The sequence below is a fragment of the Eptatretus burgeri genome, chromosome 14 (assembly GCF_056783735.1).
Source record: "Eptatretus burgeri isolate ZD-2024b chromosome 14, Ebu_testis_v1, whole genome shotgun sequence".
NCBI classification, from domain to species: domain Eukaryota; kingdom Metazoa; phylum Chordata; class Myxini; order Myxiniformes; family Myxinidae; genus Eptatretus; species Eptatretus burgeri.
The window spans coordinates 66,941,207-67,008,179 of NC_140974.1; the positions used below are offsets into that span (position 1 = coordinate 66,941,207).

Genomic DNA, 66,973 nt, shown 5'->3' on the forward strand with positions numbered 1-66,973 from the left:
TCATCCTCCAGGTGCTTCGCAGGCATTGGTGTTCCATCAAAAGAGCATGACATCCTTTCTGATGGGATGTGTAAGCCGGACGTCCTGTTTACTGGTATTTACTCAAGGAGGTGAAAGATCCCACCCTACCTTTCGAAAAGAATAGGCCATTGTGCCCCAACATTACCAGATTGCTGCCTCTCATCTGTCCGGTTAATGTCTGCAGGAGCTGACCTTAATTGCACAGGAAGAAAGACTCACGTCACGTTTGACTGTTTCTTTCACATCCAAAGTCGAGGCTCGTGGAGGAGGAGCTGGAACGTAGAACGGACAATGACGTAAACGAAAAAAAGAGGAACTGGAGAAAGAGTGGGGGAAACACCAACGGCGGGGTTGAGGGACAAAATAGAGGCAGAGGACGCAGGAGTTGAGTCAGATTGATACGGAAGCAAACTCTCAATCACAGAAGTGGAAGGAAAATCTGGAAACTTGGAAAGAGGTCGGTTTGGGGAGGGTTAATGGGGGTAAAAAAAAAAAAAGATCATGGCAGTGGATGGGGGGTGATCTGAGATGGTGGTGAACATCCATCTTGAACACCTGGATGGGAACGATGCGATTGATGAAAATGTGGAAGTTAGTTCAGTGATCCTAGATTTAGGTAGTTGAACCACAGAAGGGGGATGATGGTGATCCGTGTGTGCCCTGTAGAAACCTGAGTGGGACAAAGCACGGAAAGAGCAGATGACGCAAGACCAGAAAGGAGGCGGTAGAACACAGAGAGACCACCGACCTGTCTGCCATGGCAAAGTGATGAAAGTGATAGACTTGTCGACTCGGCTTCATCGCAGGAGATTCTAATGACCTTGAAGACCACCTGTCACACCACCTAAGCTAAAGCAGACTCCAAACAGGTGGGATGCATGCGTGTTTGTGATGAGGTGCATCCCTATGCGCCACGCAACTGCCCAACGTACGGACAGCGTTGTTGCAATTTATCCGTGTCCAACCATTTCAGTTCAGTCTGTACCTGCATCAAATAGGGGTCTGTCTACATCGTTAATGCGGATAGCGATTCCACTGAAGATCCGAGTCCAGTTGATGTTTGAACCGTCACGTTATCAACAGACGTTTCGACCACCATGGAACAAATCAAGCCTGTCCTGACTTCCAACCCGAAGCGGATCTTCACAGATGTGGACATCCGTTGCAACTTGGTAACCTTCCAGGTTGATAGCGGTGCGACGTGCAATATCTTACCAAGGAAACACCTGCGTGGACTAAGTTATGAGGTCGTGGCAACTGATCATATGTTGCTACTGCCATTCCACAGCATAACCAGGACAAAGCTTTTGGGTCGCTGTCGTGTGAAGCTGACTAACCCAAAGAATGGCAGACGGTACCGTGTTGAGTTAGTTTGTCATCATGGGGAATGACTGTATGCCACAACTGGGAAGCAGAGCAGCATTGCAGATGCAGTTGATCGCTATTCAATCGCTATCCACCAGCTCGTGGATGGAACATTTCCAGGTGGTCAACCTGGGCAGCACATACACGTATCGCTATTCAGTCGCTATCCACAAGCTCGTGGATGGAACATCTCCAGGTGGTCAACCTGGGCGGCACGTACACGTATCGCTATTCAGTCGCTATCCACCAGCTCGTGGATGGAACATCTCCAGGTGGTCAACCTGGGCAGCACATACAGGTATCGCTATTCAATCCCTATCCACCAGCTCGTGGATGGAACATCTCTAGGTCGTCAACCTGGGCAGCAGGTACAGGTATCGCTATTCAATCGCTATCCACCAGCTTGTGGATGGAACATCTCTAGGTGGTCAACCTGGGCAGCACGTACACGTATCGCTATTCAGTCGCTATCCACCAGCTCGTGGATGGAACATCTCCAGGTGGTCAACCTGGGCAGCACGTACAGGTATCGCTATTCAATCCCTATCCACCAGCTCATGGATGGAACATCTCTCGGTGGTCAACCTGGGCAGCACGTACAGGTATCGCTATTCAATCGCTATCCACCAGCTCGTTGATGGAACGTCTCAAGGTGGTCAACCTGGGCAGCACGTACAGGTATCGCTATTCAATCGCTATCCACCAGCTCGTAGATGGAACATCTCCAGGTGGTCAACCTGGGCAGCACGTACAGGTATCCCTATTGCTGAACGGTGTCATGCAGCCTTATGGAGATGTCTTTGAAGGCACAGGACTGTTTCAAGGTGACCACCACATAGAGATCGACCCGCTCGTAGAACCAGTTGTCTACCCACCTGGTGGAGAAGTGGAAGAATTCCCAGACTGAGTTAATAACATTGTTGAGTTGTTTTTGGTTAATACTTACTCGTTCTCAGTAACTAATCATGTACTTATACCCTGCTCTGTGCTGGAACAATGAAGACAATTATTTTTGACGTGGGAACGAAAACGCCGCGTTGAGCAGAACTGTCGACATAACATACATGGGTCAGGGAATCAAGGGGGTGGGGGTGGGGGTGGGGAAAATGGGGGTTGGGATGGAGGAGGGAGGTGAAAAGGAAAAGTGGGGTTAGGAGGATGGAGGTGAAAAGGAAAAGGGGGTTAGGAGGATGGAGGTGAGAGGGGAAAGGGGGGTTAGGAGGATGGAGGTGAGAGGGGAAAGGGGGGGGGGTTAGGAGGATGGAGGTGAGAGGGAAAGGGGGTTAGGAGGATGGAGGTGAGAGGGAAAAGGGGGTTCAGAGGCTGGAGGTGAGAGGGAAAAGGGGGTTGGGAGGAGGGAAGTGAAAGGGAAGGTGGGGTGGGAGTGGGATGGTGAAAGAGAAAAGGGGGGTGGGAGGTGAGAGGGAAAAGGGGGCTAGGAGGATGGAGGTAAGAGGGGAAAGGGGGTTAGGAGGAGGGAGGTGAAAGGGAAGGGGGTGGGAGTGGGGTGGTGAAAGAGAAAAGGGGGGTGGGAGGGAAAAGGGGGTGGGGTGGGGTGGGAGGAGGGAGGTGAAGGGGAAGGGGGGGGGAGTGGGGTGGTGAAAGAGAAAAGGGGGATGGGAGTGGGAGGAGGGAGTGAGAGAGAAAACGGGGTGGGAGTGAGAGGGAAGGGGTGGTGGGAGGAGGGAGTGAGGGAAGGGGAGTGGGAGGAGGGAGTGAGAGGGAAGGGGGTGGGAGGAGGGAGTGAGAGGGAAAAGGGGGGTGGGAGCAGGGAGGTGAAAGGGAAAGGGGGGTGGGGTGGGAGTGGGTGTTGAAAGAGAAAATGAGGGTGGGGTTAGGAGAGAGGTGAACGTGGTTGTTCAGATTGGAGGAACAGCACGTCGGAGCATATTTAGGGAGTGAGGACGTGGTGAAAATTTTCCATTATTTGTGTATTTAATAAATAAATAAATGTATGTATCATAAGATCCCCCTTCAAGTCGAATATTGAGCGATATTGTGTATCGATTCCACACAGATCTAATATACTGTACAGTACTGTACCAATTTACGTGTGATATCCTGCCCATTAATAAGTGTGTGCAATATTTAGAAAAAAAGTCGTTCCACAGGTGAGAAATGAGACATTGATTGGGGGTTGGGGGGGGGGCGGGTGGAGATGAGATATTGATTGTTATGGCGAAGTCCCGAAAACTTGTTGCATGTTCGAGTTGGAGAGACAGAGATTTAAAAAAAAAAACGTGGAGGCGGTGTATGGGCATACTTTCATTCGGTGCAGCTGGTCGCACAATCATTTTCCGACCAACCGTTTTTTTTTTCATAAACAATTAATTAAAAAGCCAATTATGCGATTCACCTAAACTACGTGTCTGAGATAAAAGTAGGTAAATTCCGAAGACACAATGAATGTTATCAAAAGCAGATTTGTGGTCACGTTCGAATGCACTACAGTGGGTTGCGGACGGACACGTGTGGTGGTGGTAGTAGTGGTAGTGGATCGCTCGAGACGAACAGAATATCCTTCGTGAAGTAAAAGGTTCTTTGAGACGGTGAGTTATGTTGATGCTGAACTGTATAAAGCGATATTTCAAGGTGTCACCTTATTTAAACGTATTGTACATAAATAATAAAAAGTCACGTGGTCAAATTTGGTGCAGTACTCTGTTGTCATCGTCATCCTGTAATCATCATCATCATCATCATCATCATCATCATCATGCTGTAGTCATCCCGGTGTTCTCTACAATATCTGGTTATAGTTGCCATATACCATTTTGTACATGCTTCAAGGACCGTCAGTCAGGAACCTTTGATTCCACCAATGAATGTCACAAGTTTGTGGCCTTTACCCGATCGACTTGACTTACCCCCCGAGGAGGGAGATTGTAACAAATCCGTCACACTCACTCAACAACTTGCTTCTGATTTATCATAGTCCAGTTCACTATGTCCAGAAATATGAGTACGTTTATATATATATATATATATATATATATATATATATATATTTTTTGAGAGATTAGGAAAACGACACATTCTTGGAAACTTCATGGAATAACGAATCAGAAAAAGCAGGATTCCAAGATTCCTCTGGGGGAAAAAAAAAAAAAAAAAAAGAGTACTTCCAGTAAGACTGTTCCACTCATCCGACGAGCGGTCACTGTGTTTGATCTCCTGACGTGTCGTACTGTATTTTTGTCCAAGTTGAAACGGACTTGCCATTTGTTTGCATGGAGTCCTTTTTTTGACTTTGGCTTTTTCACTGTACCAATGATTTCAGTGTCGTCAGTAAAAAGTATACACAGAGTTTATGAATCCATGTGGTATATCACTGGTAAACAGCACCAACAGCAAAGGCCCTACTGCACTCCCTTGGGGGACTCCAACTCCAACTCCAACTGATTTCCATTCGGATTTCACCGCATTGATGGCCACCCGTTGTATTCTGCCAGAAAAGGAATTCCTCGATCCATCTGTGCAGCTTCCCTTCAATTCCATGGGTTTCCACTTTTTCGAGGAGCCTTCTGTGTGGGACATAATTTTTGACCGTCTCCCTCCCAAGCACACGATGTCCGCAGGATCTCCGTGGTCAAGCGATCGAGTCCGTTCCTCAAAGAAGCAAAAGTAGTTGAGACACGCATGATCACCTGGGAGTAAGTCCATGCTGACTGTCCACAAACGGATCACGCGTTGTCATGTGCTTTACCACAGCATCTCTCACATGACTTTTCCTGTTACTCGGTGTTTCTTTTCTGCTTCTACTCATTATTTATTTTTTAACTTACCTGCGCCCACCTCCCCGTTTGATTCCGTCCCAGGGAGATGGGACTCACCAAGCAATACCTGCGGTACGAAGCCGGTGAGGTGTTTGCCATGGTCGGCACACCACCAGGTGGTCCTGGTGGAATCCTCCTCTTGCCACCGAGTACAGGTGTTCCTGCCATGCGCTTTGCAGCAATGCCAGCCTGCCAACTGGTTCTGGTCTGGAACTTGCGAACAGGACAGAAGGTTGGACACTACCTACTAGTTACCCCGCACGAGTAGCGCAAAGCGGGGTAAAGTAGTTGTGTGTGTGTGTGTGTGTGTGTGTGTGTGTGTGTGTGTGTGTGTGTGTGTGTGTGTGTGTGTGTGTGTGTGTGTGTGTGTGTGTGTGTGTGTGTGTGTGTGTGTGTGTGTGTGTGTGTGTGTGTGTGTGTGTGTGTGTCAGCCAGTCATTGTGAGTTGATCTATGATCGAGGAACTACTTGAAAATTTTAAAATTAAATTTCTTATTTTGAACATGTTGATAACACGAATGGACTTGTTTGCACTTCCAAAAACTTACAGTATCGCAGTACTTTGCCACAAATTTGGAATTATTGTATGGCGTCTCGTTCCGCACACACCCACACACAGCCAGGTAAAGCAATTGCTTCCGTTAGTGTCTGCCTGTCTGGGGAACTTCTTAAAAACTTTCAAAATTTAAGATGATTCCCAACGGGAAACTTGCTGTTTTTCAGAATGTCATAAAGGACACAAACAACAAGCACAAAGTACTCATGTAACATGTCAAATAAGGTGTTGTAAAAGATGCTGCATCAATGGCAGTAAACTTCCGAAACGCTTTCGTTTGTTTCCTGCAGCTTTTTAAACCTTTTTTTAATGCAGTTGAATTGTATATCTTGAGAACTGTAAAACATAAATTGTCTGTCTTGTTTGTATTTCCATAAACCTTCAGTTTAGTAGTACTTTGGCAAAATTGTACGCCGCCTTGGCCAATCAAGATTGCTGCTCGCGCTCTCAGGGTGGGGTGGGACGTCAAGATTCAGACAAAACGGAATGCACAGCGATGCGATGCCTGAGCTAACTTCCTCCAAAAAGTTGTTTGTTAAGTGCATCTTTATCTGAAATATCATTCCAAAATCGTCGGTTTCCTCAAGAAGAGTTGGTACTCGGTGTGTGATAATGCAAATGCATGGATAAACCTCGATGGTAATGAAACCCCATATCGTCGGCTCTGGACTGTTGTGTTTGACCCACAGGCTTCATATGGTTGCCATCGTTCCTGTTATTTAAAGTTCACAAATAAAGCTAATATTGATAGTGCTTGGAAACACAAAGCTAGAGTTGAAGAAACCCTTGCCATGTCCTTTTTCTCCAGATTGCGTGGGGTAAAGTGTTCTATGAACTCTCCAGTTTTTATTAGTCCACGACCGGGTTCACTTCAGGGGACTATAGGTTTGCTTTCCGTCTGTCTGTCCGTCCGTCCCACCTGTGTTTTTCTTTCTTTCTTTCTTTCTTTCTCATACCCTTTAACATATTCAACTGAAACTTGGTACATGGCTTTATTATGATAAGATACAGAACAAGTTCGAGTTTCAGGGCATTTCATCAATTTTTCACAGAGTTATGGCCTTTTAGACTTGGACAATATCACATATTATACGAAGGTAAGTGTTCAGCTGCCCTGACTCCACCCCACTGCTTTCCACCCACTGGCTGTTCGGCTTATCCTGACTCCACACCAATAAAATAATGCGCCACCATTGCATGAAGCAACACAGATCGGCAGGTCTCAAGCATTTGGCCTGAGTGTTAGTCCATGACCCCGTGCAATTGGAATGATCCCAGGTATGTAAACACAATGTATTACAAACACACACAGGCCATACGCATGTTTTGGTTTCATGATTGTGCATCGGGTTGTTTTTAATATTCCTATTATTTTTGGCACCGAACGCGCCATGATGCACCGCTCAAATACACGACCATTCATTGGGACTGTTAAGGGACATTTAATGCAAAGCAAGTCTCGCTCTTGTCATTGTGCTCATTCTTGGGAACTGTTGTTCAAAGCATCGCAGTAGTTCAGGTTTAAGAATGGTCACCATCACAATATCGATGAATGCTCATTGTAGGACTGGATTTTCTTGAAAGAGGATGTTGAATCGGCTGTAAACTTTCTTTGCTCTCAGTTTGTGAACTTTATTCAAAGCCCATAAATTATTTTACTCAAAATATGATTTACCAGCACATGTTTTTTATCTTGCCAAAACGAAGTTTTTGCAAGATCTGTGACTTGGTAAGTTTTTTTTTTTTTTTTTTTTTTGTTTGTTTGTTTGTTTGTTTGTTTGTTTGTTTGTTTGTTTGTTTGTTTGTCTGTAATCATTGGATTTTTCACCTTTTATATCACTCTGTAGGGCACAATTCTCATCTGAAACTCTTGTGGGTACACATATCGTAGTATTATTACAATACCCTTCAGCACACATATAGGTCAAGGTCACTTTGCAGTAAATCATGGAGGTCGACGAAACCCTTATTTTTTGAGTAATTTTAATCGAATCTTCTCCAAACTTTATGGGAATGTAGTATATGGTCTGGCGCTCAGCTGATTAGTTTTTGGTGGCGATTGGCCTTGACCTTCATGGTTAGCGCCTGAGGTCAAACATATTTGACCTCAAGGTCAAATTTTCAAGTTTTAGGGACCATATCGTGTAGTACCTCAAATTGAACACCTCGACGAGTGCTTTCTAGATATGTCAAGCTTGAGACATTATGACGTCATTTGGTGACGTTATGAGGAAAACGCATATTTTTCATGGTTACTCTAGAACGATTCTCATCGGAATCTCTCGTAGGCAGATATTCCTCAAGGAGTTGCTCCTGGTGGATAGCAGCTCTGTTCACCTCAGTGTGACCTTAAAGAAGTCACACGTGGTCACCTTTTGGCAAGATACGGGTCACCCTGCGGGTGACATTGGTTTATTTTATTTTTCTTTTGCCTGTGCCATGACTGATGCCAAGTAACGTTCGCAAATTTGCCTCTTTTGATTTGAAGAAGAAAGCTGACTGCTTATAACATGCTCCATCACATATGAATAATGCATATTGTATTCCCAGGTGTGGGAGCTTACCGGTGGAGAACGTGCAGCCACTTGCCTGTGCTCGGCTCGGTGCTATAATCCTCACCTGCCTCTGGCCGTTGGCTACAATGATGGTTCCATTCGGGTGTTCAACATTTCTGGATCTGGTAGTTTGGGGACTGCACGGCAGGAAGCCAAGTCGCCTCAGCTTGAACCCCATCTCACATTTCAAGGACATAGGGCTGGGGTGAATGTCCTTTCCTTTGACCTTACCGGAGGGAGGCTCGCATCAGGAGGAAAGGTAAAGGTTCATCCTTGTAGGACGTTGTGTTGGAAGGCCTCAAGTACAAGTATTACTAACACGTAAACTATAGACCTACGAGTTCAAAACTATTGATTTTTGTCCGAGTGAGATGCTTTGAAACTGTCATCTTGCGTATGAGGCTCAGATGAAACAAAACTATCACTTTTGACTAACACTATGAGATTTACGTTTTGTAAACTATTTTTTATTTAATGTTGTGTTCCACCTCCCTTAGGATTGTCAAGTGGTGCTCTGGGATTTGGCGAGTGAGCGTGGCCTTTTCCGCCTAAGTGGACATCTGGATGCTATCACGTCCCTGGTTTTCTTGCCAAACGTTGATGTCCTACTGTCTGGGTTAGCGTCACTTTTCATTGTGTTTTATGAGCATTTCTGATTAATGTTTGATTATCCAGAGTTTGGTAAGCCTGGAGTTGGCTTAGTGGTTAGGGTGGTTGGCTTGGGATATTATGGGACTAAGTTAGAGCCCCGTTGGCCGCTGAATTAACACCAGGTGGGGTTGACTCAGTCTGTCAACCTTCCGAGGTCGGCAAAATGAGTACCATTGTACTGGTATAGGGGCACAGCATTAGCAGCATAGTCACGCCCCAACATAACGATAGCTGCCTTGCGCGAGAAGAACAGCAAAATCCAGAGTTAGGTCAAGTTGTGCTTAAAGGGAACAAATCCTGCATTTGTCTTAACTCCCTCAATCACCTCCAGCAATGGTTACCGATACCATTCTGCAGGCTTTTTACCCAGATTACATGGTTTTTCAATACAGTATTTATCCCCACGCCTTTTGAAAAAAACACAGTGGGGCAGAAATTCACCAAACTTGCGAGTTACGATCATCACATGGCAAGAAGGTACAAGAGCCGTATCGTATTTGGCCCTGACCCTTGGGGGCAGGGTCAAAAGGTCAAACACCAAAAAATGCAATGATGGGCACACTTTTAAACATTCTTGATGAAACCTTGTGTGTGCAATCAACATTAAGGAATGCATGAAACATGTGACGATTTTGTTTTGGGTTTGACCTCGGGTTCATTTCCAATGGGGACTTGGGGTTACAGGAGTGAAAAAGGAAAAAAAAAAAAAAAATTTAAAATTTCATATCTTGTCATTCCTGGTGAAACTTTTTGCCATCTATCAACTTTTCTTTTGGTGGGAAGCGTGGGGATTTGCGTTGGCGTGCCGTCGACTTCGCTCAAGTTTTCATTTCCATGAGACTGGAGTGTGATGGTTCAACTGAAATTTACATATGGCATCTTCACAAATGTGCCACACAGCCACCGTTTGGCTTGTATTGGTTTGTTTATCTCAAAATTATGGATCTTTCATCAAAATAATTTCTGTGGAAAGTCAAAATGTCTGACCTGAGCTTTTTCTGATGATATGCCAGTTCATGGTGCCTCAGTTTTGAATGAGGCTGTTGTGCAGAGATCATGTACATCTAGAAATCCAGTTTCTATCAAGAGGAAGCACAACTACCAAGCCTGCAAAGTGTTAGCTTCTCTCAGCTTTGTCTTGTTTTCTGAACAATTGGTACTGGATCAAAGAAACTTACCATATTGTTTTGAAGCATATATAGTAAACCCTTAAATATCGCGGGGGTTACGTTCCTGGGAAATGCTGCGATAGTTAAAACCAAGGGCCGGTGGGAAAAGGGGAGTTTGGTTCCTGTGCTTCGAGAAAATGTAGAGGAAGGTGGGCGGCAGCCAGAAATGAACACATCACAATTGAAATAAACGTGTAAAATAAATATAAAGCATGTTAACCCTGAAATAAACGTGTAAATATAATAAACTAAAACGCGTGACTTTTACGTTTTAAATTTATCACAAAACAGTGAGGTGGGTGAGGGCAAGAATATTACGTACTTGTCGTACTCTTACTTTCCTCCGCCTTGAATGGAAACCACAAGAGTTAGCTTGTGATGATGATGATGATGATGGTGTTGGAGTGTGGAGCGGGGAGGGGGGATTCAGCGATCAGAAGAGCGGCATTGGGTTTACGATGAAGTCATCTGCTGCATTGTTGCATCAGAGAAAGGTAAGACGATCCGAAGCCACTTTGCACCATGGAGATCTTTCTTGCTCAGACAGGAAGGTCCGAGGTGGCATCCTCTTCCAGAATAATCTCATCTCGTCGGCGTCAAAGACCTGCTCCTGCATAAATCCCTTTGCCCCGATTTAGCTTCATGAGCTGTGGTGGTTCGTTCTCCGCAGCATCATGGTGTGCCGATGCTGTGTCCCCACTTGATTTTACATGATGGAGGCCGAATCTTATTTTGAAGTTCGCAAACCAGCCCTTGCTGGCGGTGAACTTTGGGGTAGCTGTGGTTGAAATGGAGTTTTCGGCTCCGGGTCCCTCGTGGAAATGTTTGTAAATATGCAATGATTTCTCCCATATCACTGGTCCACTCAAAGTCTCTTATTTTCTTTTTTTGTCCTATGTTTGGTCCTCTTTTTGGATCATGGGACTAGAATGGCACTTTTTGATTCGCGGAGCGCTGGCGGAAATACCTTGCAAGGATTTTACGGATAATACCGCACAGTCAATTCATTTATACCTTAATAGCGACCCACAGATGCCGCAATTTCACCTCCAGCCAACCTAACATCTCAATTTATTAAAAAAAAAATTTATGCAATGTCATAACCTGTCTTTGCCATTTGGCACAATTAATTTCGTCCATCATTTTACGTGTGGGTGCCATTATTAATGGTGTGTGAGAGACACCAAAAGGCTCGTAATGCGACATAATCATGCACGCGGACAGCAACAACGACTCATCTCAGCTCCAAAACCGCAATTGGTCCAAATGAAGGCCCGCAATAACGAAATCGGAACACAACAGGTTGCCCGCGATTGGTTAAATCCCGCAATATTCAAACCCGTGATATTTAAGGGTTTACTGTATAATAATTCATTTTGTTGTGAGTGGTCTTGTCTTTACATGTGCAAAAGTGCAACATGGAGAGATGAGGAATTGTTCCAGGATAGTGATGGCACAAAACATCTCCATTTTGCTGTTCGTTTTCAGGTCCGCACGTTTTTATTACGTCCATTCAGAGAAAATGTATTTGGTCGTCGTCCACAAAAATCCCTACAAAAAAACAAAACCCAACAATTAAAGCATGTAATATAGGGGGACAGACAGACAGAGAGGGAAGGGGAAAATGTCAACAGCGGGGCCGAGGGAGAAATAGATGGAGACGGACAAACAAGGAATGAGGGGCAGGGGATGGATAAGGTGGATGCAGAAAGAAGCTCTCAAGAAGGAAAAACTGGAAATTTTTGGGGTAAAGGGGTTTAACGAGGCTCGAAGAGATTATTATGCTTTTGTATGGGGGATGATTTGAGATGGTGGTGAACAGCCGTCTTGAAGACCTGGAGGCAATAATGAGATTGAAGAGAATGTGGGAGTTGTTTCCAGTTGTGAGAAAGTCTCACTTTTCTTTTTTGAAAGTCTCACTGGCGTTCCTGCTTCGTGTTAATGGTTTCATCCATCTTTGTGCCTTTTTCTCTCAGGTCTAAAGATTCCACAGTTAGGCTCTGGGACCTTGACACTCAGCACTGTTTCAGCACCATGTTGGATCATCGATCTGAGGCAAGATGCCGTGATCTCTCAACTTTGACCTTGTTGCTCACTTACTCCGCAGGCTTGGAAACTGTGCCTTGCATTATAGCCTGATAGTTTGTGAGTTCTGCGTTAGTTTGTAACTTGTAACCCAGAAGCGAACATCGAGATTGAAATTGCTGTAAGAAATTGATTTAAGTGCTGGAGTCTGCACCAAAGAGAGAAGTGGAACTTAAAACGATGACGCCAAAAAACTGACGTGATACGATCTGTTCCTGTGCATACAGGTTTGGGGATGTATCGTCGTCGGTGGTGGTTCGGCTACCGAGACCCCTTTGCGCTTGATCACCGGTTCTGGGGATTCGGAGCTGAGGGTTTGGGCTTTGAAGGAGCCCGAGAAAGAGTCGGTCACACCTGATGAAAAAGTGGAGGAAAATGTGGAAGAGGTTATTCAGATTGAAAAAATGTTCTTTCACTAAAAAGTCTGTTGTGATAAAGAAAGTGTTTAAAAAGAAAGAAAGATTGTTTTTTGATTTTTAGGTTTTTTTTTTTTCTTATTCACATTCAGAGGATAATAAGCCATCAGCTGATTGGTCAGCTTACTCGTGTGGGGCGTGGTCGTGTTGTTACCCTGGCGGCAGACGCAACGCAACGCTTCTTTGCTGTAAATGTGAGTAATCCTCATTTCCGTTGGCCCAGTTGTATTTTGGGTGTGCACATTGTCATGGAAACTCAAAAAAGGGGAATGTCAATAATACCTGAAGACAACCATTTATTACATTTCCTTGAGTTAACGACTGATCGGTCACACAGGACAAAGGTTAAATGAAGTTTTAAGTATTTTCTTCTCCCCTCGACTCGTATATTTGCAGTAAGAATGCTAACAACTTCAGAGTCTATATATTTTTGAATTTTTACATTAACATCACTGATCACATGTGCACCAACTGTGTTCGACAACGATATTGGACTTCATTAATGATTGAGGTTGTGTTGGAATTCCAAATGGCTCACAAAGGCTTCTTCTGATCAGCTCTTCTTTCTCCTACTTTTATAAGTTGTATGTTTCCATGAATTCCTCCTCCTCGACTCGGTGTACGTTTAATGCGGTAAATGCGTGGTCCCATGCTGCCATTTTGCAGATTGTTGGATCTGATCTCTCCATGCCTGGTGTTGGCTTAATTGCTGGAGTGGTGGGTTTGGGATCCCAGGGTCCTGAGTTCAAATCCCGCTTGGCTGTTGAATTAATACCAGGTGGGATTGACTCTGCCTGTCATCCTTCTGAGGTCGGCAAAATGAGTGCCAGCATGCTGGTATCCTGCGTCGGAGTGGTGACCCGTCCAGGATTGTTCCCAACAGCCAGCGAGACTGCTTAGGCAGCACCAACGCTTTGCACAGAGTCTGGTCCCAATGGATGGATGGATGATCTCTCCATTTCAAAGCTTTAGCAGCTCATCTTGTATGAGCCATCGGAAGTTTTACAAAGTTACGGTCTTGCAAATTGTATTTTCTGGTCTTCAATGTTCTTTCGCCGACTTAATCTGCTGGGCCGAAATGTTAAACGGTGGGCGACAATCGAGTTTTTTTTCTGGCATTTTATTTTTATATGGAGAGGCTTGAACTATTAGCGTCGGCACCATCGTGGAGAACAGCTGGAATATGGAGCACATCATAGTTTATATGGGGGGTTGGGGGAAGGGAGGGAGAAGTGTCTGCTTGTTGTTCTTCTTCTCATCCTCGACCTCCTCCTCCACCACCACAATTATTCCCATGTTCTTGTTGGGGTGGTTGGGGTAAGTTTGACCCAAGTCTTTCACGAACCGGTTGGCCAGGCCTCTCGTTCGGCTAAGGTTATGGCAGAAATTTGTTATTGGTTCAGGGTGCTGGTGATAGCTCACTTACTCTTTGCGAAGGACACTGTGGGATCTTTAAGGTCGGGATGCTGAGTTTCACGTCTGTCTGAGTGACTGCACACATTGATGAATCGCCCTGCCTGTGAAACACCGGGACGACAGTTTATATCTGGGCCGAGATGTAAACCCAGGCGAGACTGCTTTGAGGCAAGTGTGCTGATCTCTAGGCCATCTTTTGTCCATCGTGTGAATTGTACAAAATGAGCTGCTGTTAGCATTTTTTGTCTGTTTCTTTCCGTTTCCATCCGTCTGATTGTGAGCAGGATGTATCAAAAAGTTGTGGACGGATTCGGACAAACATGGTAGACAGGTTGGGTGTGTGACGAGGCCGAATTGCTCAGGTTTTGGTGAAGATGTGGATCTGGATCCAGAAACTATAATTTTTGAGTGATTGATTTTTCATCATTGAGAGATGGGGCCGAAAAACGATATATAATACAATATCTCAACAAGTTGTGGACAGATTCGGACACAACTTGGTGGACGAGTTGGGTCGGTAACAAGAACAAGCGGATTAAATCAGTTGTGATACAAAACATGAACTGTTCCTCTTGGCAGAGATATGCGCTCTGCCGAGTGCCGTTCCAGTTCGTCTGTACTCGGTACGACTAGGCTAGGGTCAGAATCAAACTACCGACTTACCAGGCTCAGAGTAAACATTCTTACCATAATGTCATCGAATCTCATATTAAGGGTTATGGAATTTACTTAAAAAGGGCCGTTTTAAGGACTGATTGGTGCCCTTGTTTTCTTGCAACAGCAGATCTGCAAAAATTTTATCTGTGGATTTGGTATTTAGTTTGCCTCAACATAAGCTTTGTGAATACAAAATTATATTTATGTTTGTACTTTCACCTCCTGATTGATGCCATGCAGCCATAACAGCTTTGAGAGGTGTTGTGTGCGTGCGTGCGCGCGTATGTGCACGTACATCTAGAATTGTGGAACTTGTTTTCCACTCTCCCCACCCCCATCCCATTCCTCACTGACAGGCCTGGATTTGATCAGTGAAGTCTGATTGAAAAAAAAAAAAATCTCATTTTTACAGGGAACAGATGCTCAAGTGGAGGTGTTCCGCGTGGAAACAGCGATGCAAGCAAAGAAAAATCTTGAGAGAAGGAAGAAGAAAGCCAAGAAATTGGCAAAGTATGTGATGCCTTTTGGGGTTTATGGAAATAATTTTTGCCTCCATTTAATGTCCCACCAATACAAGGTAAGAGCATTGTCTATTGTCTGCAGGCAGTCTGACACGGAGTGCGAGGATGTTAAATGTTCTGTGGAAGATGAAATTGTCCGACTCAAGACGGTCAAAGCATCTGGAAAGATCCGGTACTTGTTGATGTTGTCCTTCATATGGCTCTTGTCCATCCCCATGTAATTTTGTTTTTGCGCACACATTATATCAGGTTTTGTGTTTATAACATGAACATTTAATTTTGTGTGCAATTTCAGTCAGGTGCCATTAAAAAAAAAAAACAATGCCCCCCCCCCCATATCGTCGTCTTTTCTGCAAAATGTGGCCTCGTCAAAAAGATTACTTCTTGAAACGGTTCATTGTATAATTCTGATATGTTTGTATCTGTTTTTTAAAACACTGGATTCAGTATTGATACAACTTAGAATAATAGAACGCTGCTGTTTTACGATCCACTAGCAGAGTACCCGCTCAATAGGCGATCTTGTTCCAAGCATGCAACACGTTCTGACACACACCTATATTTGGATGGTGTACAGGCAACGGACAGCTCTGAATACGCAAGAATAAATAACCCGGGTTACGTGCATGAAGCAAAAACATACCTACCGCTTATAATTCAAAACACCTCACTGCACTGAAAAACGTGCGGACAGGAATACAGGACTAAATGGTGGAATAGTTGTAATACCCTCCCCCACCTGGAGGTGGTGCGACACGATACACATTTACAGATCATTTGGTCTACCCTCCCCCCCCCCCCCAGACCACCAGCAATGATAAAACACCCCCATACATTAATTTGGGTCATGCTGACCCGATGTAGCGAGTTTGGATGTAATCAGACACACACACACACACACACACACACACACACACACACACACACACACACACACACACACACACACACACACACACACACACTGGTCCGTAAGGATTGTTTTCCCCATGCTTTTTAAAAGATAAAATAAATAAATAAGGGTTATCCTCACACCATTGTAATCGGCTCTGTCCGTCTGTCATGCTATCTCCTAAACGGTTGTTCAAAAATTTCCCAAACTTGGTAGTTATAATCACCACATGGCAAGAAGGTGCGAGAGCAGTGTATCATTTTAGCCCCACCTGGGGCAGGGTCAAAAGGTCAAATACCAAAAAATGCCATTCTGGGTACTTTTTAACATGAAATTTTGTATGTGCAATCAACATTGGGCGACGCATCGAATATATATATATATATATATATATATATATATATATATATATATATATATATATATATATATATATATATATATATATATATATATATAACCATTTTTTTTTTGGATTTGACCTCCGGCTCATGCCTCAGGGATGGAGAATTAGGGTCACATGGGTTAAAATTGAAAATCTTTTTTTTTTTTTTTTTAGCTCAAAATTTGTTATCGGGTTAATCTTGGTCGAACCTTTTGCCATCTTTCAACTTTGCTCTTGGTGGATGGCGTGCATCGACTTCGCTCTAGTTTAACGTCTTTCTCCAGCACATCAACCTCTCCCTTTGTTGCTCAAATAGATCCATTCCTTTGGTAAACGATACCTGCCATTTGTTGCTCACCTACGGTTTGGAGAATTGTGCTTCGGCGAAGATTCATGTGTAATTTATGAAAAGTTTCCATTGTGTCCATTCTCTATTCTGTCCTCGCAGCTCTTTTGATTTGCACTTCGATGCTACGTCTGGAGATCTCCGTGTCTTTCTCATCCTCGTCACTGGCCAGCTTGAAATTGTGACTCTGCCTGCTGCAACAGCACCAAACAATTGGGAATCTGCTGCATCTGTGGATATTGCTATCCGCAACCTGGGTGCATCCCATGCGTCTGATGTTCGCAGTGTATGTTTCAGCTCTGACAGTACAGCACTGCTGTCTGCATCAGCCAAGAGTGCAAGACTCTGGAATAGGTTTGTACATGCATTATCCTGTCAAAATTTGCATGACATCTCTTTTTCAGTTTTGAGAAACGCCAAGCAGTATCAAGATGAGTTGAGCTGTTCTAGACGTCCCCACTTCAGGTGGGGAAGTGTTATGAAGTTGAAGACCGTAGGCAATACTATGTCGAACCATCAATTTGGAGATTTGGTAGACCACCAACAGCCATCTCAAGGAGGAAGATAATTTTCTGAAGCATTTTTGGCCAATAATTGACTTTTTATCACATCAGATTTGTATTGTGTCGACAAATCTATTCGGGGGTCACTGGCATGACAGACATGCACAAGTGGGTTTATTGACCCCAGCTTTCCATGGCATTCCGGGGAAGAACGTCTGCACAGAAGTTTCTGATCGGTGATAAATGCATGGTGGCACGTGATGTGGCAAAACAGATGGATACACTGGGGCCTCAGAATGTGAAAACAGGTTTTGTGTAACAATGAGTTGAAGTACACATTGTTCAGGTTTGATAGTGTAGCCTGTGGGTTGTGTTGGAAAGCCAGTTTGGGCTCGTTTACACTGCAATGAGCGGCTGAGGTCTATTTGCTTCGGGACGCTTGAAAGAAGTGCGTTTAAATTAAATTTGCATTATTGTGGCCCAGAAGAATCAAACGTCACAAGATTATGAGATACAAGTTGATAAAGTCCTCTTGATGTGATGACTATGACGACAGAAACCTCACCCATGACCACCGAGTCCAGAAGTTTGATGACCTTTTCAGGATGCTCATGGAGCAAAGTCTTGTTGTGGGGGCTGACTGCCACTATAAACCTGTGGGTTTCTCTCGGCTCCTTGATGCACTGAAAATGAGCCTGTCACCAGCTTGACCACAGACCACAAAATCTGAAAACTAGTGGATCCATCCATCCATTCATTGGGACCATACTCTGTGCAGAGCGTCGGTGCTGCCAAAGCACTCTCCTTGGCTATTGGGCACAATCCTGGACAGGTCGCCACTCCGACGCAGGATACTCAAATGGCTCGATCCTCCCGGCAAGCTGGTACTCATTTTGCCGACCTCAGAAGGATGACAGGCTGAGTCAACCCCACCTGGTCTTAATTCAAGGGATGAGCGGGATTTGAACTCGGGACCCAATGATCCCAAGCCTGCCACCATAACCATTAAGCCAATACCAGGCATACTCGTGGATGCATTGTGATAAATGATGGAGAATCCAACTAACCCATCAATAACTGGAAGCAGATGTTAGATTTGGATTCAGAGGCCCCACACGATATGACCTGACTGTACACCAAGTCTGCTACAATGCGTTTTAAATATCGTACATGTCCCATGATTTATTAATTGGTCATTATGCTCGATGAAAATTGTGTGCCTTTTATTCTCTGTCTGGAAATCAGTTGTTTCTTGTTTACTGGCATTCCTTGACCAGTGGAAATGCGACATTTTCAGGTCTAGCCAAAGCTGTGTGCGGACATTATCGTGTGGTTACGTACTGTGCAGCTGTTTTGTTCCCGGAGACAAACATGTCATCCTCGGGACGAAGGTGAGCGATCGATGCTGGCTGTGAGGCCGGATATTTTTTGCCTAATGATTACTTACAGAGTTTTGAGGAGGTAGTGCAGCATTGTTGTTGTCGCTGTTGTTGCTGTTTTTATTTATTTATTTTTTGTTCATCCTCGCATCATTTTGATGCACAAAGTGTCCGAGGCAGTTTCATTGGCCAGGGGTTACAATCATGGATGGGTCACCGCTCTGACACAGGATATTCGACCAGCTTTACCCCCAGCAAGCTGGTACTCATTTTGCCGATCTCGACAGGATGAGTCGACCCACCTGGTGTTATTTTGGCATGGTTGGGATTTGAACTCGACCTTAAAGCGCAATTAAAGCCACCAATAAATACTGGCTTAATCGGATACTTGAATGTATTCTCAGGAATGAGTAGAACAGAAATTTCAACAAAAAGTTCAATTTCTGAGAGATACTGCGTAAATGCGTACACCGGAGGAAGTGCTTGTGGAAGTGACGTCAGACTCACAGTGCCAGTTGACAGTTACTGAGCCACCACATTGGAACGCGCCTCACCATAACAATGGATTTTTCTGCTGGAGTAGAACCGTATCTCAAACCGCAATCCAATGAAGTATAGCTAAATGTTCTAACCGCGTCTACTTTGGAAGAACAATCTGATAGTGACAGTGACATGTGGGCAGGGAAGGCTTAGACTGATGTAAAGGCGGACATTGTGAATAGATGCCGTCAGGATTGGGATTTATTGCTCGATAAATGGAACGGAAACGACTGTTGTTGTGTTCCTCCAGTTCCTGGGGTCGAGAATTTGCTGAACCCAGGCATTTTAGTTTCTCTTTTAATGAATTGACGTGGAAGGGGTCGGGCGAGTTGGCACCTGATACTTTGCAGAACAGGTATTTGTTCCGTTGTTAATGCTGATGCTCGAGTCATCGGGAAAGCTCGGGCTTGTAAATACTCATCTGTTACTTTTAATTGTCTGGTGTGTGGTGGTCAGTGCATGAACAAAAGCTGTAAAAAATTTTTTTTTAATAAAAGTAGTTGTAAACGTTTGTTTTGCAGTGGATGTGAAGCTTAGCTGCCATGAATGTGCAGGTCATCGCCAAAGAAAAGCAATAATTGAACATCACCTTTTTCTTTTTTTTTTGTCTGGACAATCCAGATTAATGGATATTATCCATATTTGAGATCTGGAAAAATCTTTTACTGCACACAGCCGTCTGCCTGACACTCTGGCATCGCCGCATCATGCTTTTTGTACTGACGCCGTGACGTCTTGCTCTCCCGATAGCCCAATGGCGGTGAACAGTATTCCGGGACATGTATTCCTGATCTTTATTGTTCAGTAGTTCTTAAAATCCATTGATATTGTTGTAGATTCTCGCCCGCCGGCGTGCGAACGACCGCGTTTAAACAATAGCGGCCGCTTCGCCCACCGAACGGACAATCTAGTCGCGGCTTTCCGGACCAACGCCGAAAACCAGCCACGGGTGTGTTTTAAGCACACCACAACCTTGTCAGTATTTTACTCGCGCGTTACAGGGTCTGATCGCCGAATCTTAGATTTACCTTATTAATCGCGCGGGTAGATTACCGAGAGATTGTACCTCAACGGGGCCCGCTTGAAACGAGGCGCTTAAGCAGCTCGCTTCGTTTTGGGATAACCGAGCGGATTATTATCGCGAGGCCCCGTTGGACCCGATTCTATTATCGGTTATTTAACAACCAACTATCTTCCGAGTGCAATGTGGCAGTTCAATCAAGGGAAAGGACGCAACGAACGGGTGACATTTAAACAAGCACATTTATTTGCACACACAACACATATGCAGTCATGTATGCAATCAATGGGAGTAGGGGCAAGACAAAGAGCTACCATCGTCTATCTATTATGTACACACTTAACAGTTTTTACTACTTAGTTGACACGGGCCCACGGACACACGTACACACACACACACACACACACACACACACACACACACACACACACACACACACACACACACACACACCAAATAAATAGTGGCTGAGGCCTTTAATAACGGGCTCCAGCTCGGAGGACAGGTGAGCTGAAACCCAGGACCTATCTCGAACCTCTCCACCTCGTGTGGTCTTCAAGTTGTTTGGACCCGGGTTCCAGCGAGAGCGAGCTGGACCCAATCGCCGTGAGCCGCGATTCTTCCCGAGCTCCAGCAAATCCTCCCGCGCTTCTCAACACGTGCTGGTGAGACGAAGCGCCGATCCTTCCCGTCGATGCGTTGCTTCCCCGAGGGACCACCTCCAAGATGAGGCCGATGAGTCGCACCAAGCCGGGAACCAAACTGAGAACAAAGAGCTCCACGAACCAAGAAGAGCTAGCCGAGCAACCAGCTCAACTCTCTTCGATGAACAAAAACAGCCGACTCTCTTCAACGAACCAAGCCAGAGAAACCACCACCAGCAGCTCGAGCCGAGCAACCGGCTCAACTCTCTTCCAAACAAAGCAGCTCTTCAAGAAGCCTACCGAGCCAAGCAGAGCAAGAAGCTTACTCAAAGCCTCAACCCTAACCCGAGCCAAGCAGAAGCCGAAGCTGTACTGAACAACCAGCCCGAACACGAACCAACTCGAGGATCTCTTCCTTATCTTCTTCCGCCCTTCCCCCGCTCCCGGCGTGACTCATGACTCATGCCCTCGTGCTCCATCGCCCGCTCAACCACGGGTGGGCGGGAGTTGTTTACGGAATCACGGGACGGGAGGGCTCTTCCTCCTCTTCGCAGAAGAGGGGGAGGGGCGTCTCCATTGTGTTATGATCGCTCCCTAACTATTAAATTGAATCTTGCAGCACACTTAATCGATTTCTGCCCATTAAACAATGGAAGGTGAACTATCTAGGGAACAAGCACTTATCGACATAACTGACAAAAGGAACCTGAATGTTGTGTGCGATCGAATTCCCAAATTCGTAACAATATTTAAAGCAAAATTTCAGGGAAAAAATGAAAGAAGAGCTATTTTTCTACTCATGGATTTTCTTCAAAATTCTGGGTTTAATTGCACTTTAAGACCCAAAGGCAAGGGCACATTATTGCATGGTAAAAATAGTTTTGTTCAGCTGGAGAAAATTTTTTTTAACATCTTTTGAGATAATAATAATGAAAATGAGTAAAACGCATGACGACACATCGATTATTGCTATCCACAATCATGCTTCTGGAAACCATTGCAGCGTTTGCTAATATAAGGCAAAAAAAAGAAGAATATAATCGTGGTTTTGGATGGGGAATTATCTGAGATGGTGGTGAACGGCTGCCTTTGAGATTTGGAGGGAAGAGGGTGTGGAAGTTGGTTCCACAGGTGGGGAAATGAGTGGAGGTGAGCAGTGATCCTGGATTTAGGTAGTTTTACCAGAAGGGGGTTGATGCTGGACTGTGTTTGCCCTGCAGAAACCTGGGAGAAGGGGGTGGGGGAAATCCTATGGAAAGAGCAGAGGGTGCAAGACCAGAAAGGAAGTGGTATAAGACAGAGAGCACCAACCTGTCTGCGATGGGGAAGTGATAGGCCCAACGACTCTGCTTCATCACAGGAGATTCTAATAATCTTGAAGCGGCGTGGAAACTAAGGCCTTCAAGGATACGGTTCGGTCCGGGAGAACAGTGGCAAGTGAGGCAGCAAAACATTGTCATCAAAGGCCAATTTTGTAGTACAGCATTCGTGTCGATGCAGACCCAGCTCGAATGGTTATCGAGACCATCCGAGATGGCAACAAAACGCATGAATATTGAGCGTCGAGATGAATGTGTTTCTCTGAATTACGAAACGCACAAATTGCTCACTTTTCTTGCATTGAATCTGGCCGTGAGGTCGTTACGTTTCCTTGAGCCTCTTTGGTCGAAAAGTTGACCCAACCTCTGTATGGAATCGGCTGGAATTTTAAATTTCCAAGTATGAGCCGCCATCTTGGAACTGCTCTACTGACGTCATACGCTCAATGTTGCCACATCGAAAACAGGCAAAACGTGACTCTTACCCGTAGATATAACAAATGTCGTCTAAAACTGCACACATTACATTCTCGAATTGATATCACCATTTCAAGGGTACTTATTGACTGCCCCTCGTAGGTAACGCATTGATGCGTCATTCCGGGAAGGCCTTGTTTGAGTTTGTTGGACAAAGCATGTATTCGAGACTGTAGAGAAGTAGGTTAGTTGAGTGTCTTGATTTAGAAATGACACTTCTGTAATGGGGGGATGGAGAGGGGAGGGGGGAGGGTTCTTCCTTCCTTAATTGCTCACATCAACCCAGCTTTGGCCTCTGTCTCTGTCTCAATCTGTCTGTCGGTCTGTTTGCCCTCAGGAAGGAAAATTAGAACTCTTTGAACTTGCCTCGGGCAGTCTGCTGCAGAGTGAAGAAGCACACGGTGGTGCTGTTTGGTCTCTTTGCCTCAACCCAGACAAGGTGGTTCGTTTTTATGGTTCGACAATGTATGCGTTTTCAAACTTGATTGTACCTGCTGCTTTCCCAGTGTCACCCTGTTCACAAATTATTTATTTCCATGAACAAACCAAATCTCATCTCACCTGCTAATTCCCTGTGCATTCTTCTTCTTCTCCTCCTTCTCCTTCTCCTCCTCCTCCTCCTTCTCCTCCTTCTCCTCTTCCTCTTCCTCTTCCTCTTCCTCTTCCTCTTCCTCTTCTTCCCTTCCTTTTCCTCTTCTTTCCCTTCCCTTTCCTCTTCTTCCCCCTCTTCTTCCCCTTCCTCTTCCTCTTCTTCCCCCTCTTCTTCCCTTTCCTCTTACTCTTCCTCTCCTTCCTCTTCCTCTTCCTCCCCTTTCTCTTCTTCTCCTTCCTTTTCTCTGTGTTTTTGAGACGGTGCATCTCATTCCAAACCTATCCTGTATCAACAGCGTGGCTTAGTGTCTGGTGGCGCAGATAAAGCTGTCAAATTCTGGGATTTTGAGCTTCTCGCCCAGCCTGGAAAGACAAGCAGGTATTAGGCTTTATTTTATTTTCCTTTCATTAGGTTGTTGTCATTCTGTGTTTTTGTTTAATTGATTTTGCCCAACAGAGTCCAAAATCTGTACAAAAGCTCGTGTTGTTTTCCTAAAGCACCAACATTGATGCCAAACAAATTGCTGATGGATTTTGAGATTTGAGAGAAGCATATGCCTTTTGTATCTGCTGTCGGTGCTTAACACAGTTAGGTTGGTGAGGCCAGGCCAGGAATTGTCCAGAAAACATTCCTTATACGATTATGTATACAATTAGAACTTTGCCTTCCTCGCATTTTTTTGTTTTTCAAACGTTGAATGAGGCAAAACCCATAGATTTGTGGAAACGGTTCCTGTTTGATTGCTGTTTTGCTTGTTTGCATTGTTGACCGTCAAGACAACTGTGCTTGGCTGAATCACGCTGTCTCCTCTTGGATGAGGATGTGCTGAATGTCAGATTGAGTCCAAATGGACGCTTGTTGTCTGCCTCTTTGCTCGACAACACCACAAAGATCTTCTACACAGACACCCTGAAGGTGCGTGTTCACTCGCGTTGTAATCATGTGCAGTATTTAACGACCCGCTCCCTCTAACCTCCAACGTGTCCATCTTTTGCTTGTTTCATACTCCAATATGAACTACCTATCCTTCCACAATGTTGCTTAATGCAGACATTTATGACTGTATTTATCGATTTCTTCGTCCGCTTGATGTAATAAATTATTTATTTCCTCTGCCACCGATGGTGGATGGAGGTTCTGCTTTCAGCCCTGTCTGATTAGAGTTCGATTTAAGGTCCGGATCCAGATCTGACCTTTCAGTGGGATACAAAACGTAAACCGTTCAGCCTGGCGGAAATATGCGCTCTACCGAGTGCCGTTCTCGTTTATCCTTTATCCTTTATTTGCAGAAATCCTCTTTGGACCTCTTCTTAAGCTGGGATACACTGACCATTTATCTGGAGTTGTTAGCTTGATAAACCATGCTGTTGTAATGTTTGTTGTAATGTTTGTTAAAGTGATAATGAAATGATACAGTTTGAATTGAAATTGCTTTTGAACTTTAATCGTGTGAATCCCCCATCCACCTCTTTTTCTTCCTCCCTCTCACAAATCCTATTTTTTTTTCAGTTCTTCCTTTCCCTCTACGGACACAAGCTGCCTGTCCTTTGCACAGACATTTCTTCCGTAAGTTGTATAGTAGTGCAATATGCGACTTTCAAAATGATGTAGTAATGCTATAAACGAAACTTTTTGCGCATCCACTGTGTGTGCGTTTTCACTGACTCGGTTCTGGTTCCGGTCGCCGGGCACTTTTAACCTGCTGTTGCTGGTGCAAAGTCTGTAGCCGAAGCGGAGGTGGATCTGTTCCACCTCCTGAAACCTGCGAGTGGACACACATACACATACACATACACATACACACACGGACATGGTACTTAGATACAAAAAGAGAAGAAGGCATTGCTAATTGAGGTGTTAAGACCAGTGATTTTGGACTAAACGATGCAGAAATCAGACAAATGACCAAATACCAAGACCTCAAGAATGAAGTGAAAAGATCCTGGAAGCTGAAGAATGCCAACAATTGTACCAGTGATAGTTTGAGCAATGGGAATGATGATTAAGAATCTCACAGATATATTAAAAACCATCCCTGGTAACATTACCACAAACGAACTACAGTTGGAGGCTGTCCGGGGCTCAGCGACGATCCTGAAAAGAGCGCTCGGAACAAAACTTTGAGAAGAACAAAACTTCACAACTTAGTCCGTGAATCACGATCCTTCACCGAAATGGAGGAGGGTACTTCAAGTCCTGGGAGGACTCTATTCAATCTTCTGAAACCTGTATTGTGTAGATAACAATGAAAACGCACGCACACACACACACACACACACACACACACACGTTATCATGGCATCACATTCACAGCCCATACAACTCCCACTCCCATACACCCCCCACCCTCCTCCCAAACATGATTAATAGTATATTCCAACATTTTAAACTTACCCCGTGCATCGACAAGCATCAGATGTGACATTCCCATTGGTAAGAAGAAGCACAAACGCTTGATTAGAACACGTTCGTCTATGAACCTTTGGGCCTTTCAAAGGCCCATATGGTCAGGAGTTTCTGCAGTACGGACGGGTTTATCAGGACCTACGAGGGGCAGTCAATAAATTTTTAACGAGTTGATCAGGAAGTTCTCCAAATATTTAATTGTGCAGAGGCACACCCCTTTTCTCGCAGTTACATTTCCAAGTATTTCAGCTTCTTTAAAAACACTGTGAGCCATTGCATGCCACAGTCCTTATCTGGCACTCTTGATGCACGTCCAGGCCGCCGCTCATTAACTTCATTAGTTGGGGCTTCTGTGCCTCCACGCAGAGTCACCTGGTGTGGATCAGGTCATGTATTGGAAGAATATGATTACCTTAATTGTATTGCATGAAATGTTTTGTTTTTCACTTACAAATACATCACAATTTATATTTCACCTGGCAATGTTTAACTTCAGCAGTGATTTGAGCATAAATGAAATAGTTTTTTTTTCTTTCTCCATTTTATGAACGCGAGGACAATGTGAAATGCAAAATAATACTGTGTCGTTTCATCATGCGATCATCTTGATGATCAAAATGAATGGACTGGAGGGAATTTAAGAGCACCAAGGAGGAGAGGAGATCGGGACCATACTTTGTGCAGAGCGTTGGTGCTGCCTAAGCAGTCTCCTTGGCTATAGACACAATCCTGGACGGGTCACCACTCCGACACAGTATACCAGCATGCTCGCACTCATTTTGCCGACCTCGGAAGGATGGCAGGCCGAGTTACCTCCCACATGGTATAAATTCAACAGCTGAACGGGATTTGAACTCAGGATCCTAGGATCCAAAGCCCGCCACCCAAACCATTAAGCCAACACCAGGCATGGAGTATCAAGGCTGTCAACGAATCTAAATTTGGGAGGTTTTGTGGAATTTCAGACGATTTGCCACCAGGAAGGTGTAAAACCCTCGCATTGAGATCCTTGATTTGCTAAAACATGCCATACAATTGGCCTAATATTTTGTTGTTCCTGAAGCTGCAGATTGATGGCAAACAACCTTTATTCCTTCCCATTAAAAACCAATTGTAAATTCTGTAAAATTGTTTGTCAGTACAATGCAGTTATCATGTGCTGACAGCTTGTTTTGAAATATCATTTGAACGGTGTTGCTATTCCTTTCCTTGTATCAGGATAGCACTCTTATCGTGACTGGATCGGCCGATCGAAACATCAAGATCTGGGGCCTGGACTTTGGAGACTGTCATCGGTCCGTGTTTGCTCACGATGACAGGTAAGTGCACAACGGTGCTTATCGATGTGATCCTGATGTCGCCCACCGTTCTCAGGAGTGTGTTACAAAGCTTACCGTTCATAGAATTGTATGCAATCATGTGGGCAACAAAATTCAGCTGACCCTTTCACACAAAAAAAATCCACCCATCCATTGGGATCAGACTCCTGTGCAGAGCGTTGGTGCTGCCAGAGCAGTCTCCTTGGCTATTGGTCGCCACTCCGACCCAGACAATAATAATGTACGACAAAAAAGAAAACGACGTTCGCAACAAGCCGATATTAAAGCAAACCTCGAGGCTGTGGGAAGGTTATTCTATGAACAATAGACTGGAGAGAAAAATCCAGGTGGCTGGTGATTAGACTTTTGGAACAGGATCCTCACCCCAAATCTGACCGATGGAATGGTTTGTCTTCTGCTCATGAGGCGATTGTTTCTCTTTGAGTCGACCTGGCTTTGGATACTTCAAATTCTGGCTGTTCTTCGGATTTTTTTTTTTGTTCATTCGAACCTAGTGGAGCACAGAGAGTAGCAGGCAGTGTGAACACGCCGCACATATTTGCCTTGTAGAATTTACCTGAGGCTGACATTGACTTATCGTTTACGGACAAATGCTACACGAATCGTTGCACATTCAAAAAGCTAAACTGTGTGAACTGCTATTATTCTGGTGGGTGCAGATTCGTCGAATGCCATTGAAGGGGATGTTAAGCTGGCTATTTTACCGATTTGTATTCTCTTCTGTCTATACACAGGGTGTCCCAAAAGTGACTGTGCACCGGAACATACGAAGAAAAATTAGGAAGAATTTTTTAGGGATTTTTAAATTTACCTTTGCAATAAAAGTATTGAAAATGGTGTCCACGTGCGCCCAGAACAACATCCACACGTCCTTGCGTATTCATGAAGACACACGTCGACTCAGCCTGGGAAATATTGGTGATTACTTCCTGGAGTTCTTGAAGACTGTGGGATTTATCTTTTTAAACAGCGCCTTTCATTGCTCCGCAAAGATACAAAGTCCGGAGGTGAAAGGTCGGGGGATCTCGATGGGCAAATGCCCTTTGGAACTAATCTGTCTGCAAACACGTCGCGGAGCAGTATTCGCAGTGGTGCTGTCCTGCTGGAAATACTGCTAATTTCATCTTCATTCGGCTTCCCAATGGAAGCGAAGAGAATTAAATGGCAAGAGCGTTCCGAGTTGATGGTCTCGTGGAAAAATATGGGGCTTCTTAATGTGCACACCGAAATATCGTTAACTTTCTCATCTGACATCACTGAAGGCCTGCCAGGCCGTGAGCATTCTGCAACTGACCCAATATTACGAAATTTGGAAGTGATCTCCATATTGTGTTATGATGTGGAACATCACTGTCAGGAAACCTTTCTGCAAACTCCTGTCTTACCCTCTCAGTGTATTCAACCTGCTCTACGGAACATATGTTCAACTAAAAAAAAAACAACTCGTCCCTCAAGTGGCAAAACCACCTTAGAACCGAATCCACTTACTTCTCAAAAATAACTGGCTTACAACACAAAGGGCCGACGTGCCGTTGACGTAATACCCACCTCAATTGTCACGTATGCTGTTTCTACGTGTCAACTATCAGACTGCTTTTCATAGTTTACATGGAATTTGCAGAGGTGCACAGTGACTTTTGGGACACCCTGTAATTTTACAAGACTCTAGACCAAGAGAGTCAAGGTCAAGGTATGCCTAGCCCATGGGGGTATTCACAAAAAGTTGTGACCATTTATGTTTGAAAACCCATCCTGGACAGGTTCTCATTCAGTTACAGGGTGCTATCCTCTTCTTGAGAAAGATACCATGTAACGTCAACCAGGGAGCACTTGGTTGACAAGACAGTGGACACTGCACTTCCCGATTAAATGCCTTGCATGCGAAACAGCAGGTTTAAGGTTTATGTTTGCCGTGACTCGAACCCAGAGTTAGCAACTCAAAAGTGAGTGCAGTATCTTTGAGCAATCCTAACAGCTGCCTGTAAGAGAGTACAAGTGGGTAATGTAGAGTACACTTTTTCCATCAAGTGGATGGTTGTATATCAGTTCCTTGACAAACTTAGATTTGCATTTCATGTTCCGTGGCCTGAAATAAACTTTGACAGAACTGTCTTGTCATGCTTTTATTTGTATATGCTGGATTGGATATGACAATGTGAGCAAGTAAGGAATGTGCACTTGTGGATCTTTATTTATTTATTTATTTATTTATTTATTTATTATTTTTTATAATCCTACCAGTGTCCTCGATATCCAGTTTGTACCTCAGACTCATCTGTTCTTCTCATCTGGTAAAGATGGCACAGTTAAACAATGGGATGCAGACAAATTCCAACTGATACAGACACTCAAGGTTTGTGCATTTACAGTTTGTCTCTCTCGCCCCAAACATTCCCAACTTCCCATCCGAGTTTCTTCTGTCCTTCACCCTACTTCTGGTTGCTTTGTAACTCTGACCATTTGATTAATTGTTTGTTGTCCTGTTCCTTCAGCTCCAACCCCATTTAATGCTCGTCACCCTACTTCCATGCCCTTGAAACACTTCCTCCTATACAAGGTTAATCTCTGTCTCTGTCTCTGTCTTTTCTCTTTTTTTTTTTCCCCTTCTCCCTTTCCTTCCTTATTTGACCTCACCACAGGGCCATCTCGCTTCTGTTTGGGCCATTGCAGTCAGTCCCTGTGGTGGCCATGTTGTTTCTGCCTCGCACGATGGTTCACTGCGCCTATGGCATCGCACCCAGGAGCCCCTCATCCTCGAGGAGGAACGAGAAGCTGTAAGGGTCTTCACTCTCTTGATGGGTGCTATTGTGGCGAGGTGTATTATGAAAGTGGTTAGGGTCTTTGACAGATTTACTGGTTATCGGTAACTAAAATATTGCTGTGTGGACGGAAACCTCCTGACACGGTACAACCACACATGATCAGTTACCGTCATGCTGAAGTTACCGAGACTTCAAGGATGGTAGAACTTAAACTGTTTCTGACATGCCAGTGCTGAGTGGTTATCGCCGGTCTGTGGTCTAATGGGGCTATTTCTGCGTCGGTTACAAAATATGATTGCAATAAATTTAATCCTCCAGGAACCAAAGATGACCCTGAATGTTTGTGTGGCAACAGGAGGCAACCCATTCCGTACAAGATAAATAAGTAATTACACATGACAAAGTATGAACACAAGCCCAAATGACAAATCCACAAGCCAAAAACGTATTCCCTTGGTACCACAACCACTCAAGCACTCAGACAAGAAACGGGAAGTTCAGAGGGGAAGGCACATGGTGAAGAGTTTGTCGCTGGGGCACAAAACCGGAGCAGAACGCACACGGTGCTGCCTCGTCTCCACCAGGGCATGATGGGGAAACAGTCAGCAGACCAGAAAGTCAGTGTGAGCCAGCTTATAGAAGCAGAGATGGTCCAGAGTGCTCGCGTGTCAGCGGCAGAAAGAGCGAGCTAGTCCAAGAGACCATGTTTCCTGTTGGATCCCATGTTATTATACCCAACTCTTGCCCTGCTGCAGGTTTCTCCCTCCCAAGGTTAACCAACCATGGGTCACAAGGGTTTCCCACCACTAGCTGTCCCACCAATCATGGCCCAGAGGGCTTCATTCCCAGCCTTAAGGCCTCCACAAGTCTCTGCCCTGCGACGTCTGCCAATCTCAGTTGAAGATCCTCAATAATCTGAGTCTGTTGGCCTCAGCAATGAACAAATCCCCACCCTGCGCATGCTGAAGAACAGTGGTGGGGAGACCATGATGTGGTGATAAGAAAGATGCTCTAACCTGGTTACCTCAATCAGATAATCCCTGTCTCCTCAGAGGCAACACTTTACATTGATACCTTATCTTGTACAAACACAGTTCAGTACAGCATTGGAAGTTATAAAGCTCAACATGGTGTCTAAGGCTTTAATTTAACGATTTCCCCGTCTACATAAACGTAACACTATCAACAAACTAGAAGGGCACTCGGTCGAGCGCGTACCTCTGCCACGTAATGCCTGATCCATGAGAACATATCAGGCCCAATACATTTTAATTTTTGAAATATCATGCTATACATTATTAAATAATTTTTGGCCCCATCTCTCAATGGTGAAGAATCAATTCAAAAATTAAATAATTCTCGTATCCAGATCCGGATTCAAATCTTCACCAAAATCGAATCAATTCTTCCTTGTCACACACCCAACCTGTCCACCAAGTTTCATCCGGATCCGTCTCCAACTTTTTGAGAGATCCTGCACACAAACCAACAAACAAACAGAAAGGGGTGAAAACATGACCCCCTTCACCTTCGGTGGCGGAGGTAATGAATGATCTGCATCGTACCCTACCCACAATGTTCGAAAAGTTTCGTCGAATTTTTGCCATGAATCTTTTTGGGTGTCTCTATGAGCCGACTGCATTCAAGGCATTCGTTTTTCTACTCGTGTTTTGTGCCGGTATCACTCCTTAATTACGGGTAATGATAAATACAACTGCCTAAAGTTCAAGCTGAGTCACTAACATTGATTTACAACAATCAGCATGTAATGTTGATTGTTATTTGTGGAAGAAAAGTGTCATTGTCTCTGTAGTAATGGTATTGACGATATATCATGTTATTTTAAGGTGATGGCTGTTGTTTGTTACTTGCAAAATCGAAGATTTTTTTTTTTTTCCAAGTATATTGGTCAGTCGATTTTGTTTGTCTGTCTGTTTGTCTGTTGCCTGCAGGGCACGATTTTAAACCGATCTTCACGAAACTTCACCACATGGTGAAGCTTGTCAAAGCTATTGCTTTTGAAGTCAAAAGGTCAACATAGGCCAAAGGTCAACAAATCTGTCAAATTTCTAAAATCCTCAATTTTGATCCAATTGACTGGAAATTTGAACAGGACTTTCATATCGGCTTACCGAATTCAACCACTATTTTTTTTTTGAGGTCAACATCGGCCGAATTTCTAAAATTCTCATTTTTTCATCCAATTGACTTGAAATTTGAAGAATTGCATATTTGTTCATTGAATTCAACTGCCAGTTATTTTTGCGGTCAAGTTTGTTTTCTGGATTTTACAAGTATCATACTCTGCACGACGTCTTTTTCTTGTTTTTTATTATTATTTTTTTTTTTTAGGAGCGAGAAGCGGAATATGATCAGAGCATGGTTCAAGGGCAAGCACCTGTGGTGAGAAGCTTGTTTGTGGGTGTGGAGTAAATTACAAGAGTACTATGAATGTATGGTGATGAGATTCTGCACAAAAACAAAATGCAATTCCAGTTCAATCCTTATACAGGTTCATTCCAAGACTCAAGTACTTTTCGGATTAAATTGATTTAGTCACGATTTCAGGTCGGTGTGTAACGTAATCGAATTGCTGCTTCGAATGCATTATTGCCTTTCGACAGATTCCTGGAGAAACTCAGACTGAGACCGGTCTGGCAGGCAGAAAGACTGTCGAAACAGTTCATGCTGTGAGTGTGATGTTTGCTTGTATCGATTTGATAATTTTTATTTCCCATTGACGGAATTATATTACGAAAGTTTACCTAATGCAGCGGAGACCAATGCTTGTATGCTGGGTTTAAATACAATGCTTAAATCCTTATTCTGAGATTTTGTTCAGGCGGAAAGACTCATGGAGGCACTGGAAATTTTGCGTGAAGAGCAGATGGAACAAGAGCAACGAGAAGAAGAAAGGCATTTGACTGCAAGAGAGGTGATTTATTTATTTATTTTGACAAATGTTGGTCTGTTTGGTGTTCCGTTCCCATTGAAGCACGTACTTCATGATCTGGAAACTCAGGTTCAAATTGCACTTGCTGTGTTTATTTTTCCCTTGTACACCACCTGGTGATTGTAAACTTGATGCATCACGTCTTTCACCCATGATGGCAGCTGTGGACAATTTTCTTGCACCAATTGACCAGGTGTTTGTCCTTGTGCATTGATGAAACATGCACTGATGTGTCTTCGTGTTTTTGGCCTGCACGACATTCGTGTACAAGCTCCTTTCTAAGCCTTAAACTATGAAGAGCAATCGGAGATTGCAGACAGTCGCCAGGACTTGTTTTCAGTGGTGTTTATGTCCCGGGGTGTTTGTGTTTGAGACGATGCATTGACGATGTAGGATTATGTTCATACAGCGGACAAACAGATATTTTCGGTTTTGTTGTATAGATTTACGTTCCAATCGTATGTATTTTATAGACTTACTCGTGTCCTAATCATACGTACTCACATTCCAATAGCACGGAGTTTACATAAAAAGCATACCCTTAATAGTACATACTTTATTGACTTGCTCGCATTCTTGATGGTATTACTCCCCTGATTGTACATGTTTTATAGCAGAGGCGTCACTAGCTTCCAAAAAGCTTCGGGGGCCGCCCCCCCCTCAAACTTCAGATCCCCCACGCCAAATAAAACATTTAGCACAGTGGCACGTGTAGAAAAATAGGCTCATCGTTACAAAGTGGCCTCTCATACCCAAGGAGTTAAAATAGACTTGAGGCACAGCAGAAAACATTCGTAGCACGTGCCCAGCGGCGCCCTTTATGGAGATACTCAGTTGAAAAATGTAACGTGTAATACTGGCTACCATCAGGAGACGTTTGTGGCCTACATTAGCACGTTGAGTACGGACAGACAAACGAACAGACCCAAATGTAATCACCTCTCCTCTGGCGAGGATAATTACCTTGAGAAAGGAAAAGTTTGCATTTGACTCCCTGAGAGGTAAAGTGGACTCCACCACGCATTACTGGTATCGATAAAGAAGTATTCAAAGTTCAGGTTCCCATTGGAAATCTTATTCAACTCCCGAAGATCAGTCCCGGATTTGAAAAGAACTGCTATTGACATGACGACCAGAAGTGCACTGACCTTTCGATAACTTTTGGGCATTTAACTCTGTTTGGCCCTGGACGTGGGATAGCCCAGTTTGCTTCTCAAGAGGTCATTGTGCGAAAGCGTCTGTGCAACTCAAAATCATATCCTGCAGAGTCCATCTCATCCTCTAATTGTATGTTTTAAAAACTGTGGCAGCTAATGAAAGATTTCTGAAAACCAGTTTTGCAATTTACTGGCATATTTACCATTTACTGTAATTAGATTGAAAGATATTGTGTTTTTGACTTTATTTTATTATGATCATTCAGTTTAGTTGATAAATGATCGAACTGTCTTTTCTAGCCTCCTGCCATACCCATCAACCCTATTCTGCAAGCTCATGGAAACATATCGGTGAGGTCACGTGTGTGTTTTCTGTAATCCCGATGAATGTACAAACTATGCTTAGCATGCTTTAAAGTTTGAATGTCATAAATAAACTAAAACCACACTCTGTAGAGAGCATACCTCCGCCAGGCTGAAGTTTCCGTTTTGTATCCCACTGATGGGCCGGATCTGGATCCGGGCCTGAATCGAATCGGCTTGTTCTTGTCACATAACTAACTCATTCGCAAGCTTTGTCATAACTCGTCCACAACTTTTTGAGATATTGTGCGATACTGTATGTCATTTTTAGCCCCATCTCTCAATCGTGAAGAATTGTTAAAATTATTTGTAGCATTCTGATTCGGATCTTCATGATAATCGAATCAATTCGTCCTTATCACACACCCAACCTGTCCACCAAGTTTCCTCCAAATCCGTCCACAACTTTTTGAGATATCTTGCTCACAGACACAGACAAACAGGGGTGAAAGCATGAACTCTGTCCACCTGCGGTGGTGGAGGTACCAAATTACATGGTTTTTGTGAAGCTCAACAAGGAGCTTGAAGTCATTTATTTATTAGCAACAAAGTGATTGGAGGTTGTAGATATTCATCTCCTTGGCTTTTTGTTAACTTGATAGTGTATTGATAAATGAGCAGATAGGCCTCCACTTGGAATGAAGAACTTTACAAGCCTGGCGTTGAGTTAGATAGGATTTTATAAGGGCAGTACTGTATTGCTTTATCCCTTTATTTATTATTATTATTTTTTGCAGGCAGAAAAGTATGTCCTTGAAGTCCTGAAGAAGGTGAAATCAAGGTGAATTTTACCATTTGCAACATATCGGTCTCACATTTGTGTTGAGCGATGTAAAAATAGAGTAATGTCGAGCATGACATTTGATAGTCCAGCAAAGGGGGAGAGAAGAGGTTTATTCTGTAATAAACTGTACATGTGGTTCCACAGCGAGCTTGATGAAGCACTCCTGGTGCTTCCATTTTCCGACGTCTCAACCTTGCTGTTCTCTCTTGGATCTCTCCTGGACACCAGAAAAGACACGGAGCTGCTGATCCGAGCATCTCTATTCCTGCTTCGGTGTGTGCGATCTCTCTGATCTTCATATGTTTAAAGCTTGTTCACTCTATCACTAATACCTGTGTCTCTTTCCCTCCTCAAATCAGACACTGATAGATAGATAGATATGTTCAGAGTTGTCACTCATATCTATTGCTTTACTTTAATAGTCTGCCGGAGTTGAGTTTGATCTTGAAAACGATAGAAAAGTTTTATAAATAAAGCATCATTTTATTTTTCAGTGAATATGGTCCTGCATGCACCATGTGTAACAATTGGGTCATCCATTGCCATATAGGGGAGAAACAAAGGATATTTTAACCTGAAAAATCACCAGTAGTTTTGCACAAGTGGATGCAAAATATCCCGTACAAACCATAATGATGTTCCCATCACCATACTTTTTTACAAAAAAAATCTACAAGAGTGAGGCTCATGTAAGAGTAAGGTTAAATTGATGGCGGTGGTGGTAGTAGTGAAACAATTGGGCACAACGGGCAAAGCGATAAACTAAAGAGAGAGAGACCCTGAAATCGGCAAGTAAGAGAGTTGGGTAAGGATTCATGGGGGTAATAAAGACTATGGGTGGGGGAGGGGGTGTGACACGAGGTGGCAGTGTGATGCATGCCTGCCTGCCTGAAGCCTTGGAGAGAAGAGTGACACAGAATAGTCTCTGGAAGGTGGTTCCATAGACGAGCACAGCGAGGAATAATTTATGAGTTGAAGTGTGCATGTCGCCTGGATTTTGGAAGCTTAACCAGGAGGAGGTTTTGGAAAGAATGCTGAAGTTGCTGGGGATGGTCGGAAGATTGAGAGAACAGATGGAGCAATGTTGGAGAATAGATGGGAGAAAACAGAGACAACTGGCAATGAGACCACTGACCACCATTTATGTGCTTGTTTGTTTGACTTCCAAATACTCCTGAACCCTTGAACTGAACCCTTGAATTGTTGGGGGTCGGTGGCGAGAACGACCGCTATGTGGGGGAGGTTACGCCGTCTCCCACCAGACTCCCCGGAATTGTAGGCCGTTGCTCGGATAACTCCGCGAGCCGGCGGGTCGTCTCACCGACTGTGGACGCCAATATCTCAACCGCGTAGCGTAGGGTCTATTTGTCTACAACAAATTTACCTAATTAATTAACTACGCAATTTCGACTACCGGGGAAACCACGCCCTCGGCACGTCTTGCTCGAACCGGGTCACTCTACCGACTGCGGTGGAGTTCCAACCACCAACTACCAACTCCGGTTTGGGTGCAGCCGAGCGGAAACTGCCAAAGCCGTGCCGGCTGGAATGAACAGATTATCGGGGATAAAACCTGGCTAAACTCAGATCCGAACTATGCTGGACCAATGCAAGAAGGGACGGAAACGAACTGGGAACATTTCAAACAAGTTTTATTTGCAGTAAATGAAGACACAAAGCAAGACTTAACGCGAATATGCAAGAAGTATTTACAATGATCCAAAAACACTTATTCAGTTCTACTGAAAGACGGGCCCACATGCAGACACACGCACAAATGAAAAGAAAACCCAGAGTCTTTATTGGACCCTCACAGCCGTGGAGAGAGACAAGCTGGGGGTTAGAGTTCGGTGGGTACCTGACCGTCGGAGGAAGGGCATGCTCCGTGATGTGGCACCTAACAAATGTCGTTGGTCCGGTCCTCTCACACGTGGGGGACTCGAGGCTCGTGGCGGAGTTCGGGTGGCGAATAATCGGGGTCCACGGAGGGGGGTCAGGGTCGCTCTGTCCTTCCTTGTAGAGGGCCAGCAGAGACATGTTCGCCGCCTTGATGGCCCTCTGCTCAACTCTCGTGACAGCAAAAACCCCTTTGTAATAGCAACGTAGACCTCCTGTGACCACCCCTCGTAATCGCCCTCGTAACCACCCCTCGAAACAGCAAAAACCCTTTAGAACCTCTCATAACTCTGTCGCAACACTACCCGTCATTTTATAGATCCCCCTCGATAGGGGAGGGGCCTTGGTGAAGCCAAAGTCACTGTTCCCCCCGATTGGATGGGGCTTTCATGGGTCCGCCTTTTCTGGTCGGGATTACCCCTTCACTCCACTGCAGACTCGCGAAAAAGGACCCACTGCCAGATTGAATTGGGACGCTGGAGGAAGCGGCAAGGAACGGCCGCAAGACCCTGCCTTGGCAAGTCAGAGTGTTTGTAGACAGCGGGAGGGTAGTTGGTCGTGATGGGGAATGGAATGGTTGTTGGTTGTTAGATGACTTGTTGGAGGGTTCGTTGGATGTAAAGACTTAATAACCCAACTAAAAGAAGTCGCAACACAAGTTTTTGATTCTCCCACTCGACAAAAGGAAAGGGATCTGACTGCACATGTACTGTACTTAATGGGATACTGACTTTTGGTACCTGTATGTTTAACGCTCATGGTTTCCAGATCCGTAACAATATATATATTTTTTAAATATTTATAATATATATAATTTTTCATATATATATATATAATATCGAAACATGTGGAGTGTGACTAGGGCTCCCCCAATCTCCATTGGACATCGTCCTACAGCAAAGTGTCACCTCCAATCCAGAGGCCTCAGCCTGGCGACTCTGCCAAATAAAGATTACATGGTCCATCTCAGTGAAACATCAAATGGAGCCAAATTGAGCTTTACATTATATATAATACGAGCAGGGATACCCGTGCTCCGCACAGGAATCCCGTGGATGAAGGCGAGTCTGAAGGAGTATATGTCACAGTTAATTGTAAAATTGTAGTGGCTGCCACCATTTATTTTTTTTTCCATCACCACTATAATATTATATTTTCCCCGCCATGTTTTATATGCAGAAGACTCGAGTTCAAAAATGTTAACATTTATTGCCGCATCAGATAAAAAACCATAATGCCTCAACAATGTGAGGCTGGTTTCATGTCATCATTTGCGGCTTAATTTATACGTCGGGCATAACCCAGCGTGGCCCAGCGTATTTGATTTATTTACGTCTGTTTTCCTGATAAAAAATTATGTTATATTATGTATACGAAGTTACAACGTACCTACACCCATAACCATTCTATAAAATATCTACATAGCCCATAACCATTTAATTATACAATATTATACACATACGCCATATGCCATCACCATTCTTTTTATATCTGTAATATGTATATATACAAACCACCACCACCATTTTTTAAATTTCCCACCACCATTTTTATTTTTCACCAGCAACATGTATTTCCTTCATCGCACATCCTATTCCCGTTTATGAAATAACTGAAGTAGCTCAATAATTTTAGTGGAGTGCTCGAGGATAAACAATATTTGATGTCTTCCCCTCTGGGGCCAATATGTATAAAGCCTCCGATGATCCCACTCTGGACCATCCCACATATAGCTGACCATGGGAAAAGCAAGGAGTGGATAATTGCAGCCCTGCTACTTTCAATGACTGTCCTTGTGCCTTATTGATAGACATCGCAAAGCACGGGCATACAGGAAATTGTAGTCTCTTAAATTCAATCGTTGAATTTGATGGAATGAGTGGAATTCGCGGAATGAATACATCTTCTCCTTTCGCACATCCTGTCATGATAGTGGCCTCAATTACATGTGGTAGTAGTCTTTTCACAATCAGTTTAGTTCCGTTCCAAAGTTTTGGTGCATCGAGATTACGTAATAACATAATAGGGCATCCAACGTTTAACGACAGATTGTACGGAGGCAATCCTGGTAATTCCAATGAGTTTAGAAATTCTGTGGGATAATGTACGGCTTGCTCAGTATCCAGTGTGGTGTCAATAGACTTGTGACTGTTGTTCGCCTGGAACTACTTGTAATAACTGATGGTTTATTACAAGGACTGTTTCATTAAGTGGAGCCAGGATTGTTCTTTCACAGAGCCACTGTATGTTTTTGTAATTAGTCGCTAAATGGGGATACACATGAGCCTCTAATTCTTCCATAGATGAAACTATTGTACCACAGTCATCGGGAATAGATACTACATCATTTGTGTTCGGGATTTCACCATTTCCAAGTTTGAGAAGTAATTGTGCGAAATTGCCAGCATCTAAATCACCATGTAATTTGATCCTCATATTTGTTGTTCGATGGATAGTTTGTACGAATGTCCAGAGGTATGAAGATATTATTCTGGCTTTCATTTCATCAGCTGGAGTGCCACGGGGTACTACAGGTAAAGTTTGTCTGAAATCGCCAGAAATAACCAGCGTAACTCCACCTATAGGCAGGTCTACTCCTCTTAAATCTCGCATAGTTCTATCTAATGCTTCGAATGCATCCTTAGGCGACATCGTACCTTCATCCCAAACTATGAGGTCGCAATTCTTCAGCACTTTTTCTGCTTCAGTTTGTTTGCCAATGCCACAAACCGGATATTCCATTGTAGCTAAGTCGAGAGGCAATTTGAAAGCAGAATGCGCTGTGCGGCCACCTGAAAGTAGTGTTGCGGCTCTACCGGATGAAGCAACGGCTAATGCGATCTTTTTCTGGCTCCTCATCTTAGCAAGCAAAAAGTTGAGGACAAATGTTTTGCCAGTACCACCCGGGGCATCCAAGAAAAATATCACACCACTTCCCTCTTGAACCGCTACAGAAATCAGTTGATATGCATTACTCTGATCCTGTATCGGAAGCGGCTCATTGTCAGAAACAAACTTTGCGAGAGTATCCGTTTTGTAGTTTGTTTCACGGAACCATTCTCTACTGATGGTTGCGCTTTCAGACCTATTAGAAGAGGGAAGTCCCCACTTAGTTAAATCTTTCCCGCTCATGTATAATACCAAATCTTCAATGTATATCAGAGCCTCATTGAACATATCTGGTGTGTACTGGATGTCCTATTGGGGATGTTCTCTTTGGACTCTGTTTTTTACATCCTCAGACAGGGCCTCTTTGTGAATGTCCCATAGGCTCTTGGGATCTGACATCTCACACGCAGTTATCATAATAGCAAATAGATACCTCATGGTCGATGGGGATTGAGAAACAGTTGCCTCTTCAAGCGTGGCGTTCCAATGGGCATCGTCTTCTCGGAGTCCGAGGAGATTGCAAGCCTCACGGAATGTGCTGCAAATTTGCCCGTCCACTGTTCTCAGGTCTATGAAACTCACTGGACCTCGTTTCACATGCAGGAGGAGGCGGACGCAGAAACACTCAAAATTATTGGGATGTACTGTGTACACTCGACCCAATGCGTCAGATTTGTAAATACCGGGATATCCTGGAACTTCTGAACCTTGCTTCCTCCTGTTCCAACGTTTCTGACTCGAGTTCCAAGTGAAATACGTTGGCACCTGAGCGTACAGTTGAGTTCGAGCAAAGTCATCAATTTTGCATAGTTTGAAAAATGCCAGTAAGTTAAAAATTGGAGGTTCTTCCGCTCGTTGTTGGACATTTTGATCTGTAAAATAAACTCTCTGTCCGTTCTCAAGGTGAATTGTCAAGTGAATAACTGGAGGAATCCTACCAGTAATGGGGAAGTTCAATATCCTCCATATGGCTTCATTGCTGCATATATATATATATCGACCATTTTCATATTTTTGAACCTCGTTGATGTCGTTTCTCTCAATGGTTACTACGGCTTGATCACTGCCCTTGTGAATATATTTGCATATGTATTTGATAGCTTTTAGACTATTGCAGTACTCAACGTTGATATGGGCATTGAAAATGGTGGAGAGTAATGGGATATATGGAACTATCCATTTATTATCAACAACGACGGGTTCAGGAATACCGTGAACTTTAACCGTTGTTTCAAATCCACCATCATCAGGTGCCCGCCTACGAAACAATGGATATCCATCTTAATCTGACTGCGTTTCGTGGATGAGTTCTCTAGGGAACCTCTTTCCACATTTTCCATTTCTCATGCAGGGTGCCTTGCTATTTATTACCCCACGTGGACCATGGATCATATGACGTTTCACAATAGCGTACAAAAACGGATCCTCTTCTGGGTGGGGCAATTCAGCACGAATGACTGAGTCAATCTGGGTGGGTCTAAGTTTTTCTCTCAGCCAAAAAAGGCTATGTACGTGTGGAAGACCACGTTTTTGCCAAATTCCGTTGGCCCCATGTCAATCGGCTGAACTTGAAAAATTAACGTTACGAAATCAGGTGATGACGTCATAATTCGGAAACCGGAAGTCGGAAGTACAATTCTTTTACATCGGGACACTCCGGGTACATGTTCTGTCAGCATGTGAAGTTTGGTGAGGATCAGTCCAGTACTTTTCGCGTGCATAGGTCACAGAGAAACACACACACAGACACACAGACAGACACACTTTCAAATATATATATATATATATATATATATATATATATATATATATATATATATATATATATATATATATATATATATATATATTTTTTTTTTGAGGTTGGGGTTTGAGGAAATGTTTTGGACACACATTTTATATAAAATTGTGCATGGAGCCCATTCTTGTGCAAATCGATGTAAAACCACAATGAATATCTGCAATCACACATCGTCATCAACTACAAATATTCGATACAGGAACTCATCTTGTTTGCAAGTTGGTTACATTAATTTGAGACAACTTCATTACTTTTTATACACCTGATATATATATATATATATATATATATATATATATATATATATATATATATATATATATATATATATATATATATATATATATATATATATATATATATATATATATATATATATATCAGGGCGTATTATGTGATACTGGTCGGTCGTCCGTCCGTCTCTCTGTCCGTCCTTCCTTTCCTGTCCGCACTCTAACTCCCAAAGTTTTCAACTTTCACATTTCATATTTGGTACATAGGTACAGACTGTGGAGACGGTGTGTCGCGACATACGTTAGTCATCTAAAGGGGTTGCCATGGCAACCAGGATGCTGTTTTCCATGTAGTAGCACAATTCTGTATATTGCTGTATATTTCCCCCCCTGCTCTCTCTGCGATTTGTCCCCACCACATTTCCACAGGGCGCTCAAGGTCCGCCAACAACCCCCTTCTGGTAAAACTACCAAAATCACGAATCGCTGCTCATCTTCACTTTTTCATTCCTCTTTTTTTCCGCCTTTGGAATAAACTTCCTCACTCTATTCTTTCCCATTCTTCCCTCCAGGCTTTCAAAACAACTGTTCACCACCACCTCTTATCTTCCCCCATCCAAATCCTCGATCTTTTCTACCCCCGATAATCCACCCAAGCCCACTTCCTTCAATTCCCCTGCTTTCCTTCCTGAAAGTCCCTGTAATGTCCATCTTCTCTTCGCCATGTTCCCCATCCCATCCCCATCCCTCTCCCTTCCACAGTTCACCTAATGTCTGTTCCCCACTGTTTTGTCCCTTCCACTCCCGCCCCTCTTGTCTCATGCCCCCTTGCTGTGAGTTGTGTGTTAGCTCTCATACGAGCCTCGACCAAGGTCTACAAAAAAAAAAAAAAACCTTCTTGTTCGGGCGTATATTGTGCTCACTTGAGCTCTTGTTAGTCTTGTACTAGTCTGGGTACTCGGTGCTGCACAGGGTGGGGAACTACGTAGGGGTTCCGGCGCATGTTGTGCATTGAAAAGGTATGGAGTTATCGCCCTCATTGTGGGGAGCTTATCTTGGTGGGGTTTCATGACATGTCGGACATTGAAAATATTTGGAGTTATTGGCCTCATTGTGGTTACCTTTCACCTGTGAGATGACTGCAGCACTGCCTGACCCCACATCGCAATATACACTTTATAGTGGCCTTTGTTAACCTCAAAGCGGCCTCCTAAACCTTGCCCAGATTCTTAAGTACCGAAACCCAAAATTTGGGGCTCGATGCTACAGTTCAGCCATGAAAGAGAAACAAACACACACAAACATTTGGAATTATTTCTAATATTAGGCATTGAATAGATTTAGACATTTTCTTCAGATGTCTGCTGACTTGTGGACATGTAATTCATTCCATCGAATGCTTTTTGTGGTGTGACCCCGGTCTCCAAAACCTTTTATTGTCTTCCTCATAGGATTCACTTCGGTCAAATTTCATCCGCACAGCATCTGTCATCTGCGGTGCAGAAGCTGAAGGAGAACACGTCAAACAGAGTGGAGGAGAAGCGAGTGAGTTTATTGGTACTCTTTTCTAATACAGTGCGAATGGATCAAGTATGTGTCACACTCAAAACAGGTTTGTGTAATACTTTAACCGGGGTCCGCTAAACGTTCCGAATGCACTTCTGTTAATTTAATCATTAAATTTTCCCCTTTCAACGGTAACTGAGAGGTAAAGTTTCTTTTCTTGAGATTTCTTAACACTGGTTATTGGTACGATTCATGTGCTAACTTTGAGGTACCTTTCGATAGTTGTTCACGCACACCTACCTCAAAGCTGTGTATTTTCACGATTGGAATGTCATCGCCGATGTTGCCTTTCCTTCCGAGCACAAGTGCATGTTGCTTGCAGGACGTTTTGGGGTTCAACCTGGCAGCCCTGAGGCTACTTCGGCACCAGCTCGACGAGAGGGACGAGGTTAGAATCTTCTCTGCCGCCTCTGACGCTGTTAAGGAGAAACTGAGAAAAAGAAAACGAAAGGAACGAGCTTTGCTCACCATCACGTAGGCTGTCATTGTACAGTCTTTCGGACGGATGATCTTCGAGATCATCTTCATCAAGTTGTCATAATTTTATCAATAATCTCCAAAGGCCGTTCGTCAAAACAAGACCTAAAGTGTTGCCTAAATTGTCGAGACGTAGAACCTGAAGGACATGCAGGATTTGCCAAATTGTTAACAAAGAGTAAGATTATGTACATTTTGTAGCTGGAACGTACATCCACGTGCATCGTGATGACCACACCTGTGTAGGTGTGCATATTTATGTACTACGTCTTATTGAATAAAACAATAGAAAAGAAAAGAAAATGACAATGACGGTGAGGAATTGTGAGAGCAATTGCTGCTTTCTCATCGGTTACAGGCCTGATTGTTTTGAAGTACTAGTACTTGTTCGAATAACAAATTTGAACCAATAACATTCCGGGTTTTTACAAACCTTGCGTTGGGGAAATGCTTTTTACGTCTTTCCTTGCTTGGGAATATTGGATGACATCAAATTCCTATATTTTATCATTTAGTCTTTGTTTTTTTGTAACTTAAACATACATGGCTTGTCTTTCCATTATTATTTCTTTAATGTGATATTCTATGATTACATGGTGCAATAAATGCCGTGGCTTTTACAGTTCTACACCTGGGCAATGCATTACTTGAATGTCAGAACTTATTGCATTTCAAGGTCAATCAAATTGTACTGATGATGATGATGTTCATAAATACACTAGACAATCGACAGTCTGCTTGGAAGCTGGACACAAAACAAATTCAGGATCTATAAAAGTGCTGGATGGAGCAGGGACACTCCTGTTTAGGCCATTGAAGGCTTTTCAGGATGATGCTGAGCAAGTTCAAATGGAGTTGGAAGAAATCTACTTCTCAACAAGAATCCAACAAAATACAGTTTATGTCGGTCATCTTCATCCGTACGTAGCACAAGCTAATGGGTAACGCCATTGGCTGAGGGCACGGCTGTGCCGCTGTTGCAGTGTCCTCTGTACGTTGGAGCAGAAATTTGTAATTTCTTCAAGGTGCTGGCGATGGCTCGCCTACTCTTCATGAAGGACATCGTGGGATCTTTAGCGTCCACCAATTAATGCTGGCAGACTGAACACCCAGTTTGACATCCATCCGAGGGATGGCACACACACTGATTACTTTCCTTGCCTGTGAAACACCAGGACGACAGTTTATGGCTGGATCGAGAATCCAACCCAGGCTAAAAAGGAAGTTGGTTACAGTGCCTATAGAAAGCCTACATCCCCTTTCAAAATTTTCACCTTTTATTGCCTTATAACCTGTAATAATATGACATTAAATTGGACTTTTTCCACCTTTATTTACACATGAACCACAAATTCAACAAATTTCAGAAAATGAATTAAAAATACAAAACTAGAATACATTTGTTACCCTTATAATAGCAATTGTAAATTTGCTCAGGTGTAACCAATCACCTTCAAAAATCCCACATCAAGTTAATTGACCTCCATCTGTATTAAATTGTAGTGATTCTGATTATTTCAGAATAAAATCAGCTGTTCCTGGAGATTTCCTCTGCTGGGTAGTGCATTTCACAGCAAAGACTCAACCATGACCACCAAAGAGCTTTCAAAAGACTTCTTGGATAAAATTGTGGAAAGGCAAGATCAGGGGATGGGTATAAAAATATTTCATTGGCCTTGAATATCCCTTGGGAACACAGTCAATACGGTCATTAAGTTGAAGGTTTATGGTACCACCAAGACCCTGCCTCGATCAGGCCATCACTCCAAACTAGATGACCAAGCAAGGAGGAGACTGATCAGAGAGCCTACTAAGAAGCCAATGGCAACTTTGAAAGAGCTACATGCCTTTATGACCAAGACTGGTCACTGTGTGCATGTGCCAACAATATCCCAAGGACTCCACAAGTCTAGGCTGTACGGTGGGGTGGTAACAAGGAAGCCATGACTCAAAAAGCCCACCTTGAGTCCATTTTGAGGTATGCAAACAACCACTCCAGAGATTCTGAAGCCATGCGGCAAGAAGTTTTGTGGTCTGATGAAACCAAGACGGAACTTTTTGGCCTAAATGCAAAATAATACTTTTGGTGCAAACCCAACACAACATATCACCCAAAGAACACCATCCTGTCAGTGAAGCATAGTGGTGCAGCATCATGTTATAGGGATGCTTTTCATCAGGAGGGACTGGGGCACTTGTCAGGATAGAAGAGAAATTGGATGGAGCAAAATACAGAAAAATCCTACAATATACAGAAAAAAAAAATGGAGCAAAATACGAAGAGGAAAACCTGCTGCCCTCTGTAAGAAAGCTGAAATTGGGACGGAAGTTCACCCTTCAGCACGACAATGACCTGAAGCACACAGCCAAAGCTACACTGGAGTGGCCCAGAACAAAAATATAAATGTCCTTGAGTGACCCAGTCAGAGCCTTGACCAAAATCCAATCAATAATCTGTGGCATGACTTGAAGATTGCTGTCCATCAACGTTCCCCACGCAACTTGATCGAGCTTGAACAGTTTTGTACAGAAGAATGGGCAAATATTTCCCAATCAAGGTGTGCAAAGTTGGTAGAGACCTATCGCAACAGACTCACAGCTGGAATTGCTGTCAAAGGTGCTTCCACCAAGTATGAACTCAGGGGGGTGGACACTTATCCAACCAAGATATTCTCGTTTTGTATTTTAATTAATTTTCTGAAATTTGTGGAATTTATTTTTCACTTGGAAGTTGTGGGTTAAGATGTGTAAATAAAGGTGGGAAAAGTCTGATTTAATGCATTTTCATTCCAGGCTATGAGGCAACAAAAGGAATAAATTATTGGAATTTATTCTGAAAAATTATTTCTACATTCTGGGCACCTTTTGAAAACGAAATGGCTAAGTCCAAATGAAATAACTTCTTCATCAGATACTGTATGAATTTTTGTCAAAATCAGTCAAACACCAAATGTGACAGATTTGTTGAACCGGACCATTTTAACAGTCGTGATGTGTGACTCGGCTGGGATTCGAACTGGCCAGCTCCCTCTCATAGTGGATGGGATGCTCCGAGTCTCATGAAACTTGTATTTTATCCTTGGTTTGACCAATCACTGCAAAGACTCTTGCGGTGCTCCAAGAGGATGTTCCGAGTACTCCCAGACTCGAACCATGACACCACCGAGTCTGTTTAAAGGGTAATTCTATTCTCGGAGTATCCACAGCTAAAGCAGGAATGTTGTTCCATGCTTGGATCACCCTCTGGCTAAAAACGTTCGTATTCCTGGCATGGTCTGGTTACTGGGAGGGGGGGGGGGGGTGATCAGTTACCAACCAGCTAGCTAGCACTTATCAAGCCAGCTGTTCCTTAACCGGTGATTGTCCTTAGGGTATTTTTATCCACCACCTGAGCCTTAAAAGATCACCTTTCTTACTTTTTCCTTTATATGCAATCTCATTGGTTACCGGAAATCACGTGACATAACACAGCTGAAGGCTAACACCCCTACCTGGTCGAGCTGTGTCTTCCACCCATTGGCTCATTGTCCAGTTGCCTTGACAACACGCACAATTGAAAGCTAACTAAATAAATAATACGATTCATCAGATGTCTGTCTGTCTGTTTGTTCGATACTTATGAAATCTAAAGATTTCTAAAGAATCTAAAGATTTCGTAAGTATATTGATGACTTCCGTCCTCTGTTTGTGTGTTTGTGTGTGTGTTTGTTTGTGTGTGTGTTTGTTTGTAGGCACAATAACTCGAGAACGGAAGAAGCTACCAATATCAAATTATACCACGTGATTCAGGATGGTGATGGCTCGCGCTGATTAGATTTTGGTCAAAATCGGTCAAAGGTCAAGGTCACAGTGAGGTCAAACATCCAAAACATAACTTGAGAACGGAAGAAGTTACACCAATGTCAAATTACACCACGTGATTCAGGGGGGTGATGGCTCGGGCTGATTAGATTTTGGTCAAAATCGGTCAAAGGTCAAGGTCACAGTGAGGTCAAACATTCGATTTTTGATGGTTTGGTGCAGAATCATCGTATAAACTTCTGGTTTGCGTCGCCACCTTCTCTAGAGACAGCTTTTATTAGACAAGGTCAGAGGTCAAGTTGACAATTTCGGAAGTACCAGTCTATGACTGCTTGTTTGGATGTTTGTTTGGATGTTTGTTTGGATGATTGTTTGGATGTTTGCTTGGATGTTTGTTTGGATGATTGTTACTTTCAAAATCTTTAGATTTTGAAAGTATATTGATGACTTCCGTCCTCTGTTTGTTTGTTTGTTTGTGTGTTTGTTTGTGTGTTTGTGTGTTTGTTTGTGTGTTTGTTTGTAGGCACGATAACTCGAGAACGGAGGAAGCTACCAATGTCAAATTACACCACGTGATTCAGGAGGGTGATGGCTCGCGCTGATTAGATTTTGGTCAAAATCGGTCAAAGGTCAAGATCACAGTGAGGTCAAACATAATTCTGTAAATTCATGTGGAGAAATGGAGTATTTTTGCTTCGCTCGACGTTACGAGTTTGTTTTAACTTAGATTTTAATTTTGTCTTCGGTTTTTGCGATCGCTTTGGACGCTTAAAACTCGGTTGTCGAAATTCTGGTAAAAATCGGATGTTTTGGAGACGTTTTAAGATTGTATAAAAAATATTTCACTCGCCGCGTCACAGCTCGTCATGTGGTGCAGCGCGCTCGAGCAGACGCGTCGTTGAGTCACGTAAAGGTTTTCCGTGTGCGCGCTGACGGTGTTTTCGATAAAGATGGTGTTTAAAAGTCATTTTTTATCCCAATAGAGGTTATCGTCGCATGCCTGACTCGCTAAGCCGTCGGATTATGTAAAGATTGTTGGTGGATGGCCGAATATTACGGTTTTGTGACTTTGATAAAATAATATAAAATAATTGCGTGGAGAAATGGAGATTTTTGCTTCGGTCGACGTTACGATTTTTGATGGTTTGGTACAGAATCATCGTAGAAACTTCTGGTTTGCGTCGCTACCTTATCCAGAGACAGCTTTTATTAGACAAGGTCAGAGGTCAAGTTGACGATTTCGTAAGTACCAGTCTATGACTGCTTGTTTGGATGTTTGTTTGGATGATTGTTTGGATGTTTGTTTGGATGTTTGTTTGGATGATTGTTTGGATGTTTGTTTGGATGTTTGTTCGTTTGTCATCAGCATAATTGGTAGTAAACGTGGGCGGGTTTTGACCAAACTCGGGTGGTAGGTACATCATATGACCTCGTGCTTTGGAAATTGTGATGGTTGCTAGGGACGCTTTGGTTCCCTAGCAACAACCGAAAAACCTTCAAAATCGGTACCGTTCACGCGAAATCAATTCCGAAAGCCATTATCCCACGTAAGGTTATGAAATTTGGCACGAATGATCTACAGGTGATGCTCTATCAAATATATTCTGTTTTCTGTGATATATGGAATACTTTAACGTCCTGCTCGGCGACCCATCTGCCCCATTCTCAGCCCTGCCCGCACTCCGACTCCTCGCACACTTCTCAGTACCCCACCCGGGCAACGTCGGGTAACCCTGCTCGTTTCAAATGAATGCAAAGGTATCTCCATTCCACAAGAACAAGCAAAAAAAAAAAAAAAAAAACCAAAATATACATCGATTTGGAGGATTGACGGTTTCCATATTATGAGATGGGCGGTGTATAAGTTCGAATTCTCCAGGTTTACTTTTACGCACATATAATAAAAAATTTTTTTTTTTGATATTTTCATCAAATGAGACCAATAAGCATCGTGAAATAAAACGAAATGTATTTTTCAAACGTAAGACAGTTACAAGCGCTGATTTAATAATAATAAACTAATTTTCCCACTTTTCGTTACGATCACGGTGACGTAAAAAACGCGCGCGCGGTGACGTAGAAACGGGTGCGCGGTGACGTGAAACGGCGCGCGGTGACGTAGAACGGATGCGCGGTGACGTAGTAACGAGTGCGCGGTGACGTAGAAGGGTGCGCGGCGGTTCCTGCGCCGAAGGAGCGAGCCGCCGTGGAGCCAGGCGGGAAGATGTCGCGCGGCTCGATCGAGATCCCTTTGCGAGACACAGACGAGGTACGTACACGTGACACGTGGGTTAGTCGGTCGAAGTGGTGTGTGTAATGAGAGGAATATTCAGGGAATTAAAGAAACGAGCACAAAGACGGTAAAAAAAATCTGAGGGTGATCACAGTTTGCCACTCGTGCTGAGGTAACGACTCGAGAGTCAACACGAAGTGGATCGGGAGCTTCACGCTGATTGGCCGAGCGATTGTGAAGCGGACTGGGCACATCCACGTTGTGACCCTCAGGAAACGGCGACAAGAGAAGTTACACAAACCTTATTGTGGGAGGTCAGGGGCTTCAAACCCTGGGGCCGAATCTTACCGAAGATATTAAATAATGGGTTCGTGCTGCTTCCTTATTGGTTATTGGTTCGGGGGTGCGGCTGTGCCGCTGATGCAGTGCCCCCATTAGCAGTACACTGGTGCTCGTTTCGTCGACCTCGGAAGGATGACTGGCTGAGTCGACCCCGTCTGGTGTTAATTCAGCGGACGACGGGGCTCGAACTCAGGACCCAAGGATCCCAAGCAACCACCCTAACCGCTACGCCAACACCACGTTTAACCATGACGTGACGTCGACCAATCTGCTTTTGGTCAACTCTCCATACCCGACTGTAACAACCAACCTCCTTGTAAGTGTCGTGACGCCGGAGAACAATTCCACCATTCGCTGAATATGTCCATGAATAATATGAATTCGGACTCACGTCCATGTACATGCATGTGCGCACACAAAATGATCATCTTCGTGATCGGGTGGAGGAGCCTTTTGAAGATTAACAACAGGAACAAGAACAACAGGAAAAACAACAACAAAAGGAACAGGAGGAACAACAACAACTTACTGGGACCCCTGTCGGTGACTTGTAATACCGACGGCTTCCACCAGGTTGCGCAATACGATGCACATTTACCGGGGAAGAATTGGGGTCTTCACCCCCACGCAGAACCCCAGAACGATGAGTGTTCTTATCACCCAAAACCTTTCTCGCACACCCCCCCTCCCAACCCCCTCCCGCCCGCCCCGATTTCAACCACCAAACATTCAACTCATTCCATCTAATCTAGTGGTTCAGGGGTGCATCGAAATCAAACGGACGAACACTTCTTGATTGTAGATGGTATGATGAACAAAATGTGTGTTCACAATCAGAAAGGAAAATACCTCGAATTTTCTCATTGTTGTCGCAGTTTTGTTCTCGGCAAAGGTGATAACTATTTTCTGAGCCCGTTGGATATTTTTCGATAACTATTCAATCGACGGATTCGACGGCAATCGTACTAAAATTTAGAAGCGGGGTATGACTAATTAGGCAGGATGGCGGAGTAATGCCCTCTCCGAAACTTTAGTACCTAACTCGTAATACCCGCTCCCAAGAAGTACGCAAACTCGCCTCCAAGCTGCCCAGCCTGGGTTGGAATCCCAACCCAGCTACAAACCGTCATCCCGGTTTCACAGGCAGGGTGATTCATCAATGCGTTTGCGCCGTCCCTCGGATGGACGTTAAAACGGGCGTCTTGTCAGCGAGCATCAGTTGGTGGACATTCAAGATCTCTCGGAGTCCTTCCCGAAGAATAGGTGAGCTCTCGCCGGCACCATGAGCAAGTTACAAATTCCTGCTTTGACTACTATTGCATAGGCAATGGCAAACCACCCTGTATAACCCTTACCGAGAAACTACTTCGGCAACACCGACACTTTGTGAAAGAGTACGGCACGTCAGAATCCGAATTACGAGTTAATCAAACGTGACGGCTGCAATGCTGAAGATGGTGACTGACGGATGAGGCGGTGAGCGAAGAGATGAGGAGAGAAAGACGAGATAGACTAAGAGATAGAGAAGAAATATTAACTCGCTCACAGGTTTGTTTCCAAGTATTTTCAATTTCTTTAAAAAGCTTGGTGAGCTGTTTCATGACTATAATACTTATCTGGCACGCTTGATACACGTCCGGGCCGCCCCGATGGACCTCGGTACGAGGGTTTTCTGCGCATGTGTGCCGAGCAATATGGGGGCAGATTCCATCATTTCAGAAGTCGCGTATTGAAGAGCAAACAAACTGCGATAGGGCTCGGATAAGAAGAGGCTCGGACTGTGGAAGGGGGAGATTTACATTCTTCCAATGAGGAATACCATTTTCAGGTGATGACAGCCATTCACAAACACTTTGCTCCAGACCGTTTGGGAATACTTGGCAAATGATTCTTTGCAAAATTTCTCGGATGGGTAGGAGCGGTCGACTTTCATACATGACGGGCACGTTCTCCTCGGTATAACCAATTCCTGCGGTTGCTTCTATTGCAGGTCTCGAGATTGCACACATTAATTTCAGCCGTTGCAGCCAATCCAGTTTGGATCGAGATTGGTGACTGCGAGGGTTATCAGCAATCTCGGCAAGAAGAGGAAGAAGCTTCAGCTGTATTGTGGGAAACGGGGTTGGCCTATTAAATTGAGCTGTGTTAGTTGGTGGTGCAGGTTTCGAGGGAATGTGAATGACTTAAAAGAGTGACCTTCGGACGACGAATGTTAAATTGATATCGGGGATAACTACAACCATTTCCTTGGATTTGTAAAATTGGTCTGGTGTCATTTGCATGTATTGAGCTGCAATAACGGCATGGCACTCCAAGCTTGACTAACCAAGTCCTTCCTTTTCTCCACCGACCTCATCTCAGATCATCAGTTCGGATTAAGACCAGGTCACTCCACATTGGACATGCTGCTTCGACTCTCCCAACAATGGATGGAGGCCCTCGACATCAGACCGTCTCACTGGACAAATGTCACGCTTTTGATAATATAGTCTGACATCCTGCCTTACTCTCCAAACTCTCTGCCGATGTTATCCAAGGCCAACTCCACTCTTGGTGACTGACCTCCTCTACTCTCGGAGCCAATGTGTGGCTCTTAACAGAATATTTTTTTTTAATCTCCTTTCACTGTCAAGGTTGGAGTGTTCTGGGCCCAGTCCTATTCTGATTCCTAATCTTCAACAATCTTTCTGAATCTCTGGAAAAATCCTCTTTATCTCTTTGCTGATGACTCCACCCACTGCTCAAGCATGCTTCATCCTTAACACAGACAGGCTTCAGCCTCTTCCCTCTGTTTAGACCCTTGATGGAATCTCAAGCTGGTCAAACACTTGGAATATGTGTTTCAATCCTGACAAATCTCGCACTCACTATCTCTCCCCGAAGGGACCGTCTGGCGAACCATCCTATCTACTTCCTTAACAATCCTCTTGAAGAAGTTCAGTCACTCAAAACGTTGGGCCTCACTGTCAGCCATGAACTTTCATGGGCAAACCACACTTCTAAGTTGGTTTACAAAGTCATTCGCCATCCGAGCATCATCTGTTGTGCAAAGTCCTTCTTTGACACACCTGAACTGTTATCCACTACAAGACCTTCATCCACAGCTTGATGGAGTACTGCTCCCCCCCTTTGGGCTGGTGCCCTTGGCTCACACCTTTCTCAGCTTGATGCCGTGGAAACCATGGCCTTCAAGGTTATTGGAATCTCCCGCGATGAAGGCCTCCTGACACTTTCCCTAAAGGTCTATGGGCCTTGCACTTTCCAATCACAGAAAGGTCGGTGGTCTCTTTGTCTTCTACCGCATTCTTTCTGGCCTTGCATCTTCTGCCCTTTCCATGCTCTGTCCCTCCCAGGTTTCTGCGGTGCACACATGGTCCACCATCAACCCCCTTGAACTGAAACTCCCAAAATCCAGGTTCATTCCTCACCTCCCCTCATTTGTTACTCTTTACTCTTGCTTGTGGAACAAACTCCTTCGGTCTGTTCAATCTCATTCTTCCCTCCAAGGCTTCCAGACAGCTGTTCACCACAATCTCAGGTCATCTCCCATCCATCCCCATGATATTTTTCAATCCTCATTGAGCCTCATCAAGCCGACATCTTTTTCAGGTTTCCGGGTTTCCCTCAATTCCCTCACCTTCCTCCTTTGTTATTTTTTTTCGTTCCTTTCTGCTTCTTCCCAAGTTTTCCCTTCCACTTCGATGATTGAGAGTTTATACCTGTATCCAGCTTGTTCACCCCCTGTGTCCCCCCTCCCTATTGTTCTAATTCTTCCTCAATGTCTACCTCAATGTTGTCCATCTGATGCTGTTGGTGTGTTTTTCCTAACCCCCCCTCTTTCCTATGATATTTTCGTTCTGTTATGGTGTGGTCCATTTTGCGTTCTAGTTCTTCAACCATCATCAGCAGTGTATACCGAGAAATAATAAGCGTCAGTGAGGTTCATGGAAGGGCGAGATGATTAAGGATGGAGGGCCATTGTATTGACAGTGGTGTGGAAAAGGCAGACACAGAACACAGTCCACAGGTTGCCAGTGAAGGTGTAGTGCAGGACTGAGATGAATAATGTGAGTTAGAGTGGTTAGTAAAGCATGAGTCACATTTGCTCTTCGGCTAGGATACGGCGGCCGTACCCCCCCTGAATTGACAGAAACGTGCGGTGGCCGCAGAGTTTCTGAGGTGGCCTCAGGGTGGCCCTACGCCGTTTGGCTATCTTTTACAGGCCGTAGGGGTCTCCGTGGAATTAAAGCACGGAGTTATAACTTTTTTTTCATTTCTAGGTTGGCCGTAGCCATGACGTAGATGTGTTCCACGTCGACCGTACATAGGGCGTACGGTGGGCTTGCGTTATTCGTGCGTTTTCCGTAGGTTCTTATCAATGAAAAATGAATTTTGCCAACCCCCAAAAAATTGCGGCGGCCGCACTATTTCCACGTTCGCCTTAGGGCCCCTCTGCGGTCGCCTTGTGGGCACCTTGAGGCTACCTTGCGTCTACCTTGAAAATTCTATGGCCGCCGCAGGGACGCCCTAAGGTCACCGTGCGACATCAAATCAAAGACCGTACGGCACCCCCACGCTTTCGGTCTCCACAATTTCTAAATACCCCGTGCGGCTACCCAAAAAATAAAAACATATGTGACTGCTACATTGTGTGACCGTGGAAATACTGCGGCCGCCCTACAATTGCTAGTGGCCATAGATTTTTTTTTAAACCCTACGGCCGCTGAGCCAAATGTGACTGAAGCATAAAGCTCAGGGGTTATGACGGAAGATCACGTAAGATGGTGGTGTTATGCGAAGAGAAACTGGGAGATGTGAACACAATCAGACTGATGTGAGGTTGTTATTCCACGGATATGAAATTAAATCGAGAGCAATATAATAAACACATCCAATATTTTACCGTTTGAGATGTGCCATTTTTGTTTCTTTTTAAAAATCCTTTCTCACGTACTTGTGGTTGGATTCATTTTGGATTTGCATACGTCGTAATCGACGTGCTCAACAATGGTCACATGAATAAAATGCACACGAGTGGTGTTTTTGTATAATTTGCATCTCTCTCTGTTCAGATGTTGAATGGTAGTGTTTTTTTATTTCACCCAGTTCCTTTGAAAATGATGTTTGGAGAACAAAAACGAAAGCCTCTATCTGCTTTCTTAGTTCATGGAGAACCTGAGCACACTCAGACACTCGGTCTATGAGGACCTTTGAAAGGTGGATTTGAGCGACAGCATCAGCCAGATGTCTTTGTGTGCAGGTAATTGAGTTGGATTTTGACCAGCTGCCTGAAGGTGATGAAGTCATCAGTATCCTCAAGCAGGAACACACACAGCTGCACATATGGATCGCTTTGGCGGTGAGCATTTTTATGTGTGTGCGTGCGTTTGCGTGTCGTCGGTTGTCATCTCCATTTGCGGGTTCAAGGAGATGGAACGAAGTCCTCCCAAGACTCAAAGTATCCACCTTCGCTTCGGTGCGGGATCACAGTTCTTGGAGCAAGCTGTTCAGCTTTGTTGTTCTCAGAGTTTTGTTCCAAGGGTTCTTTTCAGGATAGTTACCAAACCCCGGACTGCCTCCAATTGTAGTTCGTTTGTGGCAATATTCCCTGGGATGGTTTAAAAAAAATTTATCTCAGTGAGGTTCTTCTCTATTATTAACCTCCGCCATCTTCGAAGATGGATGGAGGTTACTGTTTTCACCCCTTCCTGTTTGTTTGTTTGTTTGTTTGTTTGTGAACAGTATTACGGAAAAACTCCTCGACGGATTGAGACGAAACTTGGTGGGGGGGGGGGGTAAGTATGGTCCAAGGATCATGCCATTAAATTTTGGATTTGGTCCCCCCCCCGCCAAAAAATAAATTGTTAGAGAAAAAAAAAATTTTTTTTTGCATTTATACATTATTATTATTATTTTTTTTTTTGTATACCTTGGTCGAGGCTCGTATGAGAGCGAACACACAACTCACAGCAAGGAGGCATGAGACAAGAGGGGCGGGAGTGGAAGGGACAAAACAGTGGGGAACAGACACATTAGGTGAACTGTGGAAGGGAGAGGGATGGGGATGGGACGGGGAACATGGCGAAGAAAAGATGGACATTTCAGGGACTTTCAGGAAGGAAAGCAGGAGAAATGAAGGAAGTGGGCTTGGGTGGATTATCGGGGTAGAAAAGATCGAGGATTTGGATGGGGGAAGATAAGAGGTGGTGGTGAACAGCTGTTTTGAAAGCCTGGAGGGAAGAATGGGAAAGAATAGAGTGAGGAAGTTTATTCCAAAGGCGGGAAAAAGAGGAATGAAAGAGTGAAGATGAGCAGTGATTCGTGATTTTGGTAGTTTTTCCAGAAGGGGGTTGTTGGCGGACCTTGAGCGCCCTGTGGAAATGTGGTGGGGACAAATCGCAGAGAGAGCAGGGGGGGCAAGGCTGGAGAGGAGTCGGTAGAAGACAGAAAGACCACCGACCAACCTGCGGTGATTGAGTGAGAGGCCCAAAGACTCAGCTTCATTGCGGGAGATGCCGATGATCTTAAATGCCCTGGTTTCGACAGCGTGAAGCCGAGAAAGGTGGGAGGCAGGAGCACCAGCCCAGAGGGGAGAGCAGTACTCCATCAGGCTACGGACAAAAGCTTTGTAAGTGGTCAGGAGCTCAAGAGGGCCGATGAAGGACTTAGCACGACGGAGGATTCCCAGTCGGCGACTGGCTTTTGAGGCGAGGTTGGGAATGTGACTTTCCCAGGAAAGGTCATGGCAGATAGTGAGACCTAGAAGCTTGAAAGAAAAGACTTCTTCCACAGCATTGTTGAGAAAGTGGATGCCCGGGTTTTGTAAATGGTCCTTTCGAAGAGACATAGTGAGAGTGTGAGATTTGTCTGGATTGAAAGACATGTTCCACGTGTTGGACCAGTTTGTGATTTTATCCAGATCTGCAGTGAGTGAAGAAGCTGCTGCTTGCCGGTCTGAGGGATGACAGATGGTACGGCAGAGGGTGGAGTCGTCGGCAAAGAGAAATAGAGGATTTTCCAGAGAGTCCGAGAGATCATTGATGAAAACCAGAAAAAGAACAGGGCCCAGAACGCTACCTTGAGGAACTCCAGCCTGCACAGGAAGAGGGGATGAAAGAACTCCATTTAGGGCCACACGTTGACTGCGACAGGAGAGGAAGTCTGCGAGCCATGAGTGGAGATGGCCTTGAATACCATGGGAAGAGAGTTTGGTGAGTAGGGCAGGGTGCCAGACTGTGTCAAAAGCACGTGATATGTCCAGGGATACGGCTCGGATTTCCTGTCTGGCATTGAGGACCTCCATCCATTGATGGGAGAGCAGAAGCAGCATATCCAGGGTAGAGTGACCTGGTCTGAAACCAAATTGATGATTGGAAATCAAGCCATTGGAGAAGAGGAAGGATTTCATATCTGAGGTGATGATGGATTCCATCACCTTGCTGATGATTGGGAGAAGGCAGATTGGTCTGTAGTTACAGGGATCTGTTTTTGCACCTTTTTTATGCAGGGCAGTGATGTTAGCAGATTTCCAAGCAGATGGCAGATGACCCTGGGCAAATGAGAGGGTGAATAGAACAGAGAGAGGGTGAGCAAGAGCAGAAGAGCAGGCTTTGAGGACACGAGGGCTGATGCCGTCTGGACCGGTTGCAGAATCTGACTCGAGGTTTGAAAGCAAGCTCTCCACCTTGTCAGGAGAAAAGGATACAGAGTCCAGGGACAGTTGGGTGCGACTGGGAAAAGTGGGTAGAGATAGTGATGGGTTTAGGACACAAGATTTAGCTGCAAACACCGAGTTTTGACATTCAGCTTTATCACGTGTGGAATCAGCAGTGTGGCCATTTGAGGTAAGCGAGGGGATGGAGGGGGAACATACACCAGAAACAGATTTGATTAAACGCCACCAGGATTTTGAGGAGGGAGAGAGGTTTGAGAGTTCAGACTTGAGATGAGAAAGATGTTGTTTTCTGGCTCTCCTGAGGGTAGATACACACTTGTTCCGAGCTTTGTGGAAAGAACTGAGATTGCCCTCAGTTGGGTTTGCTTTCCATGAGGCAAAGGCAAGTTGTTTCAGGACAACTGCCTCGCCACAAGCTTCAGTAAACCAAGGGCGGGAGGAAGGGTAAGACAACTGAACACGAGAGGGGATAAATCTGTGCATGAGGGAGAGCAAGTTTCTTTGAAAGAATTCCCAGGATGAGTTGATGTTTGAGAAAGTAGTGATAGGAGACCAGTCTGTCAGTTTGATGGCTGCTCGGAGACCCTGCCAGTCGGCTTGAGTGAAATGCCAGACTCGACGGCGGTGAGGTGGTTCTCTGATAACAGCCAGAGAGATGTCCACTTTGACAAGGACGTGGTCAGAAGAACCAATTGGAGCGAAGGAAGAGCAGCAGATATTGTCAGGGAAATTTGTCAACATCAGATCCAGAAGAGATGGAGTACCATTGGTTGAGATCCGGGTCGGGAAGTTGACCGATTGAGTCATTCCCAATGAGTCGCAGAAAGCTTTTGCTGAGGTGCCATGACAGGTGAGAGAGGTACCCACACCTAGCCAACTGGCGTGATGACAATTGAAGTCACCACATAAGAGGAAGAGAGAGTTTGGATGAGAAGGAGATGTTTTTAGTGATTTCCAACCCTCCCCCCAAATTTTTTTACCCCCCCCCCCCTCAAAAAAAGGGGGAATTTTTTTTTGCATTTCTACATGTTTTAAGTGATTTCCAACCCCCTAAAAAAAATTGTTGGAGAAAAAAAAATTTTTGCAACTTTTTTTTCAACAAAATTTCGATTTTTTTTTTTTTACATGTTTTAAGTGATTTCCAACCCCCCCCCCAAAAAAAAAAATGGAGAAAAGAACTATAACTCAGCACTGTTGACATCATATTTAATGAATAAGATATAAGGTTCACTTGAGTGACCCAGCAGTATTGGCGTTGGAGGTTTTGCACTCTCCTGAGTGCTCCCCCTTTAGTTCCTGTTATTATTATTTTTTTTGTATACCTTGTCGAGGCTCGTATGAGAGCTAAAGCTGTTGCTCTATTCATCATTGGTGGTGCAATTTTGATGCTTTTCAGCTTCCAAGATCTCTTGATTTCATTTTGGAGAAATCTCAATGATTGCTCTTGGTTCATGTTTCCATGAGTTTTCTGGAATTGGGATTTTGAAATTTTTGCAGATTTGCCCCCAAATCTTTTTGCACACTTTGTTGTTGTGCCCTTGTGTGTAAAGTTGTTCTGATCGTTTTTTGCATCCCGAAAGCAGGTGACTAGTACTTTCTGTTTCTGTCTTGTAAAACCTACACTCGTCCGTCTGGCTCAGCCCCGCAATCTTTTTTAAATCCATTGGTGTGGCATCCTTCATCTTGGGTATTTGTTATGATTCGTTCTCCATCCCAGTTGAACCGACCTCTTCTTAAGCATTTCAATGAGCCTTCTTTGTCGATCCCAACTCGGTTAAATTATTTTTTTGTATTGTCCTGCTCTTTTGTTAGTCTCCCAGTTGTTGGTGTATGTTTGTTGATATTTATTTTGTCTTTTTGCAATCGTTGGGGTTGTATCTGGTGCTGTTTTATTTTCCTGTGCAACATCTTCTGTTAGCTCCTGTTTTTGGAAATTCTTTACAAGGTGAGTTAGGGATACTTTTTCAGGTTTGTTGACAAATTGCATCCGATGTTCAGCTAGTCCTACACTCGTTGCTCTGTGCACCTGGTTGAGTCCCATCAGGCCACTCCCTCCCTCTCGTCTTGGCAGGTACATTATTGGGATGCACTGGTGTTTGTGGAACATCTTGTGAATGGCGATGAGTTTTCTTGTTTTGATGTCTGACTTGTTGATTTCTGATTGGGGCCAGTTTATTACTCCACAGCTGTATTGGAAGACTCGTACTGCGAGTTGGTTTGTGGCTTTGATTTTGTTTCTTAGGGAGAGGTGCATTTTTAGGATCAGCTTTGTTCTACTTGGGTATTCTTTGGCGATTGTTTTGTGCATTTGCTTGTGACATATTTGGTGGCCCTCTTCTACTCTGAGATATTTGCTTCATTTTCGAAATGCTGTATTGTTGTTTCAAGGTGTGTTCGTGTGTGTGATGCACAATAATGATCTGGCTTTGTGAAAAATGTCCATAGAATCTTTGTAGCTCAATCCAATTAACATCCAAGTGCACTTGAAACTGTTCTGTGACGTGTCTCTGCAGCTTCACTTTTGCTGTTATCATAAATTTCATCTTGCCATCCTTCAACCCATATACGCCTCTTATACTCTACTCTTGTTCTGAGGTCTCATTTGTCATTTTCCCTCCACTTCAGTTGGAGTATTACCGACAAGGTAAGGAAGAGGACTTTGTGAAGCTGCTTGAGGCGGCAAGGGTGGATGGTACATTGGACTACCGTGACCATGACAAAGACCAGATGTCGTGTCTGGATGCTCTCGCCGCGTATTACGTGCGACGTGCACGGCGACTTCGTGGTGCAGATGGAAAAAAAGAGCTCCTCACACAGGCGACACTTCTCTATACTATGGCTGATAAAGTCATCATGTACGACCAGGTACGTCCGGGAATGCAAACGTATTAGGAATCTTATCTGGAACTCGTAATCCATTCTTAGAGGTTCTTTGGTTGGACCTGAACATGACAGTTACAGACTTGCTTCTAATTGGTAGATTTCTGTTGATTTCTCTAAAAAATAGCTTGATATGCCAGTTGTACCCCCTCCCTACCCCTCCTTCACTTCTGCATCCCATTCCTCACCCACAATCCTTCGTGCTATGTCAATATTTGGATGTTTTAGGAGGCTGATTTTAAAGCAAGGGTCAATAAATAAAAAAACAACTGTTTTCCTTTACAATTAATATTTCTTTCAATTTTTATTTTGTCATTTTTTTCCCCTCAATTTATAAATATTTACTTGTTATGCGTCTGCAGCTGAAGGCGTTAGAGGCATTAAGATTTTGGGTTATCCGTCCAGCCGTGTGTCCGGTTGTCCGCATGTGTATTGCAGATGTTTTCCAATTTTCCAATTTTCCAATTGCAAACTCGGCCTTCCAATATTTTGATTGATTTTTGAATACGACCCAGATTATGACCTGGACGGGTATTATCCGGCAATTGCAGTTCACTATCCGAGTTGTACACTTCATCTCGCATACAGATTATTGTCCAATGCTGTCTATCTACCTTTCACCCAAGATTTGACCCATTTCCAATGCAAAAAGAACTCAAACAATTTGTAGATTCACTCAAAATAAAATGATATGGATGTCCAGCATCGCTCAAAGCAGGATGAAACTAGAAGGGCACTCGGTGGAGCGCGTACCACAGATAACTAAAAAAAAATAAATTCCCAAAGTGATTTTTTTCATGGTAGGAAGTGGTTATTTTGTTATTTTTTTACGTCACCGGAAGTGATTTTCAAACTTTTCCCGGAAGTGATTTTTTTTTCATGGTAGGAAGTGGTTATTTTGCTTTTTTACATCACCGGAAGTGATTTTTTTTTCATTGTAGGAAGTGGTTATTTTGTTTTTTTTACATCACCGGAAGTGATTTTCCAACTTTTCCTAAAGTGATTTTTTTTTTCATGGTAGAAAGTGGTTATTTTTTTTTTTTTACATCACCGGAAGTGATTTTTCAAACTATCCCGGAAGTGATTTTTTTTTTCTTTTATTCATGACCGAAAGTGAGTATTTATTTATTTCTCAAAGTGATTTTTTTTTTTTTAATATACCCGAATTATTATTTTTTCATGACAGGAAAAGTGGTTATTTTGTTTTTTACATGACCGGAAGTGATTTTTAAACTTTTTCCGGAAGTTATTTGTTTCTTTTATTCATGACCGAAAGTAATTACTTGTTTGTTTATTTATTTATTTCCCAGTGATAAAAAAAATTTGTCATGTTTTCTTATTTTATTCATGATTGAAAGTGATTATTTGTTTATTTATTTATTTCCCAAAGTGATTAAAAATATATTTCTGAAAGTGATTTTTTTTCATGACAGGAAGTGGTTATTTGTTTTTTAGATTAAAGGAAGTGATTTTAAATCTTTTTCTGGAAGTTATTTGTTTTTTCATTTATTCATGACCGGAATTGATTATTTTTTATTTCTGTAAAATTTCCCAAAGTGTATTTTTTTCCAGTAGAACATATCGGGTCCAATAACTTTTATGAAATATCATGCGATATATCAGTTTTGGTCCCATCTCTCGATGGCGAAGAATCACTTAAAAAATGAAAAAAATTCTCGTATCCAGATCTGGATTCGGATCTTCACCAAAATCGAATCAATTTGTCCTTGTCATGCATGCAACCTGTCCACCAATATTCGTCTGAATCCGTCCACAACTTTTTGAGATGTTGTGTTGTATATCAGTTTCGCCAGTTCTCTCGATGGTGAAGAATCACTTAAATAATTCCAGTATCCTGATCCGGATGTTCACCAAAATATTGTCAATTCGTCCTTGTCACACACCCAACTTCCCCACCAAAATTCATCTGAATCCCTCCGCAACTTTTTAAGATATCCTGCACACAAACAAACAAAAACGGCCAAACAGACAGACAGGGGTGAAAACATCACCTCTTTCACCTTTGGTGATGGAGGCAATGAAACTATCTGGTGAGCTCTGTTGTAGTTTTATTGAATCACACACAAATATGTAAGCTGGAAAAATCACATAAATTGACCAGTTTGTGTCGATGCGATTCTTAAACCTAATTACATCGACTCGTGCTCCCTCTCAATGCTGTGCTGAGCGATGTCTTCCCTGCAGAGACCTCAAAACAGAGAGGTTGCAGTTGATTAGGGGACGGCAATGTTATGGAAACTGTTCGATCTTGTTCTCTGCACGTCTCTCTCTATCTATCTATCTATCTATATCTATCTTTATTGATTTTATGACCAGCAACATCCTGTTTTTCGCATTCTGGATGAAAGTAGTTCAAACGTATAATGTCCAATAGCATCATTGTTGCCGTCTTGTGATCGCGCAGGACCAAAACCCTCACTGCATATGATCCCTGCAATCAGACAAGCCTGCGTGGCCAATTATTTATTTATTCGTATGCAGCCGATGGCTGCTTGGCTGCATCATTTTCTGGGGGTGTGGCTGTGCCGCTGATGAGATGCCCCTGTTACCAGTAAGTCGGTACTCATTTTTCTGACATTGGAAGGCTGTCAACCCACTTGGTGTTAATTCAATGGTTGACAGGGGCTTGCACTCAAGACCTGAAGATTTTAAGCGAGCCACCTTAACCGTTGAGCAAATACCAGGCTACGGCCAATCATGAGTTATGTTCCTGCCAGGAGGTTTTTCTTTTCCCTCTTTGATGCTCCAGACCAGAAAATAATTTGGAATCTAATTAAACGCATATGGTCAACACATAAATCTCGAGTTGGCAGTTGCACGCTTTGCACATCGGTAATCTTGGAGCCATGCCTGATGACTCTTCACATCTGTGGACCGTTATTCCGAGGGTTGGTATGAAAGTAATGCCTCTTGTTTTATTTCTCATTAAATGTAATTACAATCACAATGAAAATTGCAAGGAATACATATGCATATGTTGCAAATTTAAAGTTATTTTTCCACAATATATTCTCCGTCAAATGCAATGCACTTTAATGAGCTAATCAATCTGGCTCTTGTTTTCCGGTGTCGCTGCCATTGCAGGCCGACCACTTCATGGCTTGCCATCGATATCGGTTTCCTCACTCTTGAAAACGCTTTGCCGCTGGTAGTCGTAGAGTCGCCGTATGGTAGTCGCCGGATACATTCTTTAAACGCCTATGAATATCCAATGGAGGTACCTCTTCCCAGGGAAAAATTAAATAACTGCTCTCTGCTTTTGTCGGCATTTCTCCTGGGACAGCCATTTTGGAAGTGTGGTGTCATGTTGTTACGTGACTCATCACAGTGCCGCTCAAATTAAAATTTGTGTGAGAGGCAAACCTTTCATTGTAACTTCACGTAGCTTTCCTGCGACGCTTTGAATTTTTTTTATGTTTGGAAGGTCGAAAGTTATTGCAATCCATCGGATTTGATTGTAACTACTAGAAGCACCCGCTCCCTAGGGGAGCCGTCAAGGGGGTATGTTATTATATTTATGCCGATTTTACTCCAAGAAGTCCCAGGATTACCCACCCAAAAAATGGTTGCGATCGGTTCAGCCGCTTTTGCGGTACCTGGGAACAGACAGATGGACGGATGGTGAATTATAGTAAGATAATGATAAACCTGTAAATTTTTTTTTAAACCAGTCTTCAAAACTGGTTGAAGAAACGATGCGCTGCTCCGGCGCATGCTCCCATACCTGACCTGACCTTCAAAAGGTGTTGGTCTCCATTTTTCATTGACATTTTGCTTCCACTTACCTGCTCGCTTTATTAGAATTCGTTCCGAAGGAGTTGCGGAGACTATTGCAACGTGCGTGCGTGTGTGCGTGCGTGCGTGCGTGCGTGCGCGCGTCTGTCTACGTCCCATATATTTTAGCTTCAAACAGTTTCTCTACAACCGCCTGTCCGATTGATGCGGAACTTTAAACATAGGAGCAACTCCCCAAGGTGGATATTTTATTGATAACTCTGACACAGGTCACATTATATGACACCCATATTGTATTGAAGGAAAAAAAATTGCACATCTTCTTCTCCAAAACTGCTCAATGAAAAAAAAAATTGAAACTTGGCTTACGTTGTCAACTCCCTATGGGGTATACAGGGTGACAATGATAAGGATGACGTCTTCGGTGAAGTGGTATTTCAGTCGTAATTGGTTGAATCCAAATCCTTATCCAATAAAACTTAATATATCTGATCTACGACCCGATGCGAGTGAATAATTAAATTTATGACGTCATCGGTCACTAGCGGCCATATTGGATTGAAAATAGAATATTCATCTTCATCGACATAATTTACCCATAATGTGCACAACAGGGGTTGTTAAATGCCTTAATAATCAATAAAGATATGGATAATGACATTGTATGTGACATAATAGAATGCATGGATGATACGTGTATTTGGTCCATAATAGTCGTGTATTCAGTTAATGATGGTATTTTTGTTCGGAATGAGCATGCGAGGTGAGACTATGTGCTCTACCGAGTACCTTTCTAGTTTTATTTTTTGCTTTCTCACCATCCTTTGCCCATTCTAGAACCACCTTCTTGGCAGGGCCTGTTACTGCTTACTGGAGGGAGAGAAAATGGAGCAGGCGGATGCACAGTTCAACTTTGTTCTTAACCAGGCACCCTCCAACATTCCAGCATTGCTTGGTACTTCGACTTAGCTGTTGGGAAATGTGATCGATTGTTTTTCTGTCGATTTAAAATTAAAAAAGAAGTCTGTGTCAGTGTTAAACTGCAGTGTTGCTTTCAACAACGTACGTCGTACAGTGTAAGTCGCTTTGTAACTTTTGAAAGCTGTTTATACAGGGTGTTTCAAAAGAAACGGTGTAGCAGGAATCCAACACCTTTGGTGCAAAATGATAACTCTTTCAGGGAAAGGTATTTATTGTCAAATACAACAAAGACATATCAAAGGGAACAGAAGATTTGATTTTGAAAATCCTGGACAGTTGCAGCAAATTCCTAGCAGTTCGTTTTGTTGGGAAAGTTGGATGCGTCTACGCATGTTTTGAAACGCTCGCGGTTTTTAAACCTGGATGCCTTGGAGAGCCTCTGAAATGTTCACCTTCAGCTCTTCTATCGTGCAGGGATTGTTTGCATCGATCGTGTTTTTGAGAATTACCCACAGATACAAGTCCGGAGGGGTAAAGTTGGGAGAATGAGGCGGCCATAAACCATGAGAAATGATGTGATCTTCAAAGACCGTACTGATTCCGTGCATGCTTGTAAGTGTGCTGAGTGTGCAGTTGCACCGTCTTGATGGAACAATCCATCTTGTTTCTCCTCTTCAGTGAGTTCATTGAAAATCTGCTAGAGAATATCATTTAATATTCAGGAAACATGAAACACAAGTATTTCCTTCAGTGCACTCTGTTACTTTTGAAACACCATGGACAAGGAAATTGGACACTGGGAGGAGACAATCCGGTCATCGTGATTGCACTTTATCAAAAACAACAACAGGAATTTTTGAGGCCATTTTCCCCACTGGAGTGGGGGTTAGTCTTGCGGGCCCCATGACGATCTACTCCACTTTGCACTATTTTCTGCATTTCCCCTAATTAACCCCCTTACCCGCATTTCTTCTTCCACCACCTTTAGCCAAGTCTTTCTTGGTCTTCCCTGTCTTCTACTTCCTTCTACATTCATTTCCATCACTCTTCTTACCCAGTCACTTTCATCCTTCCTCAACACATGACCCAACCATCTCAACCTGTTTCTCTTCACAACCTCCATCACAGACTCTATTCCCATCATCTTCCGCAATTCATCATTTGTCTTCCTCTCTCTCAACGATACTCCACACATCCACCGAACCATTCGCATTTCTACCCTTTCTGGCCTTCGTTGCTCTTCTACGTTAATAACCCATGTCTCGCTCCCATAAATCAACACCACATTTAATTATATCCATTAGTTTATACTTCAGTCAATAAATGTGATTTCCATTGCAAGGAGCTTCATCACAGAAGGAGGCCACAAAGCCCATAAAGGCCATGCAATGGCTGCCAACCTCTGGTTGGTTGTCAGTGATTATGCAGTATGTTTCATTTTTAATCTTTGGT

General features: G+C 43.7%; 2 protein-coding genes across 3 annotated transcripts in view; both read left to right on the forward strand.

Annotated features, from left to right (window-relative positions):
- Positions 1-3,635: 3,635 nt before the first annotated feature.
- Positions 3,636-44,541, forward strand: WDR3 (WD repeat domain 3). 2 transcript variants are annotated; one of them, XM_085855366.1, is made up of 27 exons: positions 3,813-3,935; positions 4,839-5,039; positions 5,205-5,394; positions 8,269-8,532; positions 8,771-8,889; positions 12,070-12,148; positions 12,406-12,564; positions 12,687-12,788; positions 15,080-15,177; positions 15,271-15,360; positions 16,914-17,165; positions 18,612-18,705; positions 23,032-23,133; positions 23,582-23,664; positions 24,063-24,201; positions 24,796-24,852; positions 26,911-27,011; positions 29,274-29,385; positions 29,672-29,806; positions 32,147-32,197; positions 32,419-32,484; positions 32,637-32,729; positions 34,205-34,255; positions 35,005-35,048; positions 35,196-35,324; positions 43,322-43,415; positions 43,759-44,541. In XM_085855366.1, the coding sequence occupies exons 2-27, from the start codon at positions 5,026-5,028 to the stop codon at positions 43,912-43,914; spliced, it is 2,874 nt and encodes a 957-aa protein (XP_085711492.1). In that variant the 5' UTR covers positions 3,813-3,935; positions 4,839-5,025; the 3' UTR covers positions 43,915-44,541. The 2 variants fall into 2 exon arrangements, with proteins under 2 accessions (XP_085711493.1, XP_085711492.1); XM_085855367.1 differs by lacking the exon at positions 4,839-5,039 and having other exon boundaries at positions 3,636-3,935.
- A 5,287-nt stretch (positions 44,542-49,828) lies between these two features.
- The window catches only part of CTR9 (CTR9 component of Paf1/RNA polymerase II complex), a 111,428-nt gene continuing 94,283 nt past the window's right edge, over positions 49,829-66,973 (forward strand). The window contains exons 1-4 of the mRNA XM_085855368.1: positions 49,829-49,983; positions 55,550-55,648; positions 60,590-60,829; positions 65,438-65,555. Coding sequence (XP_085711494.1) covers positions 49,939-49,983; positions 55,550-55,648; positions 60,590-60,829; positions 65,438-65,555 — 502 coding nt within the window. The 5' untranslated portion in view covers positions 49,829-49,938. The remainder of the gene's footprint in view (positions 49,984-55,549; positions 55,649-60,589; positions 60,830-65,437; positions 65,556-66,973) is intronic.

Bases quoted from the DNA above. Each gene is read 5' to 3' on its own strand.
- WDR3 (XM_085855366.1), top strand. The intron at 29,386-29,671 runs GTTTGTGCATTT...ACCTCACCACAG, and splicing joins AACTGATACAGACACTCAAG to GGCCATCTCGCTTCTGTTTG. The intron at 32,198-32,418 runs GTGAGAAGCTTG...GCCTTTCGACAG, and splicing joins TTCAAGGGCAAGCACCTGTG to ATTCCTGGAGAAACTCAGAC.